The sequence below is a fragment of the Dysidea avara genome, chromosome 2 (genome assembly GCF_963678975.1).
Source record: "Dysidea avara chromosome 2, odDysAvar1.4, whole genome shotgun sequence".
NCBI classification, from domain to species: Eukaryota; Metazoa; Porifera; class Demospongiae; order Dictyoceratida; family Dysideidae; genus Dysidea; species Dysidea avara.
The window spans coordinates 46,273,014-46,345,102 of record NC_089273.1 but is presented as its reverse complement, the minus strand read 5'-3'; the positions used below and the strand labels follow the sequence as shown (position 1 = coordinate 46,345,102).

Below are 72,089 nucleotides of genomic sequence, written 5' to 3'. Positions count from 1 at the left end.
ATTTCACTAAATTTCACTGTTGAGTCACCATTAAATTTAATGCTACATTTGCCAAAAGTATCAACAGCGCCTCCTAATTTGGTGACTTTGTTACCTTTATACATCACTGTTGTGGCCCCACCAAATGATATTATAGAGTTAATTGCAGAGTACATTGCTCCTCCAAGAGTGGCAACATTGTCAATAAATGTCACTTTGGAGTTTTCATCAAATGTGATATTACAGTTCTCAAAAGTATAAACAGCTCCTCCACGTTTACTGGCTTCATTACTTTCATAAGTCACCCTTGTGTTTCCATGAAATGATATATTAGAATAAATTGTAGAGTAAACTGCTCCGCCAAATGCAGCAACATTGTTAATAAATGCCACTTTAGAGTTGCCATTAAATATGGAGTTGCAATTCTCACTAAAATCAATAGCTCCTCCACTTAGGCTGGCTTTATTAGTGATATATGTTACTGTTGTGTGTCCATCAAATGATATTTGTGAATAATATACAGACAAAACTGCTCCTCCATATTTAGCTACATTATCATCAAAGATCACTGTTGAGCTGCCATCAAATGTGATGTTGCAGTTCTCAGCAGAGTAAATCGCTCCTCCACTTATAGTAGCTTTGTTAATGTTGTACATCACAGTTGTGTTTCCATCAAACAATATTTTTGAATAATTTCTAGAGTACACTGCTGCTCCAAATTGGGCTTCACTGTCTCTAAACATTACTTTTGAGTTCCCATCAAATGTGATACTAGATTTATCATGAGAGTAAATGCATGCTCCATTTTTACTAGAATTATTACCGTTGTATGTTACTGTTGTGTTTCCATCAAATAATATTTCTGAATAATTGGAAGAAAAAATTGACCCTCCAAATTGACCTTTGTTTTCACTAAGTGTCACTTTTGAGTTTTCATCAAATGATAGACCGCCATATTCTATGTACAGAGCTCCCCCATGTAGATCAGCCTTATTGCTTTTAAATGTTGCCAAGGTGTTTCCTCCAAATGACACAGCAGATTTGTTCATGGAGAACAAAGCACCACCAGATGATTTAGAAAAATTGTTTAAAAACTTTATGACCGAATGTTCTTCAAAATAAATTCTGGAATTAGTAATAAACATTGCTCCACCATTAGTGATTGCAGAATTATTGTAAAAGATGACGTTAGATTTATTCTTGAACACAACAACTGAGTTGTTGCTAAAAATTCCTCCACCGTCTCTTGCCACATTTTGTCTGACAAACACATCTCCTCTGATGTGTAGTTTATGATGTGAAAGGTAAATGGGTACTCCTTCATTGTTGACAAATATTGAATTATGTAAGCATGAATGATGCCTGTTTCCTGAACCACCAATGTAGATAACACTTTTAGCAGCTCCATTATAAGTAAAATTACATCTGTCAATCACCAATTTTGTTCGAATATGACTTGTCGCTGCAGGTGTATGCTGCAGTACTGCTCCATGACCTCCATATTGATTATTATGTGTAAACACAGAATTGTAGATATACACCATATCTGATGATTCTGAGAAAACTAAAGCTTGTCCCATGGAGGACCCAAAGGTGCAGTTTAGAATGGTAAGGTTGGATGATTTGTAAAAGCCAATTCCAGGATAAGGTGATTCATTACTGGAGCCACAATTCTCCCAATTAATACCCTTGATTGTCACATTGTTGCAGGAGGAAAAGCTGATGGCTCCAACACCATTACATATCATCACAGTGGGAGTTCTGTGTCCACTTATTGTAATGCTTTCAAAATTTTCTAAACTGACTTTTGAATTCAGCACAAGATTTGGTTCAATTATTTTGATTATAGTATTGTTAGTAAGACTATGGACTGCACTATCCAGGGAGTGAAAAGGATGATCACCAATCACACAACATGGTTTAATTACCAGATCAACCACTGTCCTTGAGCCAGAAGCAAAATCTTGAGAGAATGTTTCATTGGGAATTTCTTCAGCCTTTGTGAATACCACAGAAAGTATAAAAGTGATAATAATCATTTTTGTAAGCATAACAGCAATGTAGTCCTCAATAACAGCAAATTGTAAGACAACTAATGTTTAAATTGATATGATAGCTATTTATACTGTCAGTCACATATGGCTTTTTTTACTATGAAAAAACATGTGACCGGATATGACAAAACCAGGCTTCCCAATTCATCGACTTTAACTGCTTGTAACTTTACCACTCGGTATGCTTTTGATCTACACTTTTCACAAAATGATTTCATTGCATTATGCAATAACAGGGCAACATTTGAAAGTGATAGCTTACTCCTACATTGAGTTATAATCCTTAAAGTCACAAATCTAGATGTGTGTGGAAGCCTGGTTTTGTCAAATCCGGTCACATGTGTGTATTAGAAGCCATAATATATATAAATTCCTAAAATTGGAGTTACATTTACTTGAAAACTGATACATCATTTTGATTGGTACAACCAGCTTTGCAATGAAAATATGGCTATATTCTCTACAGTGTTCCAAGTTTTATGCAACCATATAAATAGCGCAATTTCGATTCTTTAGCAGCCATAAATTAAAGTTTCCTATATACATCTTTCTTAAAAAGATTAAATGTGACTGATGTTTTAAAGTATGAATGTCAGGTAAATATACCAAGCATCAAAAATTGTTAGTGACAGTGGAATTTGTTATGGTCCTACAGTTTGTTGAAGTTACACCCAAGGAAGGGATAATTTCATCAACTACACCAACATTATCAATGCAAGTAAAACAGGATGTGAACACCTACATGTATAAATATTTATGACTAGTCAACATTGAAACTTGAAAAATTAAAACTTCATGCCATTTACTGGACTGAATTATTGGTGTTCTAATGAACCAAGAAATACCACATTGATCAGCTATTCTCATCAAACTCCTCTTAATATGAATGTAACAAGGTGTCTCTAAAAGATTATGGTTAGCTAGTCCAGTACATAATTCCAGTGAAATATTGTTTGGTACAGTAGAAGTAATGAAAAAGGATCAGATCTACTGAAACAACCTACTGGGCATACTTTCCAGCCATTGCACGGAATGGTACAAAGAATAAAATATCTCAAAATTGGCTAAGAAAGTTGTGTTTGATTGATATAACAATATACATACAGTGTATCATAGGCTCACTCCCAACCCTAGTAACCTACAAATGTAGCACGTTTTTATCCATTATAATATGTGACCGGATTTACGAAAAGGTACCTTTTCCACACATTTTACATACCAGCAAACAAAATGATGTAACACTTGACTCCTTACACTGATTAACTTGCTCTTAGTAGCAAAATGCAGCCAAATACTGTACCTACACTGATGGAAAATTGCAGCCAATTACAGTATATGACATGATCAAAACGTTATGAAGCTTCAAAGTTCAAAAATGGGTCAAATTTTGTGTGTGAAAAAGGTACCTTTTCGCTAATCCAGTCACATATTATGGTGATATTGAGTACACACATTTATTATGGTGATATCCCTGTGATTTGTCAATCAAAATAAACAATGGGAGTAGTGCTCTGTTACAATGATTCTGTTTGTGCACCTATCACTTTTGTGTATTCTGCATGCTAGACATTACATGATATAATTATTACATGACCGAATTGCAAGAAGGTACCTTTTCACACATTTTGTATATCAGTAAATAAAGTTCCCAAACAGATCTAGACGGCTTTTACTAAAGTTTATATCAAATTGCGGACAAATACTGTAGCTTCATCCATGGAACATTTTACACAATTACAGTACAAGCAATGATGCAAAAACTTATGAAGTTTTTGAAGCTCAAAAAATTTGTTTGCCTTTTGCAAATCAGTTTCATGTAGTGGGACTCTGTTTGTGTACATGCGTTCTCATGAATATAATTTAATATTTGATGAAGAATATGTTGTGCAATGCAAGCATTGTGGGCAGCATATCATAACATGTAGTGGGACTCTGTTTGTATACATGCGTTCTCATGAATGTAATTAATATTTGATGAAGAATTGCAAACATTGTGGGCAGCATATCATAACATGCAGATCACATAATGCTGCCTACAATGATAGCGCAAGACTTTAAATTAAATGCGAGAATATTCATTTCATCCAATACACACGAACATACATGTATATACAGTACACAGAGTCCTACTACAGATTATGTACCCTAGATACTTTGAGGGGGATTGAAAATTTTTACTGGTTCCAAGGGTTTGGGGGTAAACAGTGAAAATTTTATCCTTGACCTTCATAAGGATTATTTGCAAATACACAAAATTGTTTTTTAACTTTAAGCTCAACCTTGAAAATATCCCCCTTTCAAACATTTAGGCTATATTATGGTAATTAATGTCTATATGTGACCGGATTTGCGAAAAGGTACCTTTTCCACACATTTTACATACCAGCAAACAAAATAATGTAACATTTGAATCCTTACACTGATTAACTTGCACTTGGTATCAAATTGCAGCCAGATACCATAGCCACACTCATGAAAACTTTCAGGCAATGGTCTGCTATAATTAAAAAGTTATGATGCTTCAAAGTTCAAAAAATGGGTCAAATTTTGTGTGTGAAAAAGGTACCTTTTCACAAATCCGGTCACATATACTGTAGCATGCAGAACATAAAAGTGATAGGTACACAAACAGAAACATTATACCTGAACACTGCTTAGTACTGCATCAGGGGCGGATTTGGGGGGGGGGGGCTAAGGGCTGTAGCCCCCCCTTCCTTTCTAAGTTAGGCCCCTATTTGGTGATTATTAGTTTCTCATCCAGCCTTTCTAATTATTATGCGGGCAGGAGGGTATTACCATTATGCCATTGTTTTATAATATTAACACACTGATGTACAGACCTTGTCCAAATTGTCTTTCTTACTACAAACATTTCCTTCACCAGCTGATTCTACTTTTCGTGATTGCCAACTTTTTTTCGACAGTCAACTGAAAGCCTGCTTTGATGAAGTCGATAGAACACGATTGCAACTGGTACTGCAATAATTTGCTAAGGAGACAACAGTTCTCCTGGCGATATATAGCGAATTGTAGCGTTCATCAACACAAAATTATATCAGTTTGGTATCAAGTGTTCTTCTGAGCATGCACAGAGTAAATAATGGCTTACCATGCGGTAGCTTAAGAAGGATGCGGGCGGTGGATGAGAAACTAATAATCACCAAATAGGGGCCTTAGTGCTTGGCTAATAAACCCTAAATCCTTTATGTGTATCAAAAGCAGACTTATTTCAGGAACTATGCATCACCACCAACACAAATAATGTCTATGTAACTATACCTATTGTTCAACTTTGTTCCAGGAGAGTACAGCATCCTTTTCCTCAAGAGTACTTCAAAAAACAGGTTTCAATTGTGGGTTGCATTTCAAGTTACAAAAGTTTTCATTGTGGGTTTTGTTTTCTTCAGATGATTAGCAGTGTTTTCCTTTATAACTATAAGAGGTGGTTAGTGTGGTTCAAAAAGTGTTAGTTGGTTTAATTGGTTGGAGTTATCAGCTTCAGTATAATATGTAGCTACCAACTCAGCCATTTCAGTAGCAAACTGTAGTCTTTTGGTAATTTAAAGTCTCATAAGGCAGCTATGGCATATTCACCCACTTTTGTCTATGAATGGTATCATTCATGCATGCTGTGGTTTATGGCATTTATAGCTAGGTATAGATCAGTTTTCATAACCCAACAGATTTAGAAATAAATTGACTATCACAACAGCAAATTCTAAAGGCCCATAAAAAATTAGAGTAGTATCTGGCATAATAAATAATTTGTAATTCTCAGTAGCAGTAAACTTATTTCTATCTAGTAGGGTGCTCTTGGATTTGGTCTCTTGTTGTGTGTCCTCATATTTCCCCTGGGTGTCCATCTGATCACACACTTTGGAATGCATGTAACTACAGGAATGTTAATACATGTAACATTTAACAGTATTTTTGGTATGAGATGATAACTTACAGTACTTGCATCTGCTCTGTGTTCTTACTAAAGTCTGGTCTCAAAATGTATAAGAAATCTGTATCAAGTAGCATTAGGTTTCATTGTGGGTTTCGGATTATATTAAAGTTTTGTAGCAACTCTGGATTTTTTAGGGCCACACCCTTTTTTCACAGCTTGGCTGTTTTGGTATATGTACAGTGTTGGGCAAGTTACTTTGTAAAAGTAACTAGTTACATATTACATATTACTTGCAACAGAACTATTTAGTTACAGTTACATATTACCCATAAAACAAAGTAACTGTAATAATATTACATATTATATTACTTTGTGTCCACAGCCTTAAGCTGTCACGTGTGAAACTACCACCTTATCACGTGACATGATTGCGTTGTTGGACAATGTACAAATCTTGGTTATAAGTAAGAAGCTAGTGAATAAGCTTCATTCAATAGGCCTCGTTACTCCATTGTGGTTAGGCGTTACTCAGAGGATTACTAACGAGATTAGTAACTTCGTTACTTTTAGTAATAATATTACGTCATATTAGACTCGTTACAGTAATTATATTACTTAGGTAACGCGTTACGTTTGTAAGTAAAGTATCTTGCGTTATATTACCTGTTTTCATAGCGTATTTCGTTATATTACTTTGTTACCACAAAAGTAATAATATTACGTAACGCGTTACTTATGTAACGCGTTACTCCCAACACTGTATATGTAGATATCACTCCTTTTTGTATTTGTACTCGGTAACTTGTTTGTGGCACAGGGTGATCTTTTTGTAGTTGAACTCTCTACATCATGACTTTTTGTAGCTAGCTGAACTCTCTATTGTTGGTAGTTGAACTCTCTATAGGGTGACTTGTTTGTAGCTGAATTCTCCACAGGGTGACTAGCTGTAGTTGAACTCTCTACAGGGAGACTACTAATGTAGCTGAACTCTCTACGAGAATAGATTCTCTAAAGGGAGACTTCTAATGTAGCTGAATGTATTTGTAGCTGAACTTTCTACAGAGTGAATTGTTTGCAGCTGAAATCTCTACAGGGAGACTATTTATGTAGCTAAACTCTCTACAGAGTGACTTTTGCAGCTGAACTCTCAAGATTACTTACGATAAAATCTGTAAGTAATCTTCTTTGGTCTGCTTTTGATCTGTTCTTGGCCATTATTTACAATCAACACTGTCCTCACTGTGTAATGCTCTAGGCTATATTCAACAAACTACGGTAATCTTGCAGTCTCAATGTAGAAAGTTACTCGGTGAAGCTGCTGGATTATCTATTACTGCATCTAGAAGAATATTTCTAGCAAGGAACTGTGCCAAGTGCATGGTCAGTAGAAACATAGGACTATTTGTTTATTCGCTGTTATTATTATTATTGCTTTGTTTGTTGTTGTTGTTTGTTGTTGTTGTGTTTTTGTGTTTTGCTGTAGTTTTACTCATTGCCACGTCCACGTTATGGTCTTCCATGTTGTGGTCGTGTGTGCCCGAGGACACACCACACTTTCAGCTACTATATATACGTGCATTATTTTCATCATATTATTGATGGTATGACCCCCACCTATAACAAAGAGTCCTTAGGCTAGCACTGCAGCTAGCCTAAGGACTCTTTGGTGGATAAACAACCCTGAAGGAATGATATGCAATAATCACCGAGGCAGTGTTATTACATCATTCCTGTGGGGTGCTAATCCATTGAAGAATCCTAGCAATGCATGTCTTAGTAATTTAGAAGGTGGCCCCTGTACCTGGAATATTTTGTTAGTAACTTACAAAGTATGCAATTTGGTAAAATTTGTGGCTTGGTGTCTTACTACTGTGTACAGGTCTCTTACCAGAATAAAACCAGCATACTTTGCAAATACCAAAGCATTTTCTGAATGCCGTTGTCTTCAAGAAGAAATCTCAGCATACAGTAGGCTAAAACCTAATGTTCACTTGGTAATAGTTAAATGTCAATTCTAGTAACACACCCTTGTATACATGCATACTTAATCCTATAATTGCACGCACAGCATGTTTGCTAATGTGATTTATGGTGGTATCCCTGTGACTTTCTATATAGAATTAAGTACTATTATAGTACAAGGTTGTGTTCAGCTACAGTGATTCTGTTTGAACACTTATGTATATGGTTTCTGCATGCCAGACATCACATGATAGAGTGGGACTCTTTGTACATAATAATATTCATTATTTATTTTTTATAATACTGTGTAAAACTCACAGGATGAGTATGTAAACACAGATAATTATACAATTAGTTATAGTCTGTTGGGAAGGGGCGAGCAGATAAATCATCTTAAAATTGGTTAGAGTTGTCCAGTTCAATTATTGATTTAAATAATGCATTCCATGATTAATGACTGAGGGTAAAAATAAGTGCAGACAGCATTCAGTTCAATGCATGGGTATGGATATCAAAGAATTACGAAGTGTGGGTAGAATGCTCAACGACAACGTACGACAGGTACATCTGTAACTTACTATCAAGTCAAAAACTGCTGCTTGTTGTTGAAATGAGCTGCAGGAACAGCAGTGTAGTGTATGCTTTGCTAATTGTGGATAGACACATATTACAACAGTTGTAAAATAATATTAATGTATGTGGAGTACACTAAAGATGAACTTACATTTTGTGCTAGCTGGCTAGTTGCATGGGGTGAAACTTGTGGGTAGGTGTAACTGGGGGTCTGACCCTACTATTATTATATATGTCTAAATTTTAGTCAGTTATATAGTACGTACTTCTGGAACAGCTGCTCACTTCATAAATTATGACTCCATACTGAAACTGTACTATATGATCAGATAGTAATTATGGGAGAGAAAATACGTAACCATTAAAGGCAAAGCTCAGTGAAAGTGAAGCATAGTTGGCATCAAGGTAAGCATGGATCTAGCTAGCTTCGTATGTTCCTGCTGCATTGAGAAGACTTTTTTACCTTCATTACAATACAGTATAAGATGGCATGAGAAGTTTTTACGCCTACTAGGCAAACCCCTTAGAGCAATGAGCTGAATGGCTGGAATATACTGTAATCGTCATAGAAAGTCCTTGCAGTAGTACAGAAGAATCGGATTGCAAACCATGGAGTTATGATTCAAAAGCCAACTCCATGTAGTAAATGCTAGATCGAGATACTCTAATAGAACAGTCACCCTAATAGAGCATTCAGCTAGTTTATGACTTACTCCATTATAGAGTTCTATTACATTACAAGTTATTCTGTAGGGAGTTCAGCTGCAAAAAGCCAATCTTATAGACAGTTCAGCAAGAAGCAAGTCACCCAATAGAGAGTTCAGCTACAAATATATTGCTATAGTGATTCAGAACATTACAAGTACTGAAGAGAGTTCAGCTATAAACAAGTCGTGCATCCTGTAGAGAGTTCAGCTACAAACAATTCACTCTGTAGAAGTTCTGCTACAAACAAGTCTTCATGCAGAGAGTTTAACAACCAAAAGCCACCATTTAAAAAGACTTCAGCTTTACTAACAAGTTACTCTGTAGAGAGATCAGCTAGAAATTAGAGAGAGATCTGCTAGAAAACGTCACCTTTTAGAGAGTTCAGCTACAAGCAAATCACACTGTAGAGAGATCAGATAGAAGAAGCCACCTTGTAGAGGGTTCAGCTGTGAAGTGATCACCCTAGGGAGAGTTCAGCTAGAAAAAATCACCCTGTAGAGAGTTCAGCCACAAAGAAACCATCCTGTAGAGAGATCAGCTAGAAACAAGTCACCTGTATCGACATCAGCTACAAATAAACCATCCTCAGCTACACACAAATCACCCTGCAGAGACTTTGGCTTCCAAAAATCACCCTGTAGAGTATTCAGCTACAAACAAATCACCTTGTAGAATGTACAACTAGACACAAGTCACCCAGTAGAGAGATCAGCTACATTGTAGAGAGATCAGCTAGAAGAAATCACCTTGCAGAGACTTCAGCTACAAAGAAACCATCCTGTAGAGAGTTCAGTTACAACCACATCACCCTGCATAGAGTTTGGCTACATAGAAACCGTCATGTAGAGAGTTCAGCTGCAAACAAATCACCCTGTAGAGAATTCAGCTACAAACAAATCACCCTGTAGAGAGATCAGCTAGAAGAAGTCACCTTGTAGAGAGTTCAGCTACAAAAAACCACCCTGTAGAGAGTTCAGCTAGAAGAAGTCACCTTGCAGAGAGTTCAGCTACAAAAAACCACCCTGTAGAGAGATCAGCTACAAAGAAACCATCCTGTAGAGAGTTCAGCTACAAACAAGTTACCCTATAGAGAGATCAGCTAGAAACAAATCATATTGTAGAGAGTTCAGCTACGAAAACATCACTGTGTAGATAGTTCAGTTATAAGAAGTCACCTTGTAGAGAGTTCAGCTACAAAGAAACCACCCTGTAGAGAAGTTAGCTACAAATAAATTGCCTTGTAGAAAGATCAGCTAGAAGTTACCTTGTAGAGAGGTCAGCTACAAAGAAACCATCATGTAGAAAGTTCGACTACAAACAAGTCACCCTGTAGAAAGGTCAGCTAGAAGAAGTTACCTTGTAGAGAATTCAGCTACAAAGAAACTATCAAGTTGAACGTTCAGCTACAAACAAGTCAACCTGTAGAGAGATCAGCTAGAAGTAACCTTGTAGAGAGTTCAGCTACAACGAAACCATCATGTAGAGAGTTCAGCTACAAACAAATCACCCTGTAGAGAGATCAGCTACAAACAAGTCGCCCTGTAGAGATATCGCCTAGATACAAGTTACCTTATAGGGATCAGCTACAAACAAATCACCCTGTAGAAATATGTGTTGGAAGCAAATCACCATGTAGAGAGTTCAGCTAGAAACAAAGTCACTCTAAAAAGAGTTCAGCTACAAACAATGGGAGTTTCAGCTACAGTTATGTATAAGAAGTCACCTTATTACTTACAGTATGATTATCTTTCATTGCTAAATATACATATAGACAAAAAACTGTACACAACATTTCTTCCTTTGTTCCAAAATTCCTGCAGAAAAGAAAAAAAAAACAAGTTAGAAGGAAGCACCAAAGCCAGTTAATGGCCGGCTTTGTGGTTTGCAATACAAAAAGAAGTGATATCTAAGCCAAAACAACCAAACTGTAAAAAAAGAGTGCGGCTCCCAAAAAGGCCAGGATGAAAAAAGATGTGAAATCCAAGGTGGCAGCCAAGAAATGGCTGTGATGGTAGGCTAATGGAAAAAATTATAATGACGACAATTCAGGTGAATTTGGTTCCGAATCCTAGTGGAGGAGGAAACACAAATTCACCAGAATTGTCGTAATTAAAATTTTTGCCATTAACCCACCATCACAGCCATTTCTTGGCTGCCACCTTGAATTTCACATCTTTTTTCATCCTAGCCTTTTTGGAGGCCGCACTCTTTTTTTACAGCTTGGCTGTTTTGGTTTAGATAATATCATCAGCTTGAAATTAAAGATTAACCATTAGACTAAATGCAGTTAATGAAAACAATGAGGTCCACACTTGTAAACAGCTCTGTAAATAATTGTTGTACACTGTGTTAAGGTAAGTAGTTCCATCAACTATGAACAATATCCTACATAAGTAGTTGATTTATACAAACAATAAGTTTTCTCCTTATGTATGTACAAACAATAAAAACAATACAAAACTGTATAACAATAACTAATTAATTTTAGGCATAATGTTCTAATAAAAAGCTATGTGTCAGACCTCTTTGATAAGCCAGGAGATCAGAAGTGTATATACATACTAATAAGCTGTTTTAAAGCTGTGTTCAGCCATTAGATAGCCTTTCTTGTTATTAATAGCTTGTTTGGTGCATTATTTAATGATCAACAAAGAAGGATCCCTGTTTTTCCTTTCAACAATTGATTTGGATGATAAGTCCATGCAGTCCAGTGGTACAGGTATGTACACTGTATGTCATAACCTGTTGATTAATTTGATGACTTTAAATGACAGCTAAATAATCATTTACACCTTTACTTCAAGTTGCATAATATGTGTTGTACTCAAAACTATAAAACAACATGTCACAACAATAATAGCACCCATTAAGCAGTTATTGATTGTTTCACATATATGTAGCACCAAATAACACAGTGAAGTTATTTGCATGTAGACTTCTTTCAGACTTCTTTCGGTTCAGTAGTGCTGGTAATGGAGCTATCTGAAATAAAATTACAATGCAAGTGAATCAGTACTTTGCTGGATGTCACAAATACAAAAACAGCAGTAACTGTTCAACAGCTGTAAAAGATGTAGAAATTGCAAAATTAATATCTGCTGATATTTGAAGATAATAAAGAATAACACCCAGACTACTGTTTATACCAACAGTGCAATTCAATGCTATGGATATTTTCACATCTCTAGTTGCCATTGAGCAACATTGTCTTGTTGTTAAGTAATAGAGGACAACTCCAGCAATCATGAAACCAATCTCTACAATGTTTAAAATAGAAAACTCCACAGTCAATAATACAATGGATATAGATCCATAATTTGAAGGGTCAATAAACAGAGTACAACGTCCATGAGTTGTCTTGAAGGCAGTTGGACTGACCAATCTATCAACCAGGATGACACTGGCACTAAGTATTATTGATAACGCAACAATCAAGGTAGCATATTTGCAGAGAATAGGCTTTTTATTGAAGTTTGGTATTGAAGTTTTGTAGCTATGGTACATGAGATAGCTAAAATGTATTAGTGTGCTTAATTTTGATGTGTCATACAGGAAATAAGGAAGAAGTGCTGCATAAATAATCAATGCACACACGTCTCCATCTCTCTGGTCAGTCAGTGAAACATATACCAATAAAAAGCATTCGTTTAGTAGAATAAAAGCACACAGTGACACAATCAGTACACCTGATACTGTCTGAAGTTCCTTGATAAACAGGTGTAGTGCAATATTAGCAAGTATCACAAGTATGGTAGCGATGAAAATAACAATTTGGATTATGTATGTGGTATCGGAGTATGGAACAACTGATGCAGTAGATGATGTACAGTTGGTACCATTAGCAGGAGCCATGAACAAATCAATACCATTAATAGCTGTTATCCAATCTCCAGTATTATTGATAATTGGGGCGAGCCTGAGCGAGTCCCACAATTGCAGTACTCGATTCGACCGTACGATCGTCGCGTTCCCAAACGTTTACCGAAAGAACACGGAAAGTCCCACACTGTTAGTAGTCCATTGGACCGTACGATCGTCGCGTTCCCAAACGTTTACCGAAAGAACACGGAAAGTCCCACACTGTTAGTAGTCCATTGGACCGTACGATCGTCGCGTTCCCAAACGTTTACCGAAAGAACACGGAAAGTCCCACACTGTTAGTAGTCCATTGGACCGTACGATCGTCGCGTTCCCAAACGTTTACCGAAAGAACACGGAAAGTCCCACACTGTTAGTAGTCCATTGGACCGTACGATCGTCGCGTTCCCAAACGTTTACGCAAAGAACACGGTAATACATATGGCATGGTTAGCAATGTGGAAAGCGAAGAAGCTAGAGCAAAAAGGCTCAGGTGAAGAAGAGAGTGTGATAGACTTGAAGAGAGAGGAAGACCGCGGAAGAGACACGCAAGGTTTGTGTTCAGTAGTATGCCAGCTGATCGCCCAATGTGACACTGGAACAGAAAAGAAAACTAAATGATAAAATTAATTAAGATGTTGCCTGTGCTTTAAATAAAATAAAGCAGCAGTATTTTAACAGCTCTCTCCTTGGTGCATCCCATGCTAAAATCCAATTATGCATGCAAAGGCTTCAGTAAATTACCACCTTTAAAAGTAAAGGGGTTGTTGATATGTTTCTGATCAACGATGTAAAGGTGCTTATAATATCTTTGCTGAGAGCTGTGCTATCACCTTATGCCATAGATAATATATACCTCAGGACGCCTTCTTATGCCAAGAGTAAATACTTTGCTCTTGCCCATAGTACACTAAGCAAGATTGCCAAATTTTGGTAATCAGCATGGTTTTATTGTTATCTGAAAAAGAAAATATTACGGTTTGATACACACTTATCAATCATACTCAAAATTAGCTACAATTACTGTATAAAGTGTTTTAATCATGTAGCTCATTTGCTCTCCATCATTGCTACTACCACAGACTCATCAAATCTGAAGGACGAGGGAGCATGTAACTCCACGTACTCTCAATGTGGACAGCACTGAAAAATTCAAACATACGAAACATTTCTTAACATAATATATTCCTTATCTAGGAAAAGTTCTGACATACCATAAAGAATGATGTAATTGTAGCATTGTAGCTCTATTATGGAGCTTCGGACTCGATGAGCTCCTGATAATACACATAACTCATCGTCTCAGGCTCGCCCCATCATGCTTTTAGCATCTGTCTAGTGTTAGCATCAGAGTCATTTATCCTGACAGTAGACTCATTCACAAAGCAATACTGAGAGGATGTTAGTAACACACCTACACTGCTGTTGAAAACCATGACATCATCACCAACCATGCAATAAATCAATTCAGGAAATGCAATTAGCAGGATGAGTGTTATAGTTATTATTGTATATTGCACTGCGGTCGGTGCATTATACCTTATAATGCACTCGTTGTGGTCTAAAAAACCGCAACCAGTGCGTTATAAGTTATAATGCACTCGCTGCGGTCTGCAGCAGTGCAATATACAAATTATGGCACTGGCGGTGCCTTTGAACTGCCCACGCAGAGTGGTACATTCATTGTTATACAATTGTCTTACTTTCAGCAGGTAGTACATATGAATAATAGTTAGCATCTTATATAGTTACTGTGGGCTTGTCCCACCACCCCTGCATACCATCCCACAATTCAGCTCCATTTCACAGTTTTAACTATGCCACTAATACAAGCTTGGAGTTCCACATGCCAGACAAGTGGGCAGTTCAAATCTTGCTACACAGTCACAATATTAATAAGCATTTGATCTGATTAATGCACAGTAAAGAGGAAATTGTTCATTATCAATATCAGTGAATATATAATTAACATCTTGCAGAGGAGGCTGGTCATGCTACATCAAACATCTTATGGTCTCCAAAATTGTTCAAACCATTCAACTGTGATGCTAAAAATTATTGAATTAAATTATTTTAAAAGGACTCTGGGAACCATAGATTATGGTTCCCAGAACCCTACTCAACACTTGTTTGGCTTTCATAACTAATAAACAAATGCTACGAACATTATGCATACCCACTTAAAAGTGTCAAAGGACTCCATATGGACGATGATATTTTCAGTGCCCCGTTTGGTTCTGCAGGCAATGTCGTAGGGCTATGACACACAGCGAACCATGAGCTCCTCTGGTTTAGGGTAGTAAAGATCAATCACCCTATCTCATACACACTTATGCTAATCCAGTTTGGTAAATCAGCTAAGTACTTACACACAGACGCACACCCGCACACCAGGAATATGGCAGGAAAATGTAATGTTACCATTGCATACCTTTATAACTACAAACATGATGGTGGTATTGAAGCTCTGGATATTCCAACTGATGTTCCTGCTGATCACCTGAAGCAAATGATGATGAGGTGTTATAGAGCTGAGATAATGGTGGATAGCAACAAGGCCCGGTCAATTAAGTTTGCAACAATGAACCACATATAATTATGATGATGATGAATCAGTAGTTTGGCTCACTGAGGGGAGGAAGAGAATAACATCATCTAATACCCGCTCAATCACTAAGCAAAGACTCACCACACCTGTGACTCATATGGCACACCAGTTACTGTACTCAACGTTTCAGGGCAACTCAACCACCAGGTGGGGTCTAAGCAAGAAAAATACAGTGTGGATGTGTACAAATCATGGCTAAATGATAGAGGATCGCTTAGTTCAACAGTAAATATTAATTGTGGTTTAACTGTGTCCACAGCTCACCCATGACTAGCAGCAACTCCTGATGGCTGGGTTACTGATCTTGACGCTTCGCCAAGTGATGGGCTGGTTGAGTTTAAGACTCCCTATAGCTAAAGAGATCTTCCTGTTCATCACGCTATCACTGCTGATAAGTGCAACTGTTTATTCATTAATAATGGTCTCATCCAACTGAAGCGCACTCACAGCTATTATTACCAAGTACAAATGGCAATGTTCTGCACTAACACACGATGGTGCGACTTCCTTCTCTGCACCACCGTAGACTATCGCTGTGAAAGGGTAGAGTACAATGAAACTTTCTGTCTTGAGATCATTCCCACACTGAGATGCTTCTACATCATCGCAATTCTTCCCGAGCTTTCTCTGAAGGGTAAATCCATTCGGGAACCGAAGGACTGGATTAGTGATGAGGAATCCTTCATACGGGAGATGGAACAGCTTGTCTCTTGAAAGAAACGCCAAAGACATGTAATTCACACTTATTGTAATAGTATTTTAACACACACTACAGTTTTGTTAGTTGTAATTTGTCATGAAACAACCATTAAACACTCTTACCTTGCTACATCAAAATGAAAACGACAAGAAACACGAACGCCTTCCTGTGCCATGTGGTCATTCACACGCAAATAATACGTAAGCAATTTTTATAGACTTGTAACTGCACAAAGTGGTGATATCTGTACCACAAGAGCCAAGCTGTGAAAAGGATGTGGCCTTCAAAGGCAATAGTAGTGGTCAAGAAATGGCTGCAGTGTATCAGTTTAATGACATGCCAATGTTGTCATTATTGTGATTGACATTATCATCATTGAAATCATTTTTTTTTGCCTTCTACCTTTAACCCTATAGCATTAACCTTTTGTTTACTATGGCTGCATTGATATAGATTTTGCATGCACCTAGTCAGTACTTCATCAGCCACTCAATTAAATGCTCTGTAACATGATCATTTCCAATGGAACCTTAATACCATGTGTACTATGGAGTGTATGTGGTAGCAAAAAATCACTTGCGAACTTTTTGAAACTTCTAAAAAGCTACATACTATTGCAAACAAATATCAACAAGTGAAATCTATTCTTGATTTTCTAAAATAGTACTTGGCAACTAAATTATTATAAGAGTTATCATAAAATAAGAGAAGTTACCAATTAGTATAAAATTCATAAACTAAGGGAAGTCACTGATTACTTTAAAATAATTATATCATCAGCCTGGTAGTTTTTTATATGAAGAATGAGAAATACACAGTAAAAGATTTGGGAACCGCTCAGTAAAGCTTTCTCCTTTGTGTGTGTGTGAGTGTGCATGTGTGTGTGGTAGCAGGAATTGGGGCTGATGCTTCTGTGTCGTCTCCAATCACTGTGGTGGGGGGAGTTGGAGAGATTCCAGTACCTGGGAAGTATAATCACTAATGATGGGAAGTGGTATGCTGAATTGTCTGGGCAGTTAGCTAAGGCAGCTAGGATGTTTGGATGTCTCTGACAGTCAATCCTTGCCAACAAGTCTTGGTGTTCATAGGTGTGTGTATCTTTCTACTGTGGTAGCCACTTTGTTGTATGGGAGTGAAACTTGGGCTGTGAAGGCAGATCAGACAAGAAGAATTGAGGTATTCCACAATTGTTGTGCAAGGGGGATGTTAGGGGTTTCTTGGCTTCAACAGTGGAGGGAGTGCATCTCTTCTGAGCAGGTGGCTGAAGGATCAATATTATTTTTGTACATTATAGTTGTTTGTCATGGCCCTAGTAGATATTAGCTCCTTAGTCACCAGTTACTTCAGTTTAGTTTTGTGGAGTCTGTAGACACATCTTTTTTTTTACATCCAAGCTGTTTTTGCATGGGGGCATTTTTGTGTCATAAATCAGAATTCTAGTAATGTGGCACACAATTAGTAAAATTGTCCTATGGGGATACACATCATAAAGCAACAATTTAGATGTTCGGTCTTTATGAAGAGGTGGTCTTTGTTGGGAGGTGGTCTTATAAAGTGGTAGCTGCTAAGTTATAGTTATATCCCGGTACAAGGGTGATGTCATTGTTATTACACGAGTCCGAGGCGGAGCCGAGGACGAGTGTAATAACAATTAATGATATCACCCGAGTATACGGGATATAACTGTTTTATATCCCAGTGCGCGGGAGTGCGCAGAAGTTTACGGATAGTAAATTAAATTCCGGTTTGAGTTCCTGTCACTGTGCTCAAGATTTCGTCCGAATTGTGTGGAGATTCTACTTCGTAGCTACAAGAGAGACCTTACATACTGCCTACAAACTGTAGCGAAGAGCGGTGTTATGAAGCAGCGGTTCCAAGTACGATTCGCCTTCGTCAGAAATTGGTATGGTGGTGTCGCGTGGTGTGCAAGAGAAAAATAAAGACCAACAAGTGGCTACCATAGTCCGAGATAGAACGATGAAGCTAGAGGAAGTTAGTTCTTCACCATACTGACCGTTGGGAGTGATTGCTGGAGCGAAAATCGTCACGGACTATTCTTGACATTTGTTAAACTAGCTATCACGGTATTGGTAACTTGTAGTGTTATTGTGTAAAGGATTAACAGTTTTCTTGTAAGATTTAGGTAGTTTTAAGTGCTGTATTGGTGTGCTTTGTATCAATATCTCCTTATTTGCCTCTTTATTCCATTGGTAAACAATGCCATTCGCGGTTATTATGATGTCACGAAAGAGACTGAGTGGCTCCGCAACAGGGTGATAAGTTAGCCGGTTATTACTGGGTGATAACTGATATATCGTACAGTAGCAGCGCCGCTCTGTCTAGCTGTATGGTAGTTATAACCCAGCGCGGCGCTTTGATACTCCCACGCACTGGGGTTTAAGTGAAATAAGATGCGGCCCAAGAAGCCGGCGCGTAACACCCGTGAGTATATACTCCCACGCACTGGGGTTTAAGTGAAATAAGATGCGGCCCAAGAAGCCGGCGCGTAACACCCGTGAGTATATTTACAGGAAGAAAGAAAACGCAATTTTCGCACCTCCGTAGCTCTGTGCTTCCTTGATGAAACAAGACGATTTTTGCTGTGTACATGCCCTCCAACTGCAGCACTCCACATCCCAAATTTGAGCGAAATCGCTTCTCGCGTTTCCTAGATATGCGACTTCAAAAATTGGCTCAGTTTCTTCGTTTTTCTTCTTATTTTTCTTTTTCTTGTCGCACACTTACAAAAACTGCTATAAAACGCGAACGCCATATCCGATTGCCTTAAAATTTGGCACACAGAAGGGGGGTATAAAGGCGCATCTCTGTACCAACTTTGGCTGGAATACGATAAACAGGCAAAGAGTTATGAGCGATTATTCACGAAAAATAACACCAATATGTTGTCACGCCTACAGGGTAAATCGCGTATGGGACGAAGCTGAAAATCGGTGGGTGAATAGGTTAACTATTGAACCTCAAACCTTTTGTGGTTTGAAAGAAATCGAGCTAAAAAATAGGAAGATACAACGAAAAAACCAACAGTGTGTAACAATTACGCAATCGAGATTAGCTAATAAAAAACGACTGCTTGCCACGCCTACCAGGTAAACCGTTTAGGGTAATGCTTTGAAAATCGCTGTACAGATGGAGTTATCATCTTAGAAAGGATCTTCAATGGTGTAGAAGAATCAGACTTAAAACCACGGAGTTATAACACGAAATCCAACTTAGTGTAGCAAGTGCGAGATCGAGATACTCTAATAGAGCAGTCATCCTAATAGAGCAGTCATCCTAATAGAGCAGTCATCCTAATAGAGCAGTCATCCGAAGAGAATTCAAGAGATCAGCTAGAAACAAGTAACCTGTATAGAGATCAGCTACAAACAAGTCACCCTGTAGAGAGATCAGCCACAAACAATTCACCCTGTAGAGAGATCAGCTAGAAGAAGTTACCTTGTAGGGAATTCATGCAACTATAGAAAGAGATAATTCAGCTAGAAGAAATCACCATGTAGAGTTCAGCTACAAAGAAACCACAATGTAGAGAGTTCAGCTACAAAGAAACCACCATGTAGAGAATTCATTTACAAACAAGTAACCCTATAGAAAGATCAGCTAGAAGAAGTTACCTTGTTGATAGTTCAGCTACAAAGAAACCATCATGTAGAGAGTTCAGCTACAAACAAATCTCCCTGTAGAGAGATCAGCTAGAATAAGTTACCTTGTAGAGAGTTCAGCTACAAAGAAACCATCATGTAGAGAGTTCAGCTACAAACAAACCTCCCTGTAGAGAGATCAGCTAGAAGAAGTTACCTTGTAGAGAGTTCAGCTTCAAACAAATCACCCTGTAGAAAGATCAGCTAGAAGAGGTCACCTTGTAGAGAGTTCAGTTACAAAGAAACCACCATGTAGAGAGCTCAGCTACAAACTAGTGACTTTGTAGAGACATCAGCTAGAAGAAGTTACCTTGTAGAGAGTTCAGCTACAAAGAAACCATCATGTAGAGAGTTCAGCTACAAACAAATCTCCCTGTAGAGAGATCAGCTAGAATAAGTTACTTGTAGAGAGTTCAGCTACAAAGAAACCATCATGTAGAGAGTTCAGCTACAAACAAACCTCCCTATAGAGAGATCAGCTAGAAGAAGTTACCTTGTAGAGAGTTCAGCTTCAAACAAATCACCCTGTAGAAAGATCAGCTAGAAGAGGTCTCCTTGTAGAGAGTTCAGTTACAAAAAAAAACCACCATGTAGAGAGCTCAGCTACAAACTAGTGACCTTGTAGAGACATCAGCTAGAAGAAGTTACCTTGTAGATAATTCAGCTACAAAGAAACCATCACTGCCCAAATTTCAAGGCAATAGCTCTTTCCAATCTGAAGTTATCAATTGTCAAAGTTGGCAAATTGGATGTGTGTGGAAGGCCCCTTTTCGCAAATCCGGTCACATATGTATTATATATATAATTTGTACATTTACTGATAAAATATTTAAAGTACATCTACTTCATCTTTTCTTCTTCCTGTAGTAAAGAAAAAAAACATAGGTTAAAAAAGTCCCAAAGCTGGCCATAGGCCGGCTTTGGGGTATACAAATACAAAAAGAAATGAAATCTAATCCAAAACAGCCAAGCTGTAAAAAAAGTGTGCGGCCCTCAGAAAGGCTATGGTGAAAAAAGATGTGAAATCCAAGGTGGCGGCCAAGAAATGGCTATGATGGTAGGTTAATGGTAAAAATTTTAATAACGACAATTCAGGTGAATTTTTGTGCCGCTTCACAAAATTTACCTGAATTGTCATTATTAAAATTTTTACTATTAACCTACCATCATAGCCATTTCTTGGCCGCCACCTTGGATTTCACATCTTTTTTCACCATAGCCTTTCTGAGGGCCGCACACTTTTTTTACAGCTTGGCTGTTTTGGATTAGATACATATAAACAATATAAGAAATGATTTAGCTATACACCACTGTTGAAGCCTTTAAAGTGGTTAATGTACATGATAAAAAATATTAATAAATTAATTAACAAGCTTTTACAACTAAATAATTTCATAAGACTCATCACATCACAAGCTAAGGGAAAACACTAACATTAAAGGAATTAGTATAAAATATATTATCAGCTTGCTGGTTTACTATATGAGAAACATCAACAACTGCAATAGTATTTTTATATGTACATACATATGAGGTGCCAGGTAGCAATATTGCAAGGAAGATGAATAAATGAGTTCTTTTGTCACTAAAACTTACACAATCTCTTAAATTATGAACTGTTTTCACTATAGGGTACACAAGCGTGTGTGTGTGTGTGTGTGTGTGTGTGTGTGTGTGTGTGTGTGTGTGTGTGTGTGTGTGTGTGTGTGTGTGTGTGTGTGTGTGTGTGTGTGTGTGTGTGTGTGTGTGTGTGTGTGGTATCGAGGCTGATGCTTCTGTGTTGTCTCCAATAACTGTGGATGGGGAGTGGTAGATTTCGTGGAGAGATTCTAGTACCTGGCAAGTACACCAATCAGTAATGATGGGGACTTGTATGCTGAATTGTTTTCTGGGTGGTTAGCTAAGGCAGCTAGAATGTTTGGATGTCTCCAACATTTGATCCTTGCCAACAAGTATTTGGCAGTTGGTGTTCGTAGGTGTGTGTATCTTTCCACTGAGGTGGCCACTTTGTTGTATGGGAGTGAAACTTGGGCTGTGAAGGCGGATCAGGCAAGAAGAACTGAGATGTTCCTCAATCGTTGTGTAAGGGGAATGTTAGGGGTTTCTCGACATCAACAGTGGAGGGAGTGCATCTCTTCTGAGCAGTTGGCTGTGGAATTTGGAATGACTGATGGGGTTGGTGTGTTAATGGTGCAGCATCGTCTGAGCTGGTTGGATCATGTGGTGAGGATGGGGGATGATTATTTACCTAAGGCGATGCTGTTTGGAGGACTTTCAACTACTAGACCATTTCATGGACCTAAGCTGTGGTGGAGAGATGTAGTTGTGAGGGATGTTCAGAGGATGGGGTTGGATGCTTTCAGTTGGTATGAGGTAGCCCAGAATACGATTTGTGCCAAGCTAATATCTGGTGAGGCCAAGAAATGAATGTTGATGATGGAAACTAATTATAATTTGCAATAATCTATATAACATTGGTTATTTATCATTAACTGGTGCAGTCTTGCTGCATTACTAATTAATTCCCTGTAGCTCCAGTGGCGTAGCCAAGCCAGGGCATTGCCCGGACATCAGACTTCTTTGCCCCACCATCAGCTCCTAGAGTAATTATAAAGACGTGGGCTGGATAGCTCGAGATTTTGCTAAACTTACTTAACTAGTCACTGCACAACTTATACAATACTCACCATGCCATTTTTGCCGATGGTTTCCTTCTTTTTGGCTAAACAGAGATGGGGTTATCCAAGGGATTTTCCCTACGAGTAACTTGATTGTGCACAAATAGAGGAGGCAACAAATAGAAGCAAGATCACGTGATTACAAAAAAACTGCGCAGCATTGTGGCAAGGAGTGAAGGACAAAGAATTGGTTTCACTATAGTGGGCTGGACGGTTCACATTTGGATTAAGTGATCACGGTAGCTATTGGTGTAGTGGTCAAAACTCAGGAGGCAAAGCAGTCTAGAGGTATTTGTGAAATTAGTACCCATCTATCCGTGTGGATACTGCTCAGTTCAAATGGTATGGAGTACTTGTTCAGTCAGCAATTCTTTTCTTTTTGTTTCCACTTTTCTAGGCTAACAACTGTAGTGGCAGAGCATAGTCATGACGTGATAGAGCGCCTCATGCTTTAATTCAAGAATCTTTGTAGTCTGGTATTAAGACACATGTAGCTAGATGTATGTAATATGTTAGAAGGCCAATAGCTAGCTAGGCGTTCGCTTCTATTAGGTTGATATTAGTCATCTCAAGTTGCATACAGTAGTGTAGGATGATACATAATGCATTTTAAAAATGTTATATTGATGATGGGCATGTGTACGTGTGTTGCATGGGAAATGGCTTGCCCACCCATTGCCCAGGCATGGTAAAAAGTCTGGCTACGCCACTGTGTAGCTCTAATTGGCTAGCAATTCAGCCACTTTTTTCTCCTCTGCACTGACAGGAATTCAGCAAGACTATATAAATGAATGATAAAGGATCAATATTATTTTTGTACATTATAGTTGTTTGTCATGGCCCTAGTAGATATTAGCTCCTTAGTCGCCAGTTACTTCAGTTTAGTTTTGTGGAGTCTGTAGACAGATATCTTTTTGTACAGCCAAGCTGTTTTTGCATGGGGGAAGTTTTGTATTATAAATCAGATTTCTAGAAATGTGGCACACAGTTAGTAAAATTGTCCTATGGGGATACACTTGATAAAGCAACAATTTAGATATTCGCTCTTTATGAAGAGGTGGTCTTTGTTGAGAGATGGTCTATAAAGTGGTAGCTGCTAAGTGAAATTATAAGATACATGTAAGTTTTGGCTATACACCACTGTTGAAGCCTTTAAAGTGGTTAATGTGCATGATAAAAAAATATTATTAAATTAATTAACAAGGCTTTTACAACTAATAATTTCATAAGACTCATCACATCACAAGCTAAGGGAAAACACTAACATTAAAGGAATTAGTGTAAAATATATTATCAACCTGCTGGTTTAATATATCTGGAAACATCAACAACAGCAATAGTATCTTTAGGCCAATGAAACTTGATTAGCAGTTTCGCGTCCGCATGCTTTTGATACACCCGCACGGAATTTCATTATTGGTATTTTAGATTGAAATACTCTAATGGAGCAATCAGCTATACTCTAATGGAAAAATCATTTGTTATATGGATTAGTAATGTATTTTAGCTATGTAGATCTCTCTTTTTTGGCAGAAATCTTCATGATTGGGATGTGTGTTGTGCTTTTGGAAAATAATGAATAATAACCGCCCGCCCTCATCAAATTTTCAAAAATCTGAGCGAGAAACTGGTAATCAAGTTTCATTGGCCTTATATGTACATATATATGAGGTGCCAGGTAGCAATATTGTAAGGAAGATGAATAAATGAGTTCTTTTGTCACTAAACCTTACACAATCTCTTTTAATTTTAAACTGATTCACTAGAGGGTACACAAGCAAGTGTGTGTGTGTGTGTGTGTGCGTGTGCGTGCGTGTGTGTGTGTGCTATCAGTAATTGGGGCTGATGCTTCTGTGTTGTCTCCAATCACTGTGGAGGGGGAGTTGTAGATTTTGTGGAGAGATTTCAGTACCTAGGAAGCTACAATCAGTAATGATGGGGAGTTGTATGCTGAATTGTCTTCTTGGCAGTTAGCTAAGGCAGCTAGGATGTTTGGATGTCTCCGACAGTTGATCCTTGCCAACAAATACTTGGCAGTTGGCGTTCGTAAGTGTGTGTATCTTTCTACTGTAGCGGCCAATTTGTTGTATGGGAGTGAAACTTGGGCTGTGAATGCAGATCAGACAAGAAGAACTGAGATGTTCCACAATCGTTGTGTAAGGGGGATGTTAGGGGTTTCTCGACATCAACAGTGGAGGGAGTGCATCTCTTCTGAGTAGTCGGCTGTGGAATTTGGAATGACTGATGGGGTTGGTGTGTTACTGGTGCAGCATCGTCTGAGCTGGTTGGATCATATGGCGAGGATGGGAGATGATTGTTTACCTAAGCCGATGCTGTTTGGAGAACTTTTAACTACTAGACCATTTCATGGACCTAAGCTGTGGTGGAGAGATGTAGTTGTGAGGGATGTTCAGAGGATGCGGTTGGATGCTCTCACTTGGTATGAGGTAGCCCAGAATATGATTTGTGCCAAGCTAATATCTGGTGAGGCCAAGAAATGAATGTTGATGTTGGCAACTAACTATAATTTGCAATAACGTATATAACATTGGTCCTTTATCATTAACTGGTGCAGTCTTGCTGCATTACTAATTAATTGCCTGTAGCTCTAATTGGCTAGCAATTTAGCCACTTTTTTTTCTCCTCTACACTGAAAGGAATTCATAAAGACAGTGAATGATAAAGGACCAATATTATTTATGTACATTATAGTTGTTTGTGATGGCCCGACTAGATATTAGCTCCCTAGTCGCCAGTTACTTCAATTTAGTTTTGTGGAGTCTGTAGACACATATCTTTTTTGTACAGCCAAGCTCTTTTTGCAATGGGGGCATTTTTGTATTATAAATCAGATTTCTAGAAATGTGGCACACAGTTAGTAAAATTGTCCTATGGGGATACACTTGATAAAGCAACAATTTAGATGTTCAGTCTTTATGAAGAGGTGGTCTTTGTTGAGAGATAGTCTATAAAGTGGTAGCTGCTAAGTGAAATTATAAGATACATAATTATAAGTATTAGCTATACACCACTGTTGAAGCCTTTAAAGTGGTTAATGTGCATGATAAAAAAAATATTAATAAATTAATTAACAAGACTTTTACAACTAATAATTTCATAAGACTCATTACATCACAAGCTAAGGGAAAACACTAACATTAAAGGAATTAGTATAAAATATTTTATCAGCCTGCTGGTTTACTATATGGGAAACATCAACAACAGTAATAGTATTTTTATATGTACATACATATGAGGTGCCAGGTAGCAATATTGCAAGGAAGATGAATAAATGAGTTCTTTTGCCACTAAAACTTACACAATCTCTTAAATTATAAACTATTTTTACTAGAGGGTACACAAGCATGTGTGATGTGTGTGTGTGTGTGCGCGCGCGCGCACGCTATCAGTAATTAGGGCTGATGCTTCTGTGTTGTCTCCAATCACTGTGGAGGGGGAGTTGTAGATTTCGTGGAGAGATTCCAGTACCTAGGAAGCTACAATCAGTAATGATGGGGAGTTGTGTGCTGAATTGTCTTATGGGCAGTTAGCTACAGCAGCTAGGATGTTTGGATGTCTCCGACAGTTGATCCTTGCCAACAAGTATTTGGCAGTTGGCATTCATAAGTGTGTGTATCTTTGTACTGTGGTAGCCACTTTGTTACGTATATGGGAGTGAAACTTGGGCTGTGAATGCAGATCAGACAAGAAGAACTGAGATGTTCCACAATCGTTGTGTAAGGGGGATGTTAAGGGTTTCAAGACATCAACAGTGGAGGGAGTGCATCTCTTCTGAGTAGTTGGCTGTAGAATTTGGAATGACTGATGGGGTTGGTGTGTTACTGGTGCAGCATCATCTGCACTGGTTGGGTCATGTGGCAAGGATTGGTGATGATTGTTTACCTAAACCAATGCTGTTTGGAGAACTTTTAACTACTAGACCATTTCACAGACCTAAGCTGTGGAGGAGAGATGTAGTTATGAGAGATGTTCAGAGGATGGGGTTGGATCCTCTCACTTGGTATGAGGTAGCCCAGGATCTGGTATATGATTTGTGCCAAACCATTAACTTTTCGTTTGAATGAGTTGCTAGGGGTTCCACTGTGGTCACTGGCTCTTTTGTCTGTGGCTGTGAAAGAACTTTTAATTGTTCTGGAGATTGTTTAACCAGACATCGTAAATACTGTTCCGGCTAGCCTCCACTACCAAAACAATCCAAGTTGTGGCAGAGTGTTGCATCATAAAAGTGATCTCACCTGGTACCAGCATTACTGCTCAAGCTAAGATTGTGCCAGGTCCAGTTATTTGGAATCGGGACCCTACTATTGTCAACAGACAAGCCGATAAGGTGTGTTTGTGTATTCCAGTGACCAGCGTATGCGTGGTGACCACCGTTCAACGCATATTTAAATGTTTAAAATAAAAGTTGAATGCTCAGGGAAACCTACTAGAGCGTGCCCTAAAGTCGAATGCTCGGGGCATATTAGACGCATACCAACTCTAGCTGGCAACTAGTTTGTTTGATAGTCCAGGAAATGATGGACTTGTGCCAGTAAAATAGCCGTTTATGTTTGTAACCGGTTCCGGTACTATATCCACTTTGTTTTGACTAATATTTAAAATCGCTGTGCCTAGAGTCACGGCGCCGTGACTGAACATTTTGCTGCTAAAGTCGCGGCACAGTCACCCAGAATTCACAAAACTGTTGTATGAATGTAAGTTTTTGTTGAGTTTGAGGCGAGCTAGGGTTGGCAGGAGTCTAGTATTTCCCGAGTATTCGACTCTAGGGCATGCGCCTTGTAGTATGATGCACCGAACATTCAACCTAGGGAATGCGTCTTGTACTTTAGAGTTAGGATTAGGGAAGGGTTCAGGTTTAGTTTCTTCTTTACTGGTGTTATTTATGTAGGTTTCTTCGTGAATGACACATATAAGGTACAAACTAAGGAAGTAGGTTAGGTGGTACTGCAGTGATACAGTGGTAGAGTGTTGGGCTAGAGTGTGGGACATCCTGGGTTCGAACCTCGCTTTAGTCAATTTTTTTTGTTTTCTTAGGTTTTTTGTCAAAGCTTTTTTATTCACGTGATTGCCGTGACTCTAGGCACAGCCATTTAAAATTCTATATCCGGCCGCCAGTAAGCGTTTTCTTGTTTCAATGCTACATTAATTTTGATGCTAGACAGACTAATATTATCCCATAAAGGTGATGTTCGTCGCATAAGAAGTTTCTAAGCTGGTTTTTAAATATATATTTTGGCAGCGCGCGTCATTTGGGGAGGGAGGATTCCTACTCAAACAGTACCATAACAGGATTGACTAATATTCTTTGACAAGGTTCTTTGAGAACAAGCAAAAGTGTAATAATAAAACACACATGATATATATTATCATGTGTGTGTAATATGTACGTGCCCATGATCATAATTATTATTACAAATCATAATTATTATTACAAATATATATGATATATATAATATTATGTATTTCTGAAGCACAGGAAATGTCTAATGAAATATGCACATTATATTATTATAAATGCAAAAAAAGGTATTAAACAATATGAAATTTCTGCTTGTGTGTAGAATTTTTATTACTCTAATAGTCAATCAGTTACATTGCTATACACCCTACAGTGGATTGCAACACTGACGGCAATCCCTTTGAGTAGCATTAAGATGACGTACCACTTCTTCCTGCAATACTTCAAGACCTGCGATATTTGCTACATCAAAAATATGTGAACTTGCACCTAGATCTCCTTTAATGCAATCCAATTCGGTATAATCAATAAAGGATCCAATACCAATGGTAACCACGTTGACTCTCTTTTTAGAAAATCTATTCAAACATTTTGTAGCAGAACACACATTCTCTCCCATGTTGGAGCGTCCGTCAGTCAAAAATATCACATCAATTACTGAGTTTGGTTCATTCTCGAATCCACATGTGTGATGTAACATATTATCGCATGCACATCGAATTGCATCACCAGAACGGGTAGAAGGGCCATTACGATATGGTATACAGGAGATAGCTTTCCAGAGTTTATGACCTGCTATTAAACTGCCTTTAATGCGATCTAGTTGGTCACAGCTTTCAAAGCACATATGCTGTTCAATTATGCTATCATAAGTCATCACTGCAAATAGAGCATTGCCACAGAACAAAGGTGCCAAGTTACTCAAGATTTTCACAGTTGAGTTAAAAGTTGCAGCTGTAATACTTCCAGAACTATCCAATATAAGCAAAACATACCGTTTATTTCCAATTTGTCTCTTGTGGCGAGAACGTCTGATGGTAGCAAGATGGCCTTCTAAATCAAAATCTTGAGGAGTATCATTGTTGTCCATTTGAAACACCTCATGGGGCATGTATTCACTGACAGTTAATGCTTCATGTAATAAATCATCTACAATATTTCTGCGCTTGCCTATAACAAAACATCTCAATAGCTGTATGGTGCATATATGTAAATATGTAAACACACCTGTATTTGTGGAGCACATTTGTTTGATGGGGAATCCACATATTGAAGAGATGCTTCTTCGTTTTATAGGAGCAGTGCTGTTTGTTGGTGTAATTGGGTTAATTGGGGTGGTTGGTCTAATTGGAGTGGTTAGTCTAGCTGTTGCAGGTGGTGGTACTGGTGATGCTGATAGCGCCATATCCATTGATTCAATCAAGAGTTCTGCTTGTTGACGTGGAGTTGGTACACCTATTGGTACATACCAGCATATGCTCAAACTAATTTTATCAGATAGTAATAGTCACTTACAAACAGTCCTATTTTCTGTTTTTGTATTGCAGTTTCCACTATTAACCTTCTTTGTTCTTATTTCCATAAAACTTCTGCCAGTCGAGCATTTGTGATTATCAAATGGTTTTCCAGTCCTAGACCAGCTACTCCAGGGAGCATAAGTGCATCCTGAACAGTGGGTGAACAAATCTGGACGTATAATCCTCAGGAAGGAAGTACAAGGCAATTGAGAATGTGCAGTATTCATTACCCATGACAGGGAAATAGCAGCTAGTATAATGATCTTCCACATGATGCTAACTGAAACAACTGAAAATGAGGTGACTTTTATAGACAAAAATATCAACTTTTGCAGGGCTTCTAATGTAAGCATATGTACATAGTCTTTAATGAAATTTGGTGATGACTTGTTATGAGGCTAAGTTTGGATGTAAGTTTAATTGTGTCAGTCACTGTAATAATAACTAAACAAAAACAGCCTTGGGGCTGTAAAAAAAAGGGCGCTGCCAAGCAAAGTAGGATCAATCAAACAAGCTTATTCAACATGATTGGTAAGAACAAGGACTGATATCAAAGTGTGGCCAACTGAATGCAGTGTTACCCCTTCTCTTTGTATCTAGCTATAGCTATATAATAAAACTAGAGCAAATACACATGCAACTATTATTAAATTGTCATTTGACCACTTTGTTGTAGTGTGTGATTTTAAAAAGCGGCCAAATGACAATTAATAATAGTTGTATATGTATTTGCTCTAGTTTAAATATACAGCTATGGCTAGACATGAGGAGACTGGGTATTACTGCATTCACTTGGCCACAACTTGATGTCAGTCCTTGTTCTTACCAGTTGTTTTATGGTAATATTCTAATCTACTTAGCCGCAACTTGATATCAGCCCTTGTTCTTACCAGTCATGTTGGAAAAGCTTGCTTGATTGATCCTACTTTGCTTGGAAGTGTTCTTTTTCTATAGTCCCAAGGCTGTGTTTGTTTTAGGATAGCATGTTAATGAATCAAATAATGTCATGTTGACTGAATAGTTGAATATCAGAATAATCATTTCAGCACTACCTAGACCCCACAAGGCACACACGTATGCACACACACATTATCACTTTAATGGCCTGTCAACTGATAATAGCAGGGTCTGGAATCCGAAGAACTGGAACTTTACAGTATTGCTGGTGCCTGGGTGAGTTAACTGTTGTGGTGGAAACTCTGCCACACACTCAGTAAAACTATGTCTGTTTTAATGGAAGAGGTCAACCATCACAGAATTTTTTGAGTTAAGTCCCCAGACCATCTGAAAGTCCTCCCACAAAGCCACAGGCAAAAGAGTCAGCAACCACAGTAGGTTCTCTAGTAACTGCTCCAGAAAAATAGTTTGACAAACATCATGCCATCTTGAGCAGTCCTGGGCTACATGATACCAACCAAACCCATGATTTGAATATCCTTCAAAACTATGTCTCTCCATTGCAACTTGGGTCCACTCATCACAAACATGTTCGCGTGCACTCACACATATACACACACACATGCTTGTGTACTCTCTAGTGAAAACAGTTTATAATTTAAGAGATTGTGTAAATTTTAGTGACAAAAGAACTCATTTATTCATCTTCCTTGCAATATTGCTACCTGGCACCTCATATGTATGTACATATAAAAATACTATTGCTGTTGTTGATGTTTCCCATATAGTAAACCAGCAAGCTGATAATATATATTTTATACTAATTCCTTTAATGTCAGTGTTTTCCCTTAGCTTGTGAGGGTAGTTGGAAAAGGTGGATACAATCTGACGCAGACATGGATGCAGGCACTGACATTTTGAAAAAGTACTTTTACAATTATATAACAGTTATTTTTCATACCTAACATTGTTTTTACAGCATTCTTTGCTTCCAGACCTGGGCGTCGATCTTGTTATAGCACCTATCCATTTATAAGCGCAATGCAAAGGACTAGACCAGCACTTCACAGAATCCCAAAGACCATAATAGTGTTGTACACATACTCTAAAGTCTAATACAGAGTTATATAATAGCTTGTATGCCCCATGCAACTTAGCTTAGCAGGTCAAATCCACAATCTTACACGTTTTAGCATAAGGTGCAGGCACTTATACCAAGTATGGAAGGTTTCAAGGACCTGGTCTATGAGAATAGGTTGGGATATTCCAGCTTAATCTCTATGACTCTGAATTAGATTGCTAGAGTACGCGTACAACACCATATTATGGTCTTTAGAGTGCTAGTTTCGTTCTTCACACATGTGCTTATAAATGGATAAGCGCTATGACAAGATCAATGCCTGGGTTTGGAAGCGAATGCTGCTATAAAAACAACATCAGGCATGAAGAATAACTGTTTTGTTAATGTAAAAGTGTATTTTAAAAATATCCGTGTTCGTGTCCACGTCCAACCGTATCTGCCTTTTCCAACTACCCAGCTTGTGATGTGATGAGTCTTATGAAATTATTTAGTTGTAAAAGCCTTGTTAATTTTTTATCAAGTACATTAACCACTTTAAAGGCTTCAACAGTTCATATCCAACAATTAAGCGACTTTTAATAAAAAAAATTTTATTGGCAAGATACACGCGTCTACACTGGAAGCAGGTTTTCAAGGCTCTGTTATGGAGCGTCAGATAACTTTTAAACCTTTCCCAGGTTCTAGCAGGAATGGCCAGCATAACATCTACTTTCACGTAAAATGTAACAGCTTAATACGGCCTTCTTCATGGTACAAAGTAGGGGGTTTAACATTACACCTAGAACCATTGGCAATGAAAATATTGGCTCACCCCAACAATCCAGGCGCGAACTTTTTAACGGTTCCAGGTTATAATAGGATAGATCTATCCTTTCTTGAATACTTCAGCCAGCTATACCGTTCGTAACGAACGTTTTACATGGTACAAATAATTTTATAAAAATCACCATCTCAATCCAATAGTCGCATACCCCGGCTGAGCACTGATTATTAATGACGCGCGTGCTATAATGCGTGGGCGAGTTGCAATGGAGAAGTATTCCGTTTAATTCATCAACTTTTCAATGGTCAATAGTCCTTGTACATCATGCTATTAACTTTTTTGATCAAGTGATACATCTTTGTATTTTGTACATGTAATCAAATAAATATTTTTAAAAAATGGTCATTACAAAATTTCAAGTTAGTCGTTTGCAGTTCTCCAACATATAAACCTGTGGAAAAAACAGTCACATTTAAATTGGTGAATTCAAAAAAATCTTTATCACGCACACACTACATACACACACACTCACACAAACACACACACTACACACACACACACACACACACACACACACACACACACACACACAAACACACACACACAAACACACACACACACAAACACACACACACACAAACACACACACACAAACACACACAAACACACACACAAACACACACACACACAAACACACACAAACACACACACACACACAAACACACACAAACACACACACACACACACAAACACACACACACACAAACACACACACAAACACACAAACACACACACTACACACACACACTACACACACACTACACACACACACTACACACACACACTACACACACTACACACACTACACACACACACACTACACACACACACACTACACACACACACACACACACACACACACACACAAAATAGTTATGAGAAATCTTGATAGCTGAGATTTCTGAAAACTTTCATGTTTTCAAAGCTGCAAACAGTGAGCTGCGTACCCACTGATTTTTCCTGTCTAAAGATGGGACATCTTGACAGGACATGCCAACAAAAGATGGGACATCTTGATGGCTGAAAATCATGAGTACAGAGCTAAAGCTTGTACGGCTTTGAAACTGCGAACACCATAATAACACTGATATCGATAAACAGCTACGTACTCACTGATTTTTCCTGACTAAAGATGGGACATCTTGACAGGACTTGCCAACAAAAGATGGGACATTTTGATGGCTGAAAATCATGAGTACAGAGCTAAAGCTTGTACGGCTTTGAAACTGCGAACACCATAATAACACTGATATTGATAAACAGCTACGTACTCACTGATTTTTCCTGACTAAAGATGGGACATCTTGACAGGACTTGCCAACAAAAGATGGGACATCTTGATGGCTGAAAATCATGAGTACAGAGCTATAGCTTGTACCGTTTTGCAACTGCGAACACCATAATAACACTGATATTGATAAACAGCTACGTACTCACTGATTTTTCCTGACTAAAGATGGGACATCTTGACAGGACTTGCCAACAAAAGATGGGACATCTTGATGGCTGAAAATCATGAGTACAGAGCTAAAGCTTGTACGGCTTTGAAATTGTGAACATCGTAATGCATTGACATTGATAAACAGCTACGTACCCACTGATTTTTCCTTCCTATAGGACATCTTGACAGGACTTGCCAACAAAAGATGGGACATCTTGATGGCTGAAAATCATGAGTACAGAGCTAAAACTTGTACGGCTTTGAAACTGTGAACATCGTATTGCATTGACATTGATAAACAGCTACGTACCCACTGATTTTTCCTGCCTAAAGATGGGGCATCTTGACAGGACTTGCCAACAAAAGATGGGACATCTTGATGGCTGAAAATCATGAGTACAGAGCTAAAGCTTGTATGGCTTTGAAACTGCGAACACCGTAATAACACTGATATTGATAAACAGCTACGTACCCACTGATTTCTCCTGTCTAAAGATGGGACATCTTGACAGGACTTGCCAACAAAAGATGGGACATCTTGATGGCTGAAAATCATGAGTACAGAGCTAAAGAAACTGTGAACATTGTAATAACATAAAATGAGATATCTTGAAAGCTAAAAACCATGAGTACAAAGTTAATTTGTATATTGACAGCGATTATCAAACATAGAACGTCTTTGAAGTGGCCTATTTTCTTCATTGCTTTACAGATACATATATGGAATTACGATGTGGGTTAGGTTTACACCTCTTGAGTTCACCAAAGACTTAAATACAGGTCGGCTCACCATTTTTTTGTTCTAGTGAGGGTACGGAGAGTATACTATCTAACAGGATATCTCGTCGGCAGTCGAAACGCAACCGTCAAAAAATACGCTTTATTACGCGTATTTAGTTGCACAGCTTGTTTTCCCGCGAAGAAACAAGCGCTTCTTCCGGTAGAACACCGTCTGACTACAAGCGCTTGTAGCTGCCAGATGCAATGCTCTTTCCTGTTTGCGCTGGGGGTCACGCAACAACAGGTCCTAGTCTCTCCCACAGCAACCAAATTCGACAGGTGCAGTAAGTTAGCAACGAGCTACAAAGCACTGAACAAAGTTGGTGAGTAATGACAAGGTGGTTTTGAGGTGTGGGTACAATTTGTTTCAAGCCATATTAGTGTTGCTAATTAATTTGCACAACTAGACAAAAGCCCAAACTTGATAATTATGTTGTAAAAAGTTGTGCACTTTGGCTGCTGTTTACACATACAGTAAGATGACAAATAGCATTTTTGCAAACTTTAAATCAACAATTTCTAAAACAGTTATCTGGTGGAGACTTCCTGTGCCAGAATACCGCTGCCACTACTCCGAGTTGACCAGAGATGAAAGTTTGTACCAACAAATTCAGCAATAACTTGAAACTGCTTGGGGTACAGCCATCTTCAAGGACTCCATTCTTACTGTGTCCAGGGTAAATCCCGCATAATACTGCTCCTATCGTGGAGATACACAGAGGCCTGGTCATCCATTACAGCCCTAATCCTGTAATAGTTTCAAAGTACATCAAAGATACAACTGGATGTACTAGCCGTTAGAATGTAGTATTATTAAATGTGAGGTAAATTGATCAAAAGAAAAAAAATCACACTAAAATCTATTGAGGAATGGATAGCTAGCCACAAAGAGAGCTCACAATACCGACCAACTTACCAAGGCCACTTTCATCTATCCAAGTCATTGTTATTTCAGAAGGGCCTTCTAATTCCAAAACGGAGTTATCATGGTACAACACTGCATCTGGTACAATCAGTTTGTTCTGGCAGCTTTTACAAACCAAGGTTACCTGTACAGTACAAACGTCACAAGTACACATGGGTACAATACAGTTTCTTACAGCAGTAATGAAAAAAACTTCCGTGACATTTCCCACATACATACATACATGCTACAAAAGTACATTTCACACCTTCACACCATCAAAATCCAGCAAATACAATTCTCAGTGAATTCAGAGTTTAGAAGACAACAACGCCCATCATACTAAATCAGGGGGTGCTAACAGGAACAAAAGTTTGTAAAGCAGAGACTCAAAAAAGAGATACCGCACGACAAGAAAAATTGATGAATCTACATTTCAGTACCTTTGGTAAATTAAAAGTCCTCAAAAATCAAGAAATTGTAGATCTAAACATACTTTTAAAGGTAGTTATAATTTAAAATTTCCTGCCTTATGGTAATCATCCATTTCGAGTAACTATCAGTGATTACAAATTCAAAACTTCAAGGAGTTATTTGTATTATTATATTATATATATACAGTGGAACCTCTCTTAACAAACGCCCCGAATTAAGGACACATAATAGAAAAACCTCCCTAATAAGGACAAAAACTTGGTCCCAACAGGTCTGTTTAATACATTTTTTTACCTCTGAAGAGGAAAACCTCTATATTACAGCAAAAAAGCGGCCAAAAATTCTAGGTCCCAAAATGTCTGTAATAGAGAGGTTACATGTAGTAGCTCTGTGCAATTATGTACAGTGGTAAAGCACCATTGTAAAACACATTAAAAATGCAACTACAGCTGGTCTAAATAAAGACTGTAAAAAAAATTCAGGTTACCGTGGGACAATATTTAAGTCCACATAACATACAACAATGTTCTAACTTGCCAATATTTGCTGTAAGCAATGGGAAGCCCTTACCATTGGATGTGAAATCACAAGTTGCTGAATCCAGTTGCACTGCAAGAGTCTGACCTAGTAGAAGAGGTTGTAACTGATGATTTATTTTTAATATGTACACCACTGTGTGAAACTAAGATAGCAGTAATGGTTATTATTTTGAAACTACTGTAACACGAAATTTTTGTGGGATAAAGAGATTGTATGGATTTTGCAGGCATCTTATCTACAAAATTTTATCATAGATAATGTAGGGAGATGTCTTTCCCATAGTTTTATGTACAGGCAATCCTTGTTACGAGTCCAGACTATCTCACAAACTCAACTTTGTTTCTTCATGAATTATCTTGTTAGTTTCCTTATCACTTTTACATTGGGTGAGTGTTATCACATCATGGTGACATACAGCCAGTTTGTTTCAAACTTCATCGTTATGCATGGTTCCGCAGGTATAGCACCAATATTTTTTTTGTGGCACTATTTCTAAGCACCAAGACAAGATATGAGAATTTTTTCAGTATCAACTAAATGATTAAAGATTTATATGAAGATTATATTTGTGTAAACTGAGGCTGATACCGTTGACTACTGAACCCGTAACGGAGATTGTCCATAATGATGTCACTGTTGCGAATCTTTACTTGTACTTGATTTTAGTCCATGGACAAAAGGTGTGGAACAACTGAGACATTTTCACAATTGAGAGATCTATATCTGAACTACAAAAATTTCTTTTTAAAAAGTTAATTTTTACATTTTGGCAATCCACAAAAGTTGTTTAACACCTTATGGCACTGTGGTGTATGGTTTATTGTGTATAACAAGATACTGAATAACAACCTCTTCTATATTAACGGAGTACAAATTCGTTTCACAAATGTATACAGTTTCATACAGCTACTACACGTGCTCCATACAAACCTTATCACTTTCGTTGACTCAGATTTTGTGCACTCTTTTTCGTTTATCCACAGCAAAGTGAAGTCGGAAGTAGTAAAATTCTTGTTCAGTTCTAACACTGAAATACTCCCAGCCCACACGTTTCAAGATTAAATAAACAGCATAATTATCTTCATAAATCATCTCTTCAACTGCTTTTATTCGAAAATCTGCCAGAAATTTACTGGTTGAACGCCATTTCTCTCGTCCGCGTGGCCTGTCGAAAACGCCATTTTGAACTTCTTGTAAATTGCGCGTGCAATAGTGATGGGCGATACCAGGATTTTCAGAACGATACGATATCGATACGATATTGACTAAAATTTACCGATATTGATACTTTTCGATAACATTAATTTTCAAGTGTAAATTGCTAGTTTTCTCACATAATTTGATATTAGGTAGCTATGGCTATACACAATGGGGATTTCCTGTCCACATACACAAGAGTAACAGTAATTAGAAAATTGCTGAAGGTAATGGAAAGCTACAATTAACTATTAAATAAGCTAAAATAGACATTTTAAAATTAAATCAGATCACGTGATGTATCGTATAGAAATATCGAGTTTTGAAAAACATATCGATACTTTTCGATATCAGCAAAAAATCAAACGATACGATATAATATCGATATATCGCCCAACACTAGCGTGCAACTAAAATCGCCCGTTTTTTGACGGTTGCGTTTCGACTGTCGGATGTGTCAGTCACTCTGAGGATAGCTACATGTTAGCTCAGTACGTCGGTAACGAAGAGACGGTTGTTTCTTCCGTTTATCGTCCAATACTTGAACACAATACAGTAGCGGAATGATAGGTACCACACAAGGTCTAAAGATTGTTCTGGAATTATTTTAACAGATGCGCACCTTTTAACTGGTGGAGGCGTGCGCACAACAAACCATCTTTGATCATCAAAATCACGTGCGGTTTCCTTTTGACGGAAGTGATTGGATACTGATGCTAAACAGTATAACGCAGCCGGATTGTTGAAGAAAACTAGGGTTAAACATGGCGCAACATTGGCGCTACTCAATACCAATGATTGCGACGATACTTTCATGGAATTTTGGGGGTTTTCAGGTGCTTGGCAGCTGAGACGTAATGGCGCTTGACTGAGCAGATCTAGATGTGAAGGATACCATCGTGTCAAACACCTCAGATTGTTTTCGCCAATCGATACGGTGAAATACGTATTGTTTTTAATAACTGTTTTATGTATTATAACAGACATTCCGGGTTGAGAGAACTACCGTCCTAGTCTGCTTTCTTCTGTTAGAACACTAAGCTGTGTGATGGCTGTTTCGTAGTGTAGTCACAGTTTGTTGGACCAAAGTTCACGTGTGCCCTTAGTGGATGATTTCAACCCAATATCTGCTATGTTGCTGGGATGCAAGCGTACCACGGGCTGTTTGGCTGTCGTACGGATTTTAGTTACCTACTATTCAAATTCATGGTAAGACTTGTTTTAGTGTAGCTTGATGTAATTTAATGTGTTTCTCTGTGTACCAGTTGTCTAGCCAGCTTTCCAACAGTAGTTCAGTGCTATCAAATTATTTTGCCTTTATCTTTTAGGATTTCCTACAAGATATTTTACAGCATTAGCATCTCAATGGAATTTCCTTGCCACTACTTGCAACGTAAGCTGTCAAGTACTCAATAACTGATACACCAGAGACTGTTAACAGAATCCTATGGCATTAAGCCAGTCTTTGGAAGCCGGATTGTTGCAAGCTGACCATAGCAGTATGATGACCCCTCTGGCACGTGATGGCAGACATCAACCACAAAACAAACTCTTTACCTTACCCAGAAATTTCTAATGGATATTCCACTTTCTGCTAACGTCAAAGTCAACTTGTAAACAGTGGTAGCTGATGGACACATGACTATGGTACGTGCTGATAGTGTGTAACTATTTTCTTTCCATTATGTATAGGCTTTTTCCAAGTGTTGTCGTGTTTGCAACAAAGACCTATTCACACAAGTAGTGTTCACATCTAGTACTTTGGCATGTGCTAGGTTAGTGTATAGTAATGTGCAGTTTGTGATACACTGTAATGTATGTTTTTCTTCAGGTTGAACTTGCTTTACTTCGAATGGTTATTCAAGGTACATGTGTAGTCTGTAGCTGCATCATCTTACTTTTGTTATTGACAGAACTGGAACGTTGGAATGCATGGAGCTAAGAATGTTGTGTAAAAGAATGAACAAGACATTTTAATTTTATTGTGGAATTTTATGCATTTTAAATTATACTCTCACGTGACAAAAACTGAACTCATTATCGGACACAGCGGCCCGCGCGTAGGATCCTGCGTGACCCTTTGGGCTCATTGACGGACACCGGATAGGTGCTTACGGAGAACTAGGCGGTTTATTGATGGCACCGTACGGATTTCTTCGCGGGTGAGACGCGTACATCCGCGTACAAGTGGTCCCAAACGGGGTACTAACAGTAGTCCGCGTACGCCTACGCGGATAACCGCATCCCATCCGCCTGCTCCCACTACGCGGTGTCTAATTCCCTGCAGCTGGGTACATTGTCCGCAATCAAGGTGCGTTATTCCTGTGCACGGGCAATGAAAAGATGGAAAGAGAAGGGAGAATAGCTAATCTTTACTTAGAATTACTAAGAGTGGTTCAAATTATACTTTTGGTGTAAGACTTAATCTAAAAACTGCTAAAAATCGTAATATTCTAATAGAACAGTCAACTACTCTAATAGAACATCCATAATAATGTTTTTTTAAAGAAGTTTCCAGGATGTTTTCTTGACTTGTGCACTAACAACTTCTGTTAAATAGTTTAATTTCAGTTGTTGCTACATTGATGCTTGGGTTGACATGCTTAAGTAAAACGGTTAATTTCTTAGCATGCATACAGTTAACAAGGCCGCAGTATCTGAGAACTCTTTGTTTTTGCTTTATCAGTACCAAAGTTCCACGCTGCATTTGTCTGAATCTAGCATCAATTGAAGCTAATAAAATTTAATGTCATGCAGGGTTTTCACTCCCAAACCCCTAAAGCTCAACTTTATAAGCTCAAATGATACCACAGCATTTACACTGTCACATTGTATAAGGGAGTTAGTTGTGGCCAAAAACCAGTTGTATATGTAAGTGATTTTGGGACTCTGATTGTAAAATATTAATATGGTGATGGGGCCATATAGTTGTAAAAAGTCAGATTGAAATAGTAACAGAACAGTCTGTGATTATATACACTACAAAGTTGAAGTTATTTTTGTGTGCATTTTAAATCTCTACAATGATCTTAAGATCCAATCCTGTGTATGTCTTTGACAATCCACTATTATGTATTGCCTTATAATCCAATAGCATTTAAAAGTATAGTTCTGTTTTTCTGAAATTGCTTACAACTGAACTCATCCATCTTGTACCCCCACAATCTTTCAGTACAATAAAGTATTTGGTTAAAAATAGCTTCCAGATTCAATCTTGTGATAGCTATATTCCAAAAATTTCCCAAAGGAGCATCACCCCTAGCTGGAAACTTCTACATGTGTGTACTCTACACACTGCATGGTGAGTGTATATACTTGCCCTCTCAAGCCCTCCCTTCATTGTTACTGTTTGGATGTTATAGTTTGAGCCATGACACTGTAAAGCACACTAGCTATACCTTAAGCCAAGCAATACACTATAAATTTAGCTATCTTGTATATTGATGAATTCAGCATATAAATTTTATTAATCCGTCAATTGATGCAATCAATTAACAAAAAACCAAACTCTAAAATTGCTAAATTTAATGTACCACTAAATTAAGGTATTTCAAACACAAAATTAATGGCAAGTATTGATCATATGTGTAGCTGCATCCTTCTCCTTCCTGTTCTTGTAAAGAATATATTTTTAGTTACTGGCTGTGGCCGTATATGACATGCAGCTAGTAGCTGTTACAACTGTTCTGGAATAATGGTGTTGTTTCAACGTTGTTACACCTAGGTGAATCATAATGCTTTAATTACAAGCATTGTGAAAGCATTGTGAATCACTTAAACAAAGTGGCATCATTTTTCAGTCAAAATATTGCCAAATTTTAATACTGAAAAGGGTAAATTTGCAAAATTTTTCTGTGGGGGCATGCCCCCAGACCCCCTAGTCGAGAGCATGCTCCGCATGTTTGCACACTATAGCTAGACGTAACCAGTTTCACTTTTCTTAGCCAACCAACAATTGTTAGCATCCACCCTTCTGAAATCCTAGGTCTGCCCCTGGCATTGGTGACATTTGCTAAACATCGATGATATTTAACAACTCACCTGCTTTTGCGTTAAATTTTCTGCGAATTCATCAGCATAATAATATTATAGGCGCTTATGCTTGTAAACACTAATTGCTGATTAGCTGCTCGTGACTGTAGATGAGCCATCTGCAGTAGTACTGCGTGACTCATTAATTAGGCTTGTTTCCATTTGGATGAGTTCATGACTAATGTTTGTAATATCTGGAATAACCTACCTAATCACATAAAAGAAATTACCTTTATTGAATAATTTAAGAATCAAATTAATCAATTGTAATTGCATAAATGCCCCCCCCCCCCCCCCCCCCCCTGTGTAAAGTATTTGCTTGTGAAGTTGACACAATAATAATAATAATAAATAAATAAATAACTTTTATTGGAAATAATTGCTGCATGTTTATTAAGATCAATGTTGCTGTCATCGGCGACGAGAGTGACTAATCTCATCTGTATTAAGGATGTGAGGCATGAAATTTACCTTTTCAATTGTAATTGTGACAACTTGTACACTGTACATTTTTCACTTTTCATCCCTTTATACTGTACATTTACACTGTACATTTACTGTACATTTACTGTGCATTTTATACTTTACATATACACTGTACATTTATCCCTTTATTTATTTACTAATTAATTAGCAAAGCCCACCAGGGGCAACACACTAATGTGCATTACTTAATTATTTATCTACAATGTTCTAAAAGTGTCAAGGTAATTGTGTCAATGTTATCAATTTTCAAGTTATTTCAATCAATATTGTTCTTGGTAGAAACGAATACTTGCATAAATCAATTCTGGATTGCAGCTGTGCTAATTTGAGGGGATTACTAGCACAAGTATATGATACAGAGGTTGGTTGAGGTACTGTAAACAATGATTTGGTAGCACCAGTAAGTTTCTCACAATCTTGAATAATAAGATAAATCTAGCATTCCTTCTCCTATTTTAAAACTTGGCCATTGAAGGTAATTATTGAGCGTATCTGTAATACTGTGTTGTTGACTGGATCTGTGCCATGGTTTATTAAAAACAAATCTTGCAGCTTGGTGTTGGATCATTTCTAATTTGCTGACAGTTGTTTGGTAATAAGGATCCCAGATGGCTGAGCAGTATTCAATAGAAGGTAACAATAATTGTTTGTATAAGTGTTCTTTGATTTGTATTGGGGAATTATATAAATTCCTTTTTCAGAAATCCAAGAAGACGGTCTGCCTTTCCACAAATATAGTTAACATGAGGTTCTCATGATAGTGTATGATGAAGGCGGATGCCAAGATAGGTGTGTTCTGATACAATATTCTTTGGAATATTAGACATTTTATACATAAAAGTGCTTTTGTTGTGGTGGGTTGTAAATTGTAAAATATTGCATTTGGGAATGTTAAATGCTAGCCCATTGTGTTAGGGAATCCAAGTCATTTTGCACTATTCTGTGATCATTGGGGATAGCTATAGTTCTGTCTAGTAGAATGTCATCAGCAAATAATCTAATTTCACTCTTGATGTTTGTTACAATATCATTAATGTAAATTAAAAACAACACAGGACTAAGTATGGAACCTTATGGAACAATGGATGTAACCTGACATATAGAAGATCTAGAGCCTTCTACTACAACCTGTTGGGTATGACCATGAAGGAAGGACTTTAGCCATTGTAAGACAGTTCCTCTTATACCATAGTAATTCATTTTATAGAGAAGTCTAGAATGAGCTACTCTGTCAAACGTTTTAGAAAAGTCTAATATAGCAGCATCAATTGCAACTTGCAGGTTCCTTTCAATATCTTTTGTAATGTCATTAATAGTAATGAGTAGTTGTGTCTCACAGGAATGTTGTGATCTAAATCCAAACTAGTTGTCTGAAAGGATATTCTGGTCCTCCAAATGCTTCATAATTTGACTTACTATGATATACTCCATTGTTTTACAGACCACTAAGGTGAGTGAGATACTGTAGGACAGTAGTTTCCTGGATGAGCTTTGGAACCTTTTTTTAAATATTGGGGTAACATAAGCATGCTTCAATTGTAATGGGACTTCACCAGATTTTAGCGATTGTTTGAAGATATGAGTTAGAATGGGAGATAACTCAGCAGCTGTGGCCTTCAGTACATACGGATGTAAGGAGTCAGGTCCTGGGTACCCTGGGTGCAGTACTCCCAGTGACAGCATTATTGAATGACAGGCTGATTTATAATTATTTGGTTGCATGAATCAAGTAGTGGTGTTTATTCATTTTATTTAGTTGTTTATTATTGAATCTGGTCTGCTTTACTAATCACGTGATCCATGCACTTTACAATTGAAACGTTTAATGTTAAAGAATGGTGGAACTACGGATGGCCACGAAGTACAAAGAGCAGGCAACATTTACTGTGAAAATCGGGATGTTTCTAGTCAAGAATCTGAGAGCTGAAAGGGTTTTTACGTATTACATTCGAGTCAGAGACTCCAGGCGGACATTATCATGTGTATGCTAAGTGAACAACTCTACTAGGTAGTAGAAAAGGCTCAAGAACAGCCTAAATATACATGCTGTATGTGAAAATTCTTGTGTTCATGGAGGACAATACAGTTGTTGAAGAGCCAACTAAAAGCTAGCACAAAATTAATGTGTTTTGTGTTGAGACATGTACAGTGAGATCACCGGCTTAGTGGATTATATTGCCAGTATAGTGGGTAATAATTGTACTGTGCATAGTACTGGCTTGGATTGGTGTGCACATAGTGTACATGTTTGTATGTACAGTTGAGGTGCTTGACAATAAATTTCTATTTAGCTAATACAGCACTGAGCTAATTAAATGTCAATTCAATATTCATTACACTAAAATGAGTTCAGTTTCTCCATATGCTGTATTCATCCGTATAGGCATCCTGAGGGGTGCCAATACAAAAACTCCTGAACCTGCTGAAAAATCTTGTTGCTCCTTGTAGTAACTGCTGTTGACATACCTTTGACAAGTCACTGGTTTCATTAGTTGTAGTAATAAGCCTTGTTCTCTACAAATTAAGCTATTCTCCTTGTACATACCTCTTGTATTAAGATAGTACTCCCTGGCTTTCATTTAGGACCTGGCATTTGTTTGACCCCGGCTTTAATACGGATAAACACGGTAGCTACATAACCTGTTAAGAATAAACCGGACTATTTTTTTGTTGCAATAAATACATTGGTTAAACAGTGAAACAAGACACAAATTGATGTACGTAGCTAGGTGATATTCCATTGTATTTGCCTGTTCATGGAAATTAAGAATAATTATCTTTGTTTCATTTCAGTACCATCAAGCAAATATGGGTAATGTGGGTCTGTTATGTTTCTTTTTTGTTCAAATTTCCAAGCGTGAACAGCCTGAAGCTTTTTGCTGGCAAACATGGGTGGACTTAGGTTGAAAACTATACCCTCTGTGTCAAAATAAGAGATATGTCATTCCCAAGACATCTTGAGTTGCTGAAGTCAAATAGCTACTGTGTACACTGAGATAGCCTATAAAATGTATTTTAAACATGTGTATATATATATTTGGATGCAGAGCCTTCCAAAATGGTCTCTGTGTGAAGAGATTTAGATTGTAGTTAGACTTGAGTCTGTAGTTCTGGTGATTTCAAAGGTCTAAATCCTAATATTTGAGAGGTTGATTTGATAATAAGCAACAGTAATAATGTGATGTAGAGAAAGTCCGTAATCCAGTGATTAGCTACTTCATTGACCCAATTATCCAACTCCTGAAAACAAAACTGAAAACTGAAAACATAATAATAATGTTTGGGTGCTCACTTTCCTTTAGTTGTTGATGCGTGATTGCCAATAACATTGTTTATCCAACAAAATTAAAAGAAAATTAAAACTGACCTATAATTGTTTCCTCATTCGTTGTGGTAATATATCATATTAATTTTTCATAGAGATTGAGTAACAGTAATAAAACCCATCTGTACTCTTTTATATATACATACTTACATATATATGTATATTTCTAAAATCATTTATCTATCAAAAATTTTTTTCCATAACAGAATAGCTATCTGACTAGATAGTAATCTACATATTCCAATGAAAAAATATTTCTGGTTTTGGAAGGATATACCAGTTTTATATTTGTCCATGTTGATATTATTAAAGTATTGCATGCAGTGATGGATTTGGACCCTTTATGGTGATCCTTAATTAAAGTTGTGGAACTACCATTGGGTTTACTATATATGCAGCCAAGTTGGACTACACGTTTGTTCATGAACTTTAACAGCTATAGTTAATAATAGTATATTAAAAGAAAATGGTGAAACCAGAGATACAGAAATTGAAAGTCACTGGTACTACATATCCTTTTTTTGTTTCTATATACCCTGTAGCTATATTGACTGTAAAACCATGAAAACAATACTTGCCTAAGAACTATAATGTAACCAACGTAAATGTGTACATGCACAGTATCTGGTTACCATTACTTCTCTTTGCTAGGGTATATAACAATATAGGATTTATACTTGTCCAAGTGCTAGCATTGAACAATAGAATTTATTTTATTTTATCCATATTCATGTACACTATAACACATGACATTATTATGTGTATACACAGAATCCCGTTTGTCATACAATTACATGCATGTCAATCATGGTTAAGAATATAGTACATGATCACACTAATGATATGTGATCAAATAGAATCATTACAAAAGAAGTATGTACCATGTCCCCACTAATAATTTTGATTGGCACAGATATTTACTTCTGTGGCATCCTAACAAACAAAAACCCCTCAAGATGTTTTTATTATATGAAGGAAATGAGATCAGTGTCTAACGCAAAGTATTTGGGAGTTATTCTGGATGAGCATTTAACATTAATGAACATAATAAGAAAATTGTTAATAAAGCTAACCAAGTTAAAGGTTTTTTACAAAGAAATATTGGTTCTTGCCCAGCTAGGGTAAAAGAAGCCTGTTATAAATCTATGGTAAGACCAGTTGTGGAACATTCTAGTGTTTTGTGGTCACCGTTTACGAATGCAAACATTAATTTAGTTGAATCGGTGCAGCGTAGAACTGCAAGATTTATGACTGGTGATTATGGCTGGTGTCACAGAGATGTTGAACTCACTTGGATGGACGTCTTTGGAATGTAGGCAAGAAATCTCATGGGTTATCATGCTTTTTAAAATTTGCATAATGAAATTTCCATTCCCAGTCACCACCTTCTCATGTCAATAACTACATGTACAAGAGGGCACTCTCAAAGATTCAGACAGGTGTCAGCTCACTTAAACGTTTATTCTCAGTCATTTTTCCTGCCACTATTAAATTATGGAACAGCCTCCCAGCTACTGCAATTGAAGCAAGCAATATAGAAGATGACTTTAAGAAAAGGATTGTAAACTATTTTTGTATTAACCCAGCTATAGACCAGAATATTGTATGCTTTGTGCTTTATATGTATGTTTTCTTGTGTGTATCTGTACTTTATACTCCCTAATGGAGGTCTGCACAGTATCAATAATAAATAAATAAATTACTGCATCAGAAAACATGTTTTAAATGCACTACTTAGTGATAGTGTGAGAAATAAACAAACATGATAAGTATCTAGCTAAGCATCTTCAAACTTTATCACAAAAGGGTCAAATGCACAAGGCCATTAGAAATAAAATCAATGAAATTTGCTTTTCTCAGATATTTTAATCACTACAGAATGAGTTGCATACATTATTGTACCTTATATGAACTGTTGAGTTGTGCATATTTAGACAGATATTTGAGTTAGAACTGTTTGGACAGGAATTTGGGATTGCAGTTTAATTATTTTGTGTAAAAATAAGGGAGATGTCAATCCCGAGACTTCCAAAAAGTCTTGAGTTGCTGATGTTGTAGCTATACACTGATACTGTATATACAGCCTATAATATCTGAGTGTGTACATTTGGATGCAGACCTAGAGCCTCTTAAGGGAAGTGGGGTCTCTGTGTGAAAAGATTTAGACTTGGATCTGTATTTCTGGTGATTTCAGAGTTCTCAATGCTAATGCTGTATTTACGAGGTTGATTTGATATTAAGTGACAATAATAATGTGATGTACAGAAAGTCTGTAATCCAGTGATTAGCTACTTCATCGACCCAAGGATCCAACTCTGAATACCCAGTACCAAGTTGTTTTCTTCTAACAAGAGTACCCCCAGTTTTTAGCTTGACACTTTGTTTTCCTGATTGTGTAGAGACAATGGCTTCAAGGTTACAAGGTATTATTTAACAGCACTTACTCAACATTACCACCTCAATCAACTGTGGGTCAAGTAGTTAATCAGGTTTTGTACATTGTAATGTATCAAGTTGCATTACTAGGAATTGTGTTGATTGTTATTGTTATATGAAACTTTTAAGGGAAGATAGTGCTATCAGACATCCAGTCCACACACCACATCATTGAAATTTCTCCATGACCAGACTACCACAGCTACTGGCTACAACACGGCGCTAGTGCTAACACCCTTAAAGGGACATGAATCCTAAAAATCCGGCTAATGCCATCCCTCTCACACTGGGAGTACCAACATAATGGGCACATATTTGGAGTATGGGGTCTCAAGAAAGGCTGTTACATATCCAGTAATTAGCTAAACAAACCAAATGCACAACAGTTATTTCAGTAAATTTACTAGTAATTTTGTGGTGAAGAGGAAGGGTGTAATCCAGTGATTATTTCATTTGTCTGATAGATAATAGTATCCAGCCTTAAATTTCCAGTTCCAAATTGCAAGAAACTAACTTAGTAGTTTCAGTCTTCAGTCTGATACTTGAAGGATACAATTGTAGTGAGAAAACAGTTTCACTGTTGTAAAGTTTACATTAACAGACTTCACACTACAGTATCACTTCAATCAGTCTATTGGTCAAATAGTTAATCAGGTGGTGTTCATGTTGATGGATCAAGTTGCAATACAAAGGACAGTGTTATTTGTTCACTTGGAGATGCTTTCAGTGCCTCATATATATATAATTTTAAAGCAAAAACAATTTTTAGCAAGCTTCATACTTTTTTAAATTCACTCATATCGCTTTGATTGATAGTCACTAGTTATGTATCTGGCATTTTCATTGTAGTGTAATCTTCCACCTACACTACTTTGTGTACTTAGTTATGGTAATTTTATTTCTTCATTGTCTTCATAATCAGTAGAAAATCGTTTCCAATGCAACATCCTGATATCGATTTGTGTTTTCAGTTTGCCTCCAGTAGTTAGTTAGCTTATCAAACTAGCTGCACGACACAGCAATCTTGCACTGTATAGGAGGGCTGTAAATCTCATGGTTACTTCTGGTTTCAATGCAATTATGTGGATACAAAGACTTAACTGTTACAAGGTTTTCGAGATTCAGTGTCCCTTGTATTGAGTATCGGCCACAAATAAGTGCAAATAGCTTGAATGTTATTAATTTTATCATGATTTGTGTAAAAAAAATTTGATAATTTATTTTGAAAATTAATATGTTTTGTGTGATTTGTGCTAAGCAAGCTTTATTATACACTATAGTAGACTGCTCGTTGTTGCAGTGAGTATCAGCCACGTTCTTAGTTATATGTGTCTTAGTTGAAAGACAATAGCTACAGTATAATTGACTCAAGCCTATCAATGTTCATGGCACTTCACAACATTACAGTTTTACAAACTAGGTTCATTGGCTTTTTGTTAAACTTACCCATAATACTTTTCACTGTTCTACATGTGTAAATGTGACCACATTTTGGAAAATCAGCCTTAATGTCAAATTTTACAACAGGATTAAAATAAGGCATTACAAATTTCTACTAAGCTTTGTAGTGATTAGATCAGTAGTCAGTACTCTAAATTACAAGAATGTTTGTAAAATAATGTACTAGGTGGTGACACATATACAGTATATGTAAGTGTAGATTTCTATGCATTTTAAATTTAACATTAAGACTGATTTTCCAAAGTCAGGTCACAAATTTCATCATGAAATTCCCAATCTATTAATAGTACTTATTTTTATTATGGAGTCATTGTGGTCATGATAGTAGCAAGCATTTTCCACTGCAACATTCTGTTATTAAAATGCATGGACTCTGTGTTTTACCTCCTGTAATTAATTAGCTATAATAAACAAACCAACTGCACTACAAATATTTTAGTAAATACACCAATAATCTTGTGATGAAGAGGAAGGGTATAATCCAGTGATTATTTCATTGATCTGATAAATACAAGGATTCGGCTTTGAATTTCTATTGCCAAAAGCTACTCTTGTTTTTCTTGTATACTTTACTACAGTAGTTACAGTCTTCAGCCTGATATTTTGTTTTCCTGAAGGATACAATTGTAGCAAGTGTTCATAATATAAAAAGAGAGGAGAGTGTCCTACTGTAGTATAGCTTGTACAGAGGTGTATCACGAAGTTATGATGCAATACCTATGGTCAGGTCTCTACTTATCATTAAGTATCAATGAACATTGTAGTTCTGGCTTCAATAAGCAGTCCACTGATGACATTGTCAACAGTCCTTAGCTGACATGATATCCTATAGAAATCAAAGTTGTACTGATTTACTTCATGATACGCATTTGTACAGACTATACTGAAGTACTGTAAGACACTATCCTCTCTTTGTATATTATGAACTCTTGATTGTAATGATAATACAGATTCACTATAAAGTTTACATTAGCAGTACTACAGAACACTACCGCTTCAATCAGTTTATTGGTTTATTCTTCACATATAGTTAATCAGTTTGTGTTCATACTAATGGATCTAGTTGCATTACAAAGAACAGTATTATTTGTATACTTATAGATGCTTCACAGTATCTCATAGTTTAAAAACAGAATAATTTTTAGCAAGCTTCATACTTTTTATTAAACTCATTCACTTCATGATCATTTTGATTGACAGTCAATATGATTAATTTTGTGATATACCTGATATTTCCCTTGTAGTGTAATGTCTCACCTACACTACTTACTGTACTTTTATTACAGTGATTTTTCTTCATTATCTCTCCATAATCAGTAGCAAACCTTTTCCACCACAACATTGATCTATATGGGCTCTGTGTTTTGTGTTTGCCTCCAACAATTAGCTAATCAAATTAGCTGCACAACACAAAATTTTTGTGATGTATAGGAGGGCTGCAATCTAGTGATTACTTCATTGTTTGATAATTACAATGACCTGGCTCTAAATGACCAGTGCCAAATTTCCACGCTTTGTTATTTGAATAAAGAAAGCTTAGTACTTAAATTGCTTCAGCCTTCAGCATGACACTTTCTTTACTTGAAAAATGTAATTGTATGGAGACAATGGCTTAAATATTGTGGTTTTGCAATTTCTTTTAAACCACAAAAGGTTTGAGCCATGATGATTAGCCTACACACAGACCACTTTTTGAGCCATTGTATTAGCAGTTTATCTAGTAGGCATGACAAAAATTTGGTATTTTATAGGCGAATAATCTTCCGCAATGAAAATTTATCATAATTGGCACATGAATTTATCTCAATACGTCCTAATGCAAATTTCTTTGCAACCAAATTGTGCATTAGCGCATTATACTGTTTTGTTTAGTGTGTAAAAATAAGAACATATTAAGCTCCTGGAAAAATGAAGAAAGACAAACAACTAACTTTGAGGGCTTGTATTTCACTATTGATATGAAGCTATTTTGCAAATCTTTGGTATACTATGTAAGGTGCCAAAGATGGTCAGCAGCTATAAATGAGTATAATAAAAAGTTATGTACTTTTGAGAAGGGACCATGAAGCTATGCGTGCATGAAAAACACTTTCTTTTCTTCTTGTCAATATATCCAAGGTCTGACATGCTATGCTGGCTTTCTTGACTGCATGACACACTACCGTATGTCTTAATTATCTCTGTTAATTTTAATAGATATTGTATCCTGCAAATGATTGGCTAGTTGCATTTTGTATTAAATAAACAGTAGTGATAGCATGTTAGATATGACCATGCAAAGAGTGATAATGGGGAGTGCCTCTGAGGCCAAGATACTAGTGCATGTCACTTGTTGCAGCCTTACAGCTTGATCTAGAAGGTTAGGTTACCATAATAACTTGTTGCCAAAAAAGTATGAATAAACGTAATTATATATTGACAACTCAGTCTTTAACTGTAATGAGGCTGGCTTGCTAGTGATTGCTTAGATAATGGCATCATGAGTAATTGTGTGTATTGGCATTACTGATTGAAAATCTTTCCTTTAAACTAGTGGATATTTATAACTTTTACAGTGTCTCTAAACAGCTATATGTATTTTCTGTAGAACTACAACTATGCAAAGGATGACACATTACTAAAAATTTTCCCACTAACAAAAGTTAGACCCTTTTTGTGGTGAATTTTGGAAGTGTCTAAGTTACTTAGACCCTTTTCATGTTTACTTAGACCCTTTCATGTTTAGTTAGACCCTTTTCATGTTTATTACGCGCACCCGGACTGGTAGCGTTGGCAGCGCATCGCCACCTGAAAATTAATTTTAAACCCGTAACTGTTGTTACGGGTGGAGTAATGGCTTGTTTCTACTAATGAACGCTACATTTCTCTGTCACAAGCAGCTGTCAACAATGTTAAGGTACAACAACTACATAAAGGGTCTAAATAACTTAGACTTCAGACCACAGGGGTCTAAGTAATTTAGTAACCCTCAGGCCCTGTAGTAGCGCCTTCGCTTCGCTCAGGCGCCACGACACAGGGCCATCGGTTACTAAATTACTTAGACCCCTGTGGTCTGAAGTCTAACTATTACTTAATATTAAACACTAATACTCAGAGCAAGTGATGTTACTGCTAGGATAGGCAAGACATGCAGTGCTAGGATTCTTCAGTGGTAAAACAACCCCAACAGAATGATGTAATAATACCTGAGGCAGAGGTGAGGTGACATTAATTCATTCCAGAGGGGTGTTGTCCACTGAAAAATCCGAGCAATGCATGTCTTAATTATTTAGACAATGGCACCTGTAACTGGAAGATAAGTAACCCACCAAGTATGCAATTTGTTTTTTTAAGTTTGTGGCTAGGTGTCGTACCCATTAAGACACCTGTGCACATATCTCTTACCAAAATGAAACCCTTCATATCTTGTAAATATTTAATTATTCTCTGAACGTCGTTGCGTATTAGTGAAGACGTTTACTGAAACTTTAGTACTTTATTTAAATGAAACTAGCTTTTAGCAAGACCAGGGTCTCAGTCACTAAGAAAAAGAGAATCAAAAATGCATCCACATGCTACAGTAGCACTGTGGACTGCAATGAGACAAAATGATAGTGACTAGTGGAGCTCAAACAATGCACCTATTAGCTGGCTTTACCTGTGCTTATTTACAACAGGAGTGAATTTATATATATATATATATACATATATAGTAATCGTTTATTTTCATACATTGCATGACTGTGGCATGTTTTAACATTTGAAAACTTAAAACATAATAATTATATATGGGTGCTCACCTTCCTTAAATGTTGATGCGTGATTGCCAATAACATTGTTTATCCAACAAAATTAAAAGAAAAATTGACCTATAATTGTTTTCTCATTGGTTGTGATAATATATCATATTTCATAGAGATCAGACAATTCAGTAATAGAACTAAATCACATGCTTAAAGATCTACAGTATATCTCTAATCTGAACAAGTTTTCCATAACAGTGTAGCTATTTTCCTAGCTAGTTGCAATAAAAATGTTTCAGTTTTTGGAAACTTACTAGTTTTTATTTGTCAGTGTTTATATAAAACTACTGCAGTAATGGATTTGGACTCTTTATGGTGGGCCTTAATTAATTTTTCATTGTCACTGTGATGTTCTTAATATCTCAATGTGAATCACAGGATAGCAGCAGATGTACAGCTCATTGCAATGCAACACAATAACTACTTGTTACAAAGACAGTCTGTATGCACAGTCACAGGCGGGTGCGCACACGTGTGTGTGTGTGTGTGTGTGTGTGTGTGTGTGTGTGTGTGTGTCTGTGTGTGTCTGTGTGTGTCTGTGTGTGTGTGTGTGTGTGTGTGTGTGTGTGTGTGTGTGTGTGTGTGTGTGTGTGTGTGTGTGTGCGTGTTACATCACTACAATGTGAGAAACTGCCATTGGGTTGCAAGTTGGATTACATGTTTGTTCATGCACTTTAACAACTAATTACGTGTAGAAAGAAAGATTAAATGGTTAAGCCAGACTTTTAATGTTAATTGCCACTGTTCAATTAATTTTTATGTACCTATATAGCACTATGTTGCCTGTAAAACTACACAGTCAAGTAGTTACATATTTGTCTGAGATCTATCATTGTACCCAATGTATTTGTGAGGTTCACACACCCACCTAGCTACCATTTGCTAAGATTTAACAAAGTATAGTAAGAAAATGTATTATAATCATAATTATTGCAGTTGTTCAGTGTGTATCTAGATAGTATCATATAATATATAATCACATAGTATTGTAGATCGTGAACATTTGGGTTTTCCTGTCCAACAATATCATTCAAAACCAGTCTCACGTTTCTTCACACCAGCTTGGCAGGATCAGTTAAGCAGAACGAAGCCAAAATGCCTTCAGAGTTACCCCCAAGTTGCTATGAAATCTCAAAATTTCTGTTTAGTAACTGACTGTTGCCTTTAGAAAAGCATAACTGACATACAGGTATTGCTATAAGCTTGATTTCTTCACTATTCGATGTCGCTTCGACTTTTTCATGAACCCCAGAAACTACAGTGTATACATCATTGACTTACCTTTGTCTTCCTTTGTGTCCCATCTCTGTTTTCCACAACTACATAGGTGTTGATTTGTGACAACGTATGATTGCTCCAGTGCTGCTTTGTAACAATTGTCTGTAATTTCCATAGTTAGTAGATTGATTGCAGAGGAGCTTGTCATGCTGGTTTTTTGTTTGTTTGTTTGTTTGTTTGTAATACTGTAAAATGGGAAGTTAAAGTATGCATAACTGAAGATGAAGTGGAATAGCCACTTTGTAAAGGATTCATTGATTGTACGTGTAGTTAAAGCCTAAAAAAGCTGTTTACAAGTATGTACAATGGCTATAATAATAAGACAGTAATTAAAAACTTGAACAAATCCTATACAGTCCTCACAGTCTGGACAGTGTATCATGCTTGAGAATCATTCTGACAATATATTTCCACACAGTAACAGACAAGCATTGTAGCAATTACCTCCTAGCTAACTTTCAAGACAAAGCATTTTAACATTTGTACTCTCAGCGATTGTAAACAGAGTGGATAAAGCAAAAGATGACCAAACAAAACATGACTCACAAACTAGGAGAATGAATTCACCTCCATGAGTGTTGACAGTTGAAAAATAGTGATTGTCCATAGCTCCCTGGTAGTAGCAGAAACAGAAAAGGAAGCAGCTGCAGCAGCAAATCTTTTCAGTAATTGGGCATGCATTTAGTGGCAATTTTCATACTGATTGGATTGATCACAGAGATGTTTCTCATACTGTTCTTCATTTGAGATATGCATATGTGCTTAGCCATTTATGTGTGTCTGGTCTGTGCTATATTTCCTTTGGTGTAGTATGCTAAGGTTCACCAGACATGAATCGTGTTATATACCTAAAAATTCAAGTGCACCAAAAGAAATTTTATAGTTGAGTAGGGATTATAGAAGTAAAACAATGATATGAGGCCATCTACAACAGTAGCTAGGTATACTTAGTCTAGTGGAAATCTAATCACTACTTCAGTTTTGGCTACACTGAATATTGACAGGCTGTAATGTGACTGGGCCTGCAAAAATAGGGCATGTGGGCACATAAAATTTGCCTACTTTTCAAACTTTTATCACCCATAACTTTTTGTGTCATCCTACCTTTAGCTTTGAAATTTTATGCAGATATTGAGCAATTCATTGGCATTATAATACAAGTTACAGATTGCAAATGTTTTATTGCAGTACTGAGATGTGCCCTGGTGTGTGACAGGATGTAGTTTGTGCCCACAAACCCTACTTTTGCAGGCCTGGTCACAGGCAGTATGTTTAAAGTAACAATTAAATGTGCAATAAGATATCTGAAGGTGTAGATGACTTCTTTTGCTTCATTACTTTATTCCTAGTAAAACGTAAAATTTTATTGTCATTATTTGTACAGTAGTAGCTATTATAATCACAGGCATACTGTAGAGAAAATCTATAGTTGTTCATTTTAACAGTTTATAATTTAGGCTTTATGTCTGTCCAATAAGAATTATGCTGTCCACAGTGCTAGCATTGTGTGCAACGTAATTTGATCCAAGTACACTATAACACATGTCATTGACATTATTATATGTATACACAGAATCCATACAATATGTCAGGCATGTTGATCACATTATTGATATGTGATCAAATAGAATCATTACAAATGAAGTACTGTGTCCCAATTGTTTATTTTGATAGGTACAGATATTTACTGTACTTCAGTGACATCATTATTACATTAGCCTTTTGTGGTAAATTTTGAAGATACCTAGCTAGACACTTGTCATGTTGTTTTGGTCTCTGCGAAGAGATTTAGATTGTGGTTAAACTTGGGTTCATATTTCTGGTATATACTTTCAGAGTGCTCAATCCTAATATTTGAGAGGTTGGTATATTTAATATTACAAGTAACGGTGAGATGTAGAGAAAGTCTGTAATCCAGTGATTAGCTACTTCATTGACCCAAGGATCCAACTCTAAATACCCAGTACCAAATTATTATTCTCAGACACGAAACTGTACTACCCATTGTAGCTTCAGTCTTTTCCTGACACTTTGTCTCCCTGAAAAATATTATTGTGTAGAGACAGTGGCTTCACTGTTACAAGGTATTATTAAACATACCTTATTCAACACTATAACCCCTTGGGGTCGATTAGTTTATGGATCAAGTTGCATAACAAACAAAGAATTGTGTTGATTGTTACAAGAAACTTTTAATATTTCATGATGCTTCACATCATTATAGTTTTAAAATAGGTTCTTTGGCTAGTTAAATTGACCTATTTTGATTGACTATCACTTTTCTACATAATGCATGTGTTAATTTTTATAGTAAAATTTCCCACCTAAGTGCTCACTTTAGAGTCACACTTGTCATAATCAGTAGCCAAAGTTTCCACTACAACAACCTGATGTTAAACTACATACATGGGCTCTGTATTTTGTGTTTTACCTCCAGTATATAATTAGCTAACCAACTGCACAACAGACATTTTATTAAATGTATCAGTAATCTTTTGATGAAGAGGAATGTGATTATGTCATTGCTCTGATAAATACAAGGACACAGCTTTAAGTTTGCAGTGCCAAATTGCTACTCTTACTTTCCTTGTAAAAGAAACTAACTTTACTACAATGCATGGTTTCAGTCTTCAGCCTGATATTATTTTTGTCTCCTTGAAGGGTGCAATTGTATTGAAAATACAATTGTAATGTTTACATTAACAGGACTTCACTACACTACCACGCTTGTGCAGCCGTGGTACAACTAGTATATACATATTCATTTTCCACTACATCATCATGAAGGCTCTGTGATTTGCCTCCAGCAATTATTGTTACAGTATACACATACCAGTAATCTTGTGATGAAAAGGAAGGCTGTAATCCCATGATTACTCCATCAACCTGACAAATGCAGACATCCAGCTTTTACATTGCTACTCTTGGAATGCTTTCCCTGTACAGTGTATAAGAAATTTACTCTTCTACAGTAGTCTCACTCTTCAGCCTGATTTTTTGTTTTCTTGAAGGATAAAATTGCAGTGAGAATACAGTTTCACTATTGTAAAGTTCACATTAACAGGACTTCGATCAATTTATTGGTAATTTAGTTAATCAGGTGGTGTACATGGTGCTGGATTAGGTTCCATTACAAAGGACAGTGTTATCTGTATATTTGGGGGTGCTACATGGTGTCTCATAGTTTTAAAACAAATTAATTTATAACTAGGTTCACAGAACGTGAACTTCGCACTTTTCATTAAACTCATCACATCACTATGATTGTCAATCACTATGATGTGTAACATGTCTGCTATTTCTCCTTGTAGTGTAATTTCCCATCTACACTACTTACTGTACTTTTGTTATGGAGATTTTTCTTCATTATCTTCATAATCAGTAGCAAATTAAACCCTTTTTACCACTACATCCTAATAATTATTGATTTGTATTGAGCTTTTGCTTTGTGTTTGCCTCCAGTAAATTGACTAGCTGTGCAACATATAAATCATGTAATATATAGTAGAGCTGTATTCTAGTGGTTACTTCATTGCCTGATCATTGCCTGATCATTGTAATGCAATTGTGTGGAGACAATGGCTTCACTGTTGCAAGGTTTTTGAGATTCAGGATCCATTGTATAGAGTACTAGGAAATTCAGCATGAAAGAGTGAATGTTTTGTACTGTAATTTGTTTCATTTGTGCAAACAAGTTTAAAATATATATATTTTGTGTATATAAAATTATTTTTGTGTGATTTGTGCTAAGCAAATTTTATTTCACAGTATTTGAGTAGGCTGCTCATTAGTGCAGTGATTGTCAGCCACGTTCGTAGCTTTATGTGTCTTAGTTTAAAGCTAATAGCTACAGCACTAAAGGCGGTAAGCCAAAGAGCTAATGATTGGAAATTTAGCTAGTAGCTTTAAGATGTACAGTTTAATAAATCATCACATAATATTTGCACGCCAAAGTTATTAGCAGATTACTATATATGCCACTGTTCAATTCAAGAAGTTTAAATATAGTAGCAACTAAAATGATTATCAATCTATTAATTAATAGAATTGTGACATCAAGTTCTATGTATGACATATGTACATACCTATCTTCAAGCATGACCCATTACTATGCACAAAATCTGATTAACCAATTGTGGCTTTCTAAAATTACCAAATACATATGTGACCGGATTTGACAAAACCAGGTTTCCACACACATCCAAATTTGTGACTTTAAAGGACCATAACTCAGTATAGGAGTAAGCTATCACTTTCAAAGTTTGACCTTTTATTATTTAATGCAGTGAAAGACTTTTGTGAAAATTGTAGGTCAATAGCCTACTGAGAGGTCACGTTACAAGCGGTTACAGTTGAAGAAATGGATGTGTGTGGAAGCCTGGTTTTGTCAAATCCGGTCACATATGGCTTCTGGTATGCATATGGTTTCTCATAGTATAAAAAGCTTCTACATCAATTCAAACATCAGTTGTCTTTATATTGTGGTATTCATTGCTGTTATGATTACAGAACGGATTGTTGTCATTTTTATACTTTCTGGGGTCTTTGCAAAAGCTGAAGAAATTTCCAATGAAACCTCCTCTCAAAATGTAACTTCTAGTTCAGGGACAGCGGTTGATCAGGTAATTAAACCTTGTTGTGTGATTGGTGATCGTCCTTTTCACTCACTGGCTAGAGCAGTGCATAGTCTTGCTAACAATACCATAATCAAAATAAATGAATCAAATGTTTTACTGAATACAAATATCAGTCTAGAAAAGTTGGAGAATATATCAGTTATCGGACAGAGAACTCCTACTGTGAACTGTAATGGAATTGGAGCCATCAGCTTTCTTTCTTGCAACAAAGTGACAATCAAGGGTATTAATTGGGATAATTGTGGCTCCAGCAATGAATCATCTTATTCAGGGATCAGTTTTTACAAATCATCCAACCTCACCATTCAAAATTGCTCTTTTAGCTCCTCAGCAGGACAAGCTGTATTATTATCAGAAGTATCAGGAGATGTACACATCAACAATTCTGTGTTTACACATAACAATCAGTATAGCGGCCATGGAGCAGCAGTGAAGTATATACTCAGAACTACAGATTATAAAGCAAGATTGATGATTGACGGGTGTAGTTTTTCTTACAATGGAGCTGCTAAAAGTATTCTCTACATTGCTGGATCAGAAAATAGGCACTATTCATACTTGCAAAATTCAATGTTTATCAGCAATGAAGGAGTACCAATTTACCTTTTATATAATAAATTACACGTTAAAGGTAATATGTTATTCAAGCAAAACAAAGCAATAATTGGAGCAGGAATTTTTAGCCATAGCTCAGTTATTGTATTTCAAAACAAATCTAACGTCACCTTTTTAAAAAATTCTGCGTTCAGTTATGGTGGAGCAGTCTTTCTTAATTATTCCAGAATATCTTTTGTAGCAAACTCAACCATAAATTTTACAAACAATACGGCAAGATTGTCTGGTGGTGCACTATTCTCTGTGAACAAGTCTGTTTTGTTACTCAATGGAAATGCAGTGGTTACATTTCAAAATAATAAGGCTGAATTTGGGGGAGCTTTATACTGTGAACACTGCAACGTGTTATTTGCTGGCAACTCAACAGTGACATATAATATTAACACAGCTGAACACGGAGGAGCCATATACTCTCATAGTTATTCTAATGTATCATTTGATGAAAACACAACAGTGATGTATAAAGACAATAAAGCTAGCAATTTTGGAGGAGCCATTTATTTTTATGATAAATGCAGAAGTACATTCAGTGGAAATGCAACAGTCACATTCAGAGCCAACACAGCATCAAATGGAGGAGCACTTTACTCCAGATTGTATTCTAGTGTACTATTTGATGGAAACTCTACAGTGACATACAATGGTAATGAAGCCACCAAACAAGGACCAGCCATTCACTCACAAGACTACAATAGTATTAAATTTCAAGGCAACTCAGCAGTGGAATTTGTTTACAATGGTGCTGTGAATGGTGGAGCAGTATTTTCTATATTCTATTCCATTGTATTATTTGATGGGAGCACAACGGTTACTTATGAAGGTAATGAAGCCAGTCTATTGGGAGGAGCTGTTGATATTTACGTGAACAGTAGTGTCACATTCGATGGAGACTCAAAGGTGACTTTTATACAGAATAAAGCCAAACTCGGAGGAGCAGTATACTCTGAAATTTATTGTAAGGTAACATTTAGTGGAAACACAACAGTTGCATTTCAAGGTAATAAAGCTAGTGATTATGGTGGGGCTATTACTTCTTATAGGAACTCCAGCATCACATTTGATGGACGCTCAAAAGTAAAATTTAGTGACAATGAAGCTAGCTATGGAGGAGCAGTGGCCCTTTACATTCGTTCAGAAATATCATTAGACGAAAACACAGCAGTGACATTTAGCAATAATGGAGCTGAACTTGGAGGGGCAGTGTTCTCTGCAACCTATTCACGTATATCATTTGATGGTAGCACAACAGTGACGTATGAAAGTAACAATGCTAATATATATGGAGGAGCCATTAATTCAAATAATAACTGCAGTATCACATTTGATGGGAACTCTAAAGTAATATTTTCTGACAATAGAGCTGAATCTGGAGGAGCTGTTTACTTGTCAATTTATTCAAATATATCATTTCATGGAAACACTTCAGTGACATACAAAGATAATGAAGCAAGTAAACTTGGAGGAGCTGTTTTTTCTTACGAGAGCTGTAACATTAGTAATGATGGAAACTCAAAAGTGACATTTATTAACAATATAGCAAACAATGGAGCAGCACTATATATTCAAATTTATTCACAATTATTATTTAGTGGAAATTCAGCAGTTACATTTAAAGGTAATGATGCTATTGGAAATGGAGGAGCTATTGATTCCAATAATATGTGCCGCATTATTTTTGATAAAGACTCTAAAGTTAAATTTACTGAAAATGTAGCTACATTTGGAGGAGCTGTGTTTTCTAGTACTTACTCAGAAATATTATTTGATGGTGTCACAATTGTGACATTTAGTAACAATACAGCTACAACATCTGGTGGTGCTTTGTCTTCCAAAGAATATTCACATATATTATTTCAAAGAAATATAAAAATATATTTCATGAAGAACAAAGCAAAATATGGTGGAGCTATTAATATTCAGCAAGCAAATGTGGTATTCTCGATTGGCTCGTTTGCAAGGTTCAACTACAATTCAGCTACTAAGAATGGTGGAGCGATATATCTTGGTAATAACTTTACTATGGCATTTGAAAAAGAATCTGATGTAATATTTCATCAAAATAATGCTACTCACATTGGTGGAGCAATTTATGGTGAATTGAAGCAAACTAACCAGAGCAAACTCTTATCTAACAGCAAAAATGTCAGTTTTAGCAATAATATTGCTCTTTTAGGTGATGATGTCTATCTACACATAGAACCATCGTGTGATGAAATATGTTATAATGGCAGTGTAGTGGGATTAAAAGTGGCACACAATTATCCTTCCCTTCATCTAGTTTTATATGACCCAGCCGTTTGTATTGACAGTACCAATACACTGAAAAATTGTGATACATACTTTATCAATAATATAATGTTAGCTCAGAACATAAAAGTCAATGCCTGTGTACTAAGCCTGTACAATAAAAAAGCTAAAGGAGTGGACTTTGTGGTAACTGGTGAAAGCCAACATCACAAACTTGATGGTACAAGATTTGTTCCAATAGCATGTGATCTGTTTGAAGGCATTAGTATAATAGGTCAGAAGATTTCTGATAAAACTAATTTCTCAATGACCATCACATCATATAGTGACAGTGAGATAGAAATTTCTGTTAGACTAATAGTAGAACTATCACCATGTCACCATGGTTTCCACTATCATGATAATGATAATACTACCAAAAAGTGTGTATGCTATGATGACAGTGACATTGTGTCTTGTTCTGGTAGCACATCAAATATCAAAAGAGGTTACTGGTTTGGTGTTGTCGATGGTAAAACAACAGTGGCAATTTGCCCTAACAATTACTGTAATTTTACTTGTTGTGAAACAACCAATGGATTTTACCAACTCTCTCCAGTGAGGTTTGATCAATGTAATTCACACAGATCTGGTACTGCTTGTGGTAGTTGTGAAGAAGGCTATACTCTCTCATTTGATTCTGCAAGATGTGTGAGTTTTGACAAGTGTACAACTGCACAGACAGTACTGATAATCATTTTGTCGATGGTCTATTGGATAGTCTTGGTTATAGTAGTGTTTGTAGTGACATATTATCATCTTGGTATATGTTATTTCTATGTTATTACATACTATTACAGTATGTTGGATATTTTACTGGATCAAAATTTGTATGTATCACAAGGACTGTTTACTGTTGTTAGCATTATGTCTAGTGCAGCTAAAGTGACTCCACAATTTCTAGGACAACTTTGTTTGGTAAAGAATATGAGTGGAATTGATCAACAAGTTATCCATTATGTACATCCACTAGCTGTCACTATCATTGTAGGAATAATCTGCCTGTTAGCAAGGATGTCATGCAGGTTCTCAGCATTTATTAGTCGGGTGATTATCCGTGTTATTTGCTTTCTTCTACTGCTAACACACACTTCTGTGGCAACAACTTCATTACTGTTATTAAGATCACTGACATTTCAAAATGTGAATAAGGTTTATACTTACCTATCACCTGACATAGAGTATTTTCATGGTCGTCATTTACCATATACTATCATAGCAATATTGTGTACACTAGTGATTGTGATAGGTCTACCACTTCTGCTTTTACTTGAGCCTTTCCTTAATGGCAAGGTCGACTTTACAAGAATAAAGCCACTGCTTGATCAGTTTCAAGGATGTTACAAAGACAAGTATCGTCCATTTGCATCTTATTACATAATTTGTCGGCTTTTGATAATATCAATAACCATCATCAATTCCTCCAACAATAATGCTACCCAAATATTGTTACACATTACAACCATATTAGTAGCTTTGATTCATATAACAATAAAACCGTATGAAAGCAAACTTCTTAACATTTTGGATGGAGTAGTTTTAACAGCAATGATATTTGTTTCATTCACATTCTTTATTGACAGTTTAGGCACTGGAGTGCAAACATCAGTTATTATTTTTTTGGTTGTAGTACCCCTTGTAGCATTTGTTGCAATGGAACTGGTGCTATATAAAGAGGACATCAAGAAGATATTAACACACTTCAAGCCCAAACCTGCTACTACCGATTGCAATGACAACAATGTACCCCCCATGAACGATATTGGTCTTGTAATAGATGATAATATGAGGAAGAATGCTACCATCGTTGACATGTGAGTATTCAACTGTTATGAATATACAGTGCACTACTTTTACATGCGTTTGGGTAATAATAATAATTATTGAGACTAGATCTGCAAAAAAGGACATACTTTTTCAATGGCATTTCCCTTGACCTGACTTGTAAGTAAAGCAATTTGGTCCTACCATATCACTATTGCTTGGTATAATTTGAAGACATAATTATTACCTTGTGTTACACTGTGCAGAGTCTATATAACCACCATGATTAACAGTGAGCAACTGAGTTTGTAGTAGCGTATCTAACTAAAAAACATGACAGCTGTAAGGGGTATTAAACATATTAAACATAATTGCGTATTTCGGACTGGCCTGCATCAAAAATGCCAGCATAATAAAAAGTATAATAGGCTGGAGTGCTATGCCAGCATAACACTAGCATATTAGATGGATATTTCACCAACTATGGAGCTAAAACAGATTGACACTCTCTAATAGAGCAGTCAGTGGAATTTGCAAAAGAGCACTCAAACGCATTGTAATACATAGCTTCTTAGATCGATAGAACAGTCACTTTGTAGTGAGATACTCCTATAGCCAAATCAATGAATAAAATGTTCCAAGATAATTGTAAGAAATGTTGTTGATCTAGGAGCATAATACAAACATAATTGGAATACCGAAAACATAATAGGTGAACATTTTGGGAAATTCCTGAAAGCATTTTGCATGAAATATTGAGCATATTTACCTTTAGTTTGGGCTATAAGACAGACTTTGTCAGACTTGGTAGCATATATACGTATGCTTGAGCCTATACATAAACAGGCTGTAGGACCAGGTGTCCTATAGTCCTTCAGCACTTTTGCTGTAAAGCCTTAATAAATAAAAATAAAATAAGCATGCCTATAGATTTATGAACTCCAGATATTAACTGTACCTGGTTTTATAAGTTTCTGTGTTGGGTAATTATAGATCTGGTTACAATTAGTGTAGGGCAGTTAGTCACGATGCTATTTATTGAGCATTATGCCCTTGAGCATTGAAGTACACTACACTCTAACATAATTATTTTCTAAACTTCAGTAGAAACGGTATCTATTACATATTCCTGAAATTATTGTGACATAGTTGCACATTCTTGCAAAAGAATCATACAACTGTTTAAAAAGCCATACATAATATAATTCAGTCATTACAAGTTATGTACATTTCCATTATTAATCAATGACTCATTTTAATTTTCTATCCATCTAGCAGAAGGAGAGACTCTAATGATGCAATTGAGATTCATAATACAATGATTCACTATCGTGAACCCATTATGGAGATAATGAATGATGAAGACTGATCATGGACTAAATACACTAAACTTAATATTCCATAATTCAGTTACATTTATTTAGTACAAATTTTAGCATATAAAATAATCCCACTGCATAATCTCAATACTTTTTTTATGTCTAAGTGTAATAGCTAAAGCTTTGATTTTTCGTGATTTCATTTATTAGCTAACTTGCAACAAGTGCACAAATTGTAGTGTTTCACAAGCTGTAATTTCATAATTTTGACTAAAAGGTTTGCTTTGGTTTAATGTTGTGGTCTTGTTCCTTTTCTTTGTAAATATCATCAATTTTGAATATGCATGCATTTTGTGAAATTGAGTTTGATGTTGTGTTCTTTTATTTTTACTTGATAGAATCATAGGACCATTCATCTTATTTTTCAACAGTCGCCTTGAACCATGTAGCTAATTATTCAGGAGTATGACTGATTTAGGTAGGGCAATAAAAAATTGATCCCCTTTAGATTAGCTTGTAACTCAGGAGACAGAGCCTACCAATGGTCTATTTTTAAATAATGGGTTTGGTAGAGAGCAAATTCCAGGATAAATAATATATATCATACAGTATGATAGTACTGTATAGTAGGGGTTGGTAAGAAATCATATGGTTTCATGGATTTTCGCACCTTAAAAACGGCCTTGCAATAAGATTTACCCAAAAAAAACACTTGGAATGCATTAATACTGTGTTAATGATGCTGTACCTTGGTTAAACGAAGCGAAAAGTCAAATGTTTTGATGTACAGTGAGTTTTTAAAATTTCAAAATTCACCTGGTTTCATCTGCCAACCTGCCTGCTGTAAGACCCAGTAGCGCTAGGCGTCAGCTCCAGAAATTTCAGACAGCCAATTAAAGTAATGATGGTGGATTCATGAATCTGTTGTTCCGATTATGCATTTGTCAATTTAATGCCCCACCCCCCAAGTGTAGGATTGTGTCGATTATGCCGGCATAATTTTTGGCATAATAGCTAGGGGATGAAAAGCATAAAGCATAATGCTGGCATAATCAGGAGCATAATGGGCAAATTTCCGCCACCATGATTTCATTTGATTGATTTGATTTATATAAGTTAACCTCCAAACAATCGACTACAGCTGTTATTCCTTGCTCGGAGGGACACATCACAATACATAGATAATATACACAAAACTAAACAAAGCTAAGTATAACCGATACAAAAACAACCAAGGTAAACAACTTACAACACACACACACACGCAAAAAAAAAAAACATGCATATAATTACAATCATATTAATGTTATCAAAGGAGTGAGTCACAGTGCCGCTTAAGGACATCCACATACTCATAAAATAAGTATAACTTCTGCTTTAACAGTCATCACAAAGTCAAGAGCTAACCTGTTTTGAATGGTGAAACAATTCCTGACAACAAATAGTAAAATGCACTACAGTCTTCTTTCACTTGACGAAACGAGTCAGTGCTTTTCAATATGGGTTTGAGTTTTATAAGACACCTATAAATTTTGATTTTTGATTTTGTAATTATTAAGTAGTTCATGTTCCTTTTGTATTTGTTTGTGTGTAATTGTACATGTGAATGTATGTTCTGTGTTGGGGATCACCTTGTACAGGCAGTATTGCCTTTCGTGTTACCCATCTTTGGAAAAATTGATAATAATAATAATAATAATTTAACAAGTTTTATCAAGGTACCATAATATTACACGTGTAGCATATAAGGGGGAGGGAGGGAGGGAGGGGAGGGGTGGATGGGGGCGCCCACGCACAAGAACACGTAAAAGTAAAATACCGTATAGCTGGTAATTTTCGAAAGGTTTTTATTTTCGGATATTTCGAAGAGGCCCTTCTTTTCGAAAATAAATTCCCACGTCCAGTTGCTCTTCGAAAATAAATTCCCACAAGTGAATGCAACGATCCGATTTGTTTGTGGATTTCTCGAGTTTTAGCTTTTATTTTTATTTATTTATACTGAGCAGTCAGCCCTGCTGGTATGCTCAGGAAAAAAAAACAACAAAAAAAAACAGTTCTAACTTAACATACAGTAAACCAATTGTTCAACTAATTACAAGCTAGTACTAGTGTGGTAATATAATTGTAAAAGTGATGTGAACGAATCTGGATCAGATGTTTCAATGATGTTAACAGGCAAGGTGTTCCATTCTTTAACAGTTCTTGAGAAGTAGCTGCTCTGATATGATCTGGTGGATGATGATGGAATTATGAGATGCAATGGATGGTATGATCTAGTTTCTCTCGTTGATGGTAAGTAATATGATGGTATGCAGATGGCAAGCTGGTGATGGAGTGCCTTGTGCAGGACTTGTAATCTAGATATCTTGCGACGAGTCTCAAGAGATGGCAGGGATAATTCATTTAACATTGCTGAAACTGAGCTAAATCTACTATAGTCATTATAAATCCATCTGGCTGCACGACGTTGTACCTTCTCTAATTGCTGAATTTGTGAATTGTAGTATGGATCCCACACAGCTGATGCATATTCCATTTGTGGCCTCACCATTGTGATGTATGCAGATTTCTTAACTCTTTGTGAGCAACTACTAAGATTACGTTTCAAAAAGTTGAGGGTTTTTGTCGCCTTTGCTGCTATGGTAGATATGTGTGAAGACCAGGATAATGACTTGTTAATTAAGATGCCCAGATAAGAGTGTTGCTCAGATGTTTCTAATATATGGCCGTTCAGTATGTAATTATGTGTGATGGGTGAAGTATTCCTTGTGCATTGCACTACAGCACATTTGATGACATTAAAGTTCAGTTGCCAGGTGTTAGCCCATTCAAATAACTTGTTCAGATCTTGTTGGAGCTGGATGGTGTCTTCTCTGCTATTGATTATTCTGTAAAGTAAACAGTCATCTGCGAACATCCGAAGAGGAGAATCAATATCATTTGCTATGTCGTTTATATACAGTAAAAACATCAGGGGACCCAGGACAGTTCCTTGAGGGACTCCTGACAAAACAGGTACAGGGTTTGAGGTTTCACCATCCAAAACTACACATTGTGAACGTCTAGTGAGCCAGGATTCAATCCATGCTAGAGTACTGTTGCTAATTCCATAATGCCTTAATTTAGCCAGAAGTCGTTGATGTGGAACTGTATCAAATGCTTTAGAAAAGTCTAGAAGGATTATATCAATTTGCTTTTGATGGTCAAGAGCGTGGGATATGTCTTCAGTCAAAGTGATGAGTTGAGTGACACAGGAGTGCTGTGATCGAAAGCCATGTTGATTTTCAATTAAAACGTTGTGTTGGTTAAGATGGTTCATAATGGAGTGGTAAATAATGTGTTCCATAGTCTTAGCACAAATGGATGTTAACGATATAGGTTGATAATTGATGGCACTACTGCGGTTACCCTTTTTATACACAGGACAAATGTTAGCTGATAGCCAATCATTCGGTAATGAGCTGGTAGACAAAGACTGGGTAAAGATCACTTGTAAAATTGGAGCAATTTCATTAGCACAATGTTTTAGTATGTATGGTGAAATAAGGTCAGGTCCACTAGACTTTTGTTCGTCAAGTGTTGAAAGTAGTTGTTGTATCCCAGACTGTGAGATGGAGAGAGTAGGCATGTCAGGTATAGCATTAATAGTATTACTTATTGTAGGTATTGTTGATAGGTTTTCTTTTGTGAATACAGACTGGAAATGATTATTCAGAGCTTTTGCTTTGTCTTTTGAACTATTAACAGGTTTTCCATTAACAATTAGGGTGGGAATATCATGTTTATCCTGTCGTTTGGCCCTTACGTACTTCCAAAATTGGCGGCGATTCCCACTGAATGAACTATCAAATAGTCTGGCATAATAATTGTTGTGTGCCTCTTTCAATCTGCAGTTGACTAGGTTCCTAGCATCACGATAAGCTTTCCAATCAGACTCTAATTTGCTTCTCTTAGCCTTGTTGTATAGTTTTTTGCGTGCTTTCATATCTTTCTTTATTTGCCTATTAATCCAGGGTAAACTGTTGCGTGAACGTTTCACTTTGTGAGGAACATGGTTAGAGACAGCTTCATGGATTGCTTGCTTGAATTCTTGCCAAAGTTGTTCAACTGGTCTGGAATGTGGGTCACTTGATAAGAATGTATTTGCAAAAGTTGTTAGATCTCTTTTAATTAGGTTGATGTTTCCTTTGTGATACAAAGCAATTTTGTGTTGCTTTGTACTTGGAGTTGCATGCTTGTTTATATCAAGATGGAATGTTAACGCATCATGATCTGAGATACCATGAACAGTAGAAATGTTAACAATTTTTGGGTAAGTACAGAAAACAAGATCTAATGTATTCTCTAAGCGGGTTGGCAAGTGCACAAATTGTTCGAGACTGTTATCGTTTATTACGTCCAAAAACATGTTATTTAGAGCATTTCCATAAGTGGGGGTGGTAGCAATGTTACCATAACCATTGTGCCATGTGATACTTGGAAAATTGAAATCCCCCATTAACACAATATTTAGTGGAGTATTTGAATTGTTTAACCTGGCTAGTGAAACACTGAGCTGTTCTATGGGATATGAGTCAGGATTAGGAGGGCGGTAGAATGAACCTATGTGGATGGCAGGTTGATTTGATAAAGATAACTTAATCCAAAGTAGTTCAGCTTCCACCTCAAGGATTGGTTCTTCTGATGCAACCAAATTCTTTTTTACACAAACAAAAACTCCGCCACCACCCACAGTGCGGTCTTTTCTAAAGACATTATAATGGTCAGGAAATACTTCGGGTGTGTGATATGATTGGTCAAGATGAGACTCACACCCACAAACTATATCAGGATTGCATTCTTCAATAAGTGCCAAAAATCTTGCTCTTTTAGAGTTACTTCTCAAACTACAGCAGTTTAAACTTTAAAATGTGAGGTCAGATTTCTTAGTTAATTCAACACTAGTACTGTTATGTTGTTCAGCGGTTGCACCTTCTTTATGAACTGGAATAGGTTTGTCGTTAGCTTCTTGAGAATCATTTAGTGTACCATTAGCAGGCAAGTAATCAGGATTTGGAATTATGATTTGCTGTTCTGGATCAGAATAGTTAGTTTGTATATCAGTAACGTTACATGAATCTAGTCAATTTTGGGTAGTAGAGGTATTAACATGAAGTGGGGGGTTGTAATTAGTTCGGCAAAAATCTGAACCGCTAAGACGTCCGTACAATTGGTTGTCAACATATAAAGCTCCATTTCGTATCTTGATACGTCTTCTCTCAGCTCCTCTTTGAATTAAGGACCAACGCTGTTTCATGAGTACTGCTTCCCGAGTTCTTTCTTCTGGTGAGAGATCAGGTTTAATGCGAACTGGACCTTTGAATGAGCTTATCTTGGATAAAGCCAAAGAAGCATCGCCTGATCGGAGAAAAGTTATTAAGATAGGTCTTGGTTTGGTTGCTGCTTCATTGAATTTTGCAAGCCTGTGACAATCCCTGATAGAACTTCGTTCAAGTGGTAAATCTGTTTGGGAAAATGCTAGAGTAATGTTAGTCAAATCCTGGTCTAGTCTAGTTGGTCTGTTTGTATTTGGAGGAGACTCCTTAACTCCGTACATTACAATGTTAAATTTTTGGTCAGGTGATATTCGTTTTGTGGATTCAGATGCTGTTGTTTGGGGCTCCACAGCTGGTTGAGAGGCAGTAGCTGTCAGTGTAGTTTTGTTGTCACTTTTTGTAGCTGGTTTGTCAGGGGTTACCTTTAATTGAGTGATGCTCTTGGTGAGGGATTCAATGACTTCTTTTAACTTGGCTATTTCAGAGGTATGGCTTTGTAAGGTACAATGGGGGCATTGAAATGGTGTTTCTGACTTTGTCAATGTGTCAAATATTGGTTTGGATAGGCCGGCACACCGTCTATGTATCCAAGCTGAACATTGGCCTTCACAAAATATAGAATCTTGGCCTTCTCTGGTTTCAGTGGCATCAACAATGGGATCCATACATATTGGACAAATACACTCACCAGTCTTTGTTTTCTTGTTCTTTGGCTGCTTTGTTGAACGAGGTGAGTCCTGTGGCAAAGGCCGCTTTAGGGGAACACTTGAGTCCATCTCGGAGTTCGTTGAAGCATCAGTAGTAGATTCTTGGCTAGTTGACATCGTCAGCTCAGAGGTCAGCTGGGGTAGATGGCACCTTGTAAGGTACGCACAAACAAAACATTCGGTACAGATACAGAGCTCGCCTTTCAAGGTACCGTTAGTGTTTGAAAGCCACGGTACCACAACTTGGTCAGCTTGGTTGGTTGATTGGGGGTTCTCCCACGAAAGGTCAAATCGCAGGTCCTCGGTTTAACCCCGTTGGTAGCACCAAGCGACTAGTACACCCTCTGGTGTTCTTATGAGTACGAGAGGGATGAAATAATGTCCGGTTTAGGAGAAAATCTCGAACGAAACGAAGAGCAAAAAAGTAAGCCGCCACATCAAAACAATTTTTTTTTTTTTTTTTTTTAGTATTACTGTGCCAATAACCAGAAAACAGTGGGAATTAATGTCAGAATCTATGGTAGATAGCTAGCTAGCTATGATCGAGCGCGATCGAGCCAGTGAATTTACTCCACTCGAGACTCCCTCAGTCTTCTCTCCAGTGCACAGTGATGGGGATTATTCCATCAGTAATTCAGTTTTTGGCAAAAATTCACTCATCTTCATAATTATTTTGCGACACGAATTTCCGTTTATTTGAAATCCATCCGGACTTCGAAATATGCACTCTTCGAAATTAAAATCGTTCGAAATTCAGATTTTGCTTCTTGTGCGAAATTTTCTGTTTCGATAATAACCCGCTACACGGTAGCTGGCGATAAGCTTCACAGAAAAGGCAAGGCGTCTTTATTATATCGCCACTACTATGAATTATTTTGTGGGCCATAAATTTGAATGACAAACGGAATCACGAATTGTCCCGCCCACGCACGATGTATGCATCCAGCAGTGGCGTAAAGATGCTATAGTGACGGTCTGGGATGTATTTTTCTTTATGAAATGCCTAGTCCTACGTTTGTTTGTTTGTTTGTTTGTTTATCTGTAATTTTGTTTGCTGTACTGTGCCCATTTATTATGCTTATTCTAATTATTTAGTACAA

General features: G+C 36.9%; 4 protein-coding genes and 2 long non-coding RNA genes across 12 annotated transcripts; 4 read left to right on the top strand and 2 right to left on the bottom strand.

The window, feature by feature from the left end:
- Window positions 1–21,907: 21,907 nt before the first annotated feature.
- Window positions 21,908–22,420, top strand: LOC136248157 (uncharacterized). The gene has a single exon (XM_066039972.1). It carries the CDS (start codon window positions 21,908–21,910, stop codon window positions 22,418–22,420), a length of 513 nt encoding a protein of 170 aa, XP_065896044.1.
- A 5,734-nt stretch (window positions 22,421–28,154) lies between these two features.
- Window positions 28,155–29,740, bottom strand: LOC136247466 (uncharacterized). Its single transcript, XM_066039179.1, has 3 exons — window positions 29,447–29,740; window positions 29,159–29,386; window positions 28,155–29,101 (listed from the first exon to the last, which is right to left on the bottom strand). The coding sequence occupies exons 1-3, from the start codon at window positions 29,718–29,720 to the stop codon at window positions 28,299–28,301; spliced, it is 1,305 nt and encodes a 434-aa protein (XP_065895251.1). The 5' UTR covers window positions 29,721–29,740; the 3' UTR covers window positions 28,155–28,298.
- A 3,327-nt stretch (window positions 29,741–33,067) lies between these two features.
- LOC136247464 (uncharacterized) lies at window positions 33,068–37,640 on the bottom strand. Of its 5 annotated transcripts, XM_066039178.1 has the most exons (9): window positions 37,280–37,640; window positions 36,380–36,433; window positions 35,387–35,519; window positions 34,163–35,218; window positions 34,001–34,117; window positions 33,844–33,912; window positions 33,687–33,755; window positions 33,525–33,637; window positions 33,068–33,475 (listed from the first exon to the last, which is right to left on the bottom strand). In XM_066039178.1, the coding sequence occupies exons 4-9, from the start codon at window positions 34,244–34,246 to the stop codon at window positions 33,439–33,441; spliced, it is 489 nt and encodes a 162-aa protein (XP_065895250.1). In that variant the 5' UTR covers window positions 34,247–35,218; window positions 35,387–35,519; window positions 36,380–36,433; window positions 37,280–37,640; the 3' UTR covers window positions 33,068–33,438. The 5 variants fall into 5 exon arrangements, 1 of the variants encoding a protein (XP_065895250.1); XR_010697571.1 differs by lacking the exon at window positions 33,068–33,475 and having other exon boundaries at window positions 33,525–33,791; window positions 34,001–35,218; XR_010697570.1 differs by lacking the exon at window positions 33,068–33,475 and having other exon boundaries at window positions 33,525–33,791; window positions 33,844–35,218.
- Window positions 37,641–38,101: 461 nt separating this feature from the next.
- Window positions 38,102–39,574, top strand: LOC136247465 (uncharacterized). Of its 3 annotated transcripts, XR_010697573.1 has the most exons (7): window positions 38,102–38,116; window positions 38,161–38,483; window positions 38,530–38,755; window positions 38,875–38,939; window positions 38,988–39,321; window positions 39,378–39,411; window positions 39,460–39,574. It is a non-coding gene; the product is annotated as an uncharacterized lncRNA (long non-coding RNA). The 3 variants fall into 3 exon arrangements; XR_010697574.1 differs by lacking the exon at window positions 38,102–38,116 and having other exon boundaries at window positions 38,137–38,483; window positions 38,812–38,939; XR_010697572.1 differs by lacking the exon at window positions 38,102–38,116 and having other exon boundaries at window positions 38,146–38,483.
- Window positions 39,575–42,097: 2,523 nt separating this feature from the next.
- On the top strand, window positions 42,098–47,086 carry LOC136247463 (uncharacterized). The gene is made up of 3 exons (XR_010697567.1): window positions 42,098–42,697; window positions 42,766–42,853; window positions 46,303–47,086. It is a non-coding gene; the product is annotated as an uncharacterized lncRNA (long non-coding RNA).
- A 15,366-nt stretch (window positions 47,087–62,452) lies between these two features.
- On the top strand, window positions 62,453–65,306 carry LOC136245903 (uncharacterized). The gene is made up of 2 exons (XM_066037361.1): window positions 62,453–63,698; window positions 64,924–65,306. Exons 1-2 carry the CDS (start codon window positions 62,590–62,592, stop codon window positions 65,015–65,017), a joined length of 1,203 nt encoding a protein of 400 aa, XP_065893433.1. The 5' UTR covers window positions 62,453–62,589; the 3' UTR covers window positions 65,018–65,306.
- The last annotated feature ends 6,783 nt before the right edge of the window (window positions 65,307–72,089 follow it).

Bases quoted from the DNA above. Each gene is read 5' to 3' on its own strand.
- LOC136247466 (XM_066039179.1), bottom strand. From the start codon at position 29,720: ATGTGGAAGATCATTATACTAGCTGCTATTTCCCTGTCATGGGTAATG. The intron at 29,387-29,446 runs GTAAGTGACTAT...ATGTACCAATAG, and splicing joins AACAGAAAATAGGACTGTTT to GTGTACCAACTCCACGTCAA. The intron at 29,102-29,158 runs GTGTGTTTACAT...GTTTTGTTATAG, and splicing joins AATGTGCTCCACAAATACAG to GCAAGCGCAGAAATATTGTA.
- LOC136248157 (XM_066039972.1), top strand. From the start codon at position 21,908: ATGTTTGGATGTCTCCAACATTTGATCCTTGCCAACAAGTATTTGGCA.
- LOC136245903 (XM_066037361.1), top strand. From the start codon at position 62,590: ATGGTCTATTGGATAGTCTTGGTTATAGTAGTGTTTGTAGTGACATAT. The intron at 63,699-64,923 runs GTGAGTATTCAA...CTATCCATCTAG, and splicing joins AATGCTACCATCGTTGACAT to CAGAAGGAGAGACTCTAATG.
- LOC136247464 (XM_066039178.1), bottom strand. From the start codon at position 34,246: ATGATTTTCAGCCATCAAGATGTCCCATCTTTTGTTGGCAAGTCCTGT. The intron at 33,913-34,000 runs GTACGTAGCTGT...CATGATTTTCAG, and splicing joins TAGGCAGGAAAAATCAGTGG to CCATCAAGATGTCCCATCTT. The intron at 33,756-33,843 runs GTACGTAGCTGT...CATGATTTTCAG, and splicing joins TAGGAAGGAAAAATCAGTGG to CCATCAAGATGTCCCATCTT.